The 72,089-nt window shown below is 40.1% G+C and overlaps 1 protein-coding gene across 5 annotated transcripts; it reads left to right on the forward strand.

Moving 5' to 3' along the window:
- Positions 1–6,368: 6,368 nt before the first annotated feature.
- On the forward strand, positions 6,369–41,390 carry LOC148013707 (RING/U-box superfamily protein). 5 transcript variants are annotated; one of them, XM_087667985.1, is made up of 12 exons: positions 6,369–6,630; positions 37,258–37,302; positions 38,135–38,303; positions 38,423–38,512; positions 38,593–38,694; positions 38,778–38,860; positions 38,934–39,047; positions 39,187–39,289; positions 39,380–39,935; positions 40,182–40,351; positions 40,556–40,673; positions 40,764–41,390. In XM_087667985.1, exons 1-12 carry the CDS (start codon positions 6,518–6,520, stop codon positions 40,844–40,846), a joined length of 1,746 nt encoding a protein of 581 aa, XP_087524111.1. In that variant the 5' UTR covers positions 6,369–6,517; the 3' UTR covers positions 40,847–41,390. The 5 variants fall into 5 exon arrangements, with proteins under 5 accessions (XP_087524111.1, XP_087524112.1, XP_087524113.1 ...); XM_087667986.1 differs by having other exon boundaries at positions 40,556–40,646; XM_087667987.1 differs by lacking the exon at positions 37,258–37,302.
- The last annotated feature ends 30,699 nt before the right edge of the window (positions 41,391–72,089 follow it).

Raw genomic sequence — 72,089 nt, forward strand, 5'->3', positions numbered from 1 at the left:
TACAACCAAAGCGTCGGAGGCTTGGAATGTACTAAGGAGTCAGTATGAAACACGAAACCAAACAAGGATTCAAAACTTGGAGAATCAACTAGCAGCGGAGAAGTTTGCTGAAGGAGAGACGGTTGAAGCATTCATCACTCGGATTAAGAATCTACGCGACCAGATGGCTGGCGCTGGGATACAAAAGACTAGCGAAGAGCTAGCTCGGAGGTGTCTTCGAATTTGTCCACAAAAGTTTGATGGACTAGTAACTGCCCTTAATACTCAGGTGAGACCTCAAGCTTTGACTTTTGAGGAGTTTTGTGCATTATTAATGGAGGAGGAGTTGAGGCTGAAAGCCCGAGAAGGAAGCAACAATGGAGATGCTGCATTCTCTGCCAATGCAAAAGGCAAAGGTGTTTCCTCCACCAAAAATGATGGTGACAAAAAGAAGAAGGGCGGCAAGAAGAAGTTTCAAGGAGAGTGCTTCTACTGTAAGAAGAAAGGACATGCAATTGCAGATTGTCGTGTCAAGAAGGCAGATGAAAAGAATGGTACCCTTAAAAGTAAAGGGAAAGAGACAGCCAATACGGCTGAAGCAGAGTTGGAATTATTCATGGCGACCATTGAGGAAGTGTGCTCCTCGGCGCAAGAAGAATCTACCACTGACTCTTGGGTGTTGGATAGTGGGGCCTCCCGTCACATGACTAACAAGAAAGGTCTATACAGTTCTATGCAGCCTCTACAAGAATCCATCACTGTGACGGTTGGAAATGATGCTAAATGCCCTGCTGCGGGCACAGGTACTATTTCTTTTGTTGCTGCAAATGGTGAAGTCAAAAAGCTTTCAAATGTGTTGTATGTTCCCGAAATCAGGAGAAATCTCTTATCAGTTGCTGCCATAACTGATCTTGGTCATGAAGTGAGGTTCAAGAAGACAGGTGCAGAAATTATTGATAGTGCTGGCACAATTGTTGGCAAAGGAGAAAGAAGGAACAACCTGTATGAGCTAAGTGCTCTTACAGCCACCGCTGGAGTGGGCACAAGTAAGCTTTGGCATGAAAGGTTTGGACACATCGGATTTGCAGTATTGAAGGAGATGCAAAAGCAAGGTATGGTTGCTCACCTACCTACAATAACTGAATTGAAGGAACCATGTGAAGCTTGTATGATGGGCAAGCAACAGAGAAAGGCATTTCCACAAGAAAGCAAGAATAGAGCACATGCTCCTCTAGAGTTGGTGCATGCTGACTTGTGTGGTAAGATGCCTACACAGGCCTTGGGGGGATCTTCTTATTTTATGTTGATTGTCGATGACTACAGTAGGAAGATGTGGGTGTACTTCCTTCGTGATAAGGCTCAAGCTTTTGGTAAGTTTAAAGAATGGCTAATACTTGTTGAGAATGAAACAGGGAAAAGTGTGAAGAAATTTAGAACAGATGGTGGTGGTGAGTTCAACTCAAAGGAGTTTGAAGGCTTTTGCAAGAGCAAAGGGATCAAGCGTCAATTGACGACGCCTCACACACCTCAGCAGAATGGTGTTGTGGAACGCAGGAATCGTACCATTGTGGAGATGGCAAGATGCATGCTAAAGGGCAAGGGATTGCCTAACCATTTTTGGGCTGAAGCTGTTAATACTGCAGTCTACATTCTAAATCGGAGCTACACAAAGGCTCTCAAGGGAAAAACACCTCATGAGGCTTACACTGGTAAGAAACCATCTGTTTCACATTTCAGAATTTTTGGATGTGAATGTTATGCACATGTTCCAGATGAGAAGAGAAACAAGTTACAACCAAAAAGCAGAAAATGTATCTTCTTGGGTTATAGTGATGAGCAGAAGGCTTACAAGTTATATGACCAAGAGGCAAAGAAGATCATCGCGAGCCGTGATGTGGTGTTCAAGGAGGAGCCGCATACAGTGGAGGAGGAGAAGGCAAGGTCTTCCACTTTATCATCAAGCGAAGAAGTAGTCCACTATGAACCTGTCCCGAGAGCTATCCCTATCCTTAAGGAGGAGGAAGCATCATCTTCAGATGATGAGGAAAAAGTTCACCAACCTGACATCACCCCACCGGAAAAGCCATTGCCGCGCTGGGTGAAGCAGCTCTATGACCACAATAATCCTATGCCTGCATCTGTTGAGGAGAAGGCAGACGGACCAAGGAGGTCTCAGAGAATAGAGGAGCAAAGGAGGGCTTCTGCTCACATAGTCAACATGGCCTTGATGGTTGAGATTATGAGAGAAGTAAAGGAGCCAACTGACTTAGAAGAAGCACTTGCAGATCCATCATGGAAGGCTGCTATGCAGGCGGAGTATGACAGCATAATGAAGAATGACACTTGGGAGCTAGTGGATCGGCCAGCAAAGCGGAAGATTATTGGCACCAAGTGGATCTGGAAGGTAAAGTACAAGGCTGATGGTACCTTAGAAAAGTACAAAGCTAGACTGGTTGCCCAAGGATTTTCACAAGTTGAAGGGTTTGATTTTCAAGAGTCATTTGCCCCAACTGCCAGAATGACCACTATTCGCACGGTACTTGCAGTGGCTGCCCACAAGAAGTGGCCAGTGTACCAAATGGATGTTAAGTCAGCGTTCTTAAATGGTGACCTCAAGGAGGAGGTGTACGTGGCTCAGCCACCAGGGTTTGAGGCCCCCCATTCTGAGAACAAAGTGTGTAAACTGAAGAAGGCATTGTATGGGCTGAAACAAGCCCCCAGAGCATGGTACCAACGGATAGATAGGTTCTTTTTAAACCTAAACTTCAAAAGATGTGCCTCAGATGCTAACTTGTATGTTTACAGGGATGGTAAAAAGTCTGTAGTGATTGTCCTATATGTGGACGACCTTCTTATTACAGGTGACTATGAAGATATGATCAACCAAACTCGAAAGGCTTTGAGTTTTGAGTTTGAAATGACAGACTTGGGCTTGCTGCACTATTGTTTGGGGATTGAAGTCTGGCAAGAGCCAGGAAAGATCTTCATCTCTCAGAAGAAGTATGCATGGGAGATCTTGAAGGCATTTGGCATGACCGAGTGCAAGGAGATAGCTACACCTATGGAGGTGAATGTAAAGTTATCCGTTGAGGATACATCAGCACTAGCAGACATTGGGAGGTATAGGAGGTTGGTCGGCAGTCTAATCTACTTGTGTAACACCAGACCAGATATCAGTTTTGCTGTTGGTGTTTTGAGCAGGTTCTCAAACAAACCTCATGAGAGTCATTGGAAAGCTGGGATGCGGGTGCTCAGATACTTGAAGAAAACTCTTGACTATGGTATCACATACAGTTTCGGAACTTCTCTTGTGGGGAACTGTGACTCAGATTGGGCAGGAGACATTGATTCCAGGAAGTCAGTTTCTGGTTATTGTTTCTCTTTGGGTTCAGGAATTTTCTCTTGGATTAGTAAGAAGCAACCAACAGTGGCATTGTCTTCTACCGAAGCAGAGTACAAGGCAGCTTGTTTTGCTGCATGTGAGGCCGTATGGTTGAGAAGGATTCTATGGCATATGGGAGTGCAGGATGAAGAACCAACTGTGCTGAGATGTGACAATCAGAGTTGCATCGCCATTGCCAAAAATCCAGTGTTTCATGCACGCACCAAACATATAGAGATCCAGTATCACTATGTGCGTGATTTGATGGAGGATGGGATAGTGGAATTGGTCTACTGTCCAACAGAGGAGAATGGAGCAGATATCTTCACCAAAGCACTTACGAAGGATCTGCTTCAAGTTCATCTTCAGAGACTCGGCATTGGGCCGAGGAGATAGTTCACCTATGGGTGGACATTGAGGGGGGGTGTTAGATATGATCAATGCCCCACCCTCATTAGGTGCTACCAATGATCCATGGTGCTCAAAGTTGTAAGGCCCCCATTATGAGGAGAAGCCAAATGTGAGCCCGGACATTGGTTGAGTCCTGACTTGTATATCAGATGAGGTCTATGTGACCGGATGGGAAAAAAAAGGTGACTGTTGTGGGTCTAATCTTTGGGTTAGACGGAGTGGTTAAGCTGGTAGCAACTCGAGGCACATTGCATTGAGTTGCGTGGTAAGGGAGTTAAAAGGGGCCCCTATTGTGGGGTCCGGGGGCCGCGGAAGCGGCCCCTGGCTGGGGGGTCCCAGGGGGGCCAGCGGCCCCCCTGGCGGGGGTCCGGGGGCAGCGCCCCCGGCCCGATGGTAAAGGGAATATTCCCTGGAATATTCCCTGGCCGACTAGTGGAGGCTCATATGGTAGGTCGGTCAGCAGGCCAACCTAACGACCTTCGCGGGCTATAAAAGCTAAACCCCTTCGCAGCCATCTTACACTCATCTTTCACCCAGTCAGAGTTGTTGTTCCAGCTAGCCTTAAGCTCTTCACCTATCTTCTGTCTAGATCGCCATCTAAGCTTCATTCATTGGAAGCGCACGGGTGGACAGAGCCATCTTTGTATCAGTTGTTTGGAGTTAAAGAATTTTACTGATTCTCCTCTTATCTATTGTGTACTCTCTATCTCTTTCTCAGATTCTGTTCGCTGCGCCGTGTAATATTTTTACAGCAAGTTCCAGTATATTTGTGGTATGGTAAAAATAACCATGGGTCCACTCTTAGATCCACATAACTTATTTCATGTGGTTGAAACGCAAAAGCCCTGCTCAATGAAATCAAGTTTCTTTGTTGGTAAGAGAAACTCTTTACTGCCAATCTTCAATTCTTTAAGAGATTTTTCTATGGATTTATACCTAATCTTCAATTCTTTAAAATATTCCTTCAACTTCAATAGGTTCTCCCATCTTGTAGACTTTGAGGTAGAGCTTTTACATTGGGTTCACAAAATGTTGAGGGTTGGAAAAGTCTAGGCCTAGATCAAATAGGGATCAATGAAAAGAGAAGATAGATTGGAGTAAGAAATACTAGAACAAGAACTCTTAAATATACTATAGAACACAATAAATAGATAAACCCAACAAGAAATTGTATTACTCTTAGAAACTATATACAAGTGCAATAAATCCCTTCACGCTAAATACAATGTGCTTAAGACGGTAGCTTAGTCACTCTTTGTTTGAGACGATAGCTCAACAACCTTTTTTTTTTCCCCTAGAAGAGATCACAATATCAAATACAAAGGAAACTCTTGGAAATACTATGGAATATCCTGCCAAAATAGATTGGATATGCATAGAACAACCCAAAACCACTTCAATCCTATTTATTCGGTAAAACCTTGTGAGATCTCTTCGACTACATCGACATAAACACTCTCAGTCCTTATGTATAATAGTAGATAAAGATATCTTCAAATATATCCCAAAATTAACCTCCTACAAGCAGGCCTGTCTGAGCTAAAGGCACTTGTAAAAGGTAGAATCACTTGTCTTTTAGTTTAGCCATGTTAATCACAATTACAAACCACTTATTTATTTGCCCAGTCATGTAACAATGTCTCAAATCTCTATTTATAATAATTTACAACAGTTCAAGCTTGCTTTCACTATTGCCTTTCGTGCTTTTATCTTCCAAACTCTTGAAGTTTGCTTTCCCAACTCAGATCTATGTTTACTTTTCATGTTATGTGTTTGCTTTTCAATCTCTATCAATTAACCAATGCAACTCACCAAGATTTGCTAACAGCTGATGATATGTGCATTTTGCACCGAAAAATGCAGCATTCATGGAGGTCTCTGGTAGATGATTTGACATTGATCATTGGTCATAGTTCATACATAAATGGTCCTTCACAGTTTAAATTGATCCTATCACATTGGTATTGGTCTTTGACACTTAATATTGGTCACTTACATGTCCCCTGAAGCACACATTGAAATCTTGTAACATTGAAAAACTTGTTTGTTTCACACTTTAAACATGTAGCATCTCAACAACAATGCATGGTTAGCAAACTTGGATGGTGTTATCAACCAAACCAACTAATATTTGATTAGGATACCCAATCCTTTCATCAAGATGGGCAGCTCATACTTGAGGGTCGAATATGTGATTATCACATGAAGAGTTCATAACATGCCATAGAACCTAGCAAGCTATGAAATTCTAACCAAGTAGCACTTAAATCTAATGCACACATTCAACTTACTGAGCTAACACCTGTTGGCAATCTAAAGGTGTTGTTTACCATAGTGGTTCTTGTATTGTTGATTCCCTTTGCTCACTAAAATGTGAAGTGTAGGTGTGGTAGCGAGCTTGACCGATCGGGCCACTATGAAACTTTGGACAGTTTCATACTAGGGCACTAAACAAACTTGTTGTGCAGATACATGTCCACATGAGTGCATATTTTCAAAGATTTTGGGCGGACTGCTGTGTAAGCATCCTTAGTAAACACTTAAAACTAGATTTAATCCTGTATGCTGGTTTTCATCAACTCGCTATCGTCGTTTCCAGACTATTTGCGATGGTTTTAAACGAGACCATATTTTGCCGCGAAAATGAAGTGAAGAGGACGAGGAAGCTGCGAAGATATGACGGCTGGATGATGATTGCGTCTCTTTTCTGTATGGAAGCAGGGATGGGATAGGAGAGAGGACAGGATGGGGAGTAGCAGCAACAGAATCATCTGCGCCATCTGCTACGAGGAGGCCAGGCCAGCATCTGAAGACCTCCAATCCATCTCTCTCTGTGGCCACGTCTTCCACGAGCTCTGGTATTCTCTTCTCCCACCTCAACTCCATTTTAGCTCTCAGAAAGTATTCAACAGGGTGCCTCCTGTCGTCATCATACTCATTAGCTGCATTTCCAGAATGCATTGGTAAGGCTACTGAATGTGACGCAGTCTCAACTTAGAGGAAGCCGGGGTGCGTGGATTTAGAAAAAAACAAGTGGAGTAGCCTTGTGGGAATGTGTGGAGTGCTGACACAATAAGTTTTCTGACAATCCCAAAAAAGGCTGTGACAAATGACTTCTGAGGTTTGAAAGGAGTGCTATGAAAATGGCAAATGTAATGCAGTGAGTGGGATCCTCATCTAGGTTAGGCTATCATCTTAACTATCTCCCATGGGAAGTTCTAGCATGGAGATCAATGTGGTGAGGCTCGGATGTTGGTGGTTGGTATTATGGTGATGTCCATTGATGGGTTGTCAATGATAGAGCGTATAGGCACTTGCATCGAGACCACAACTTTTAAAAATGTTGAATAGTGCACTTTTTCACAAGTTAGCTAATTATCTATCTTTCAAACTTGAATTTGTAAGAAATTTTGGCTTAGCTAACAATTTAATGTGCAAATTTGATTTTTTGAGCTTGGCATATTTTAAAAGCCTAGACAACCTAGGTTGCAGCCAACTTAGTCAGAAATCTGAGTTTATGTAGGAATTTAAGGTCAGGGTTTTTTTCTTGGTCATCACCAAAAACCCTAATCTTGTATTTTCTCAAAGATAATAGAAAAACATAGGAATAGGTTTTCTAGTGTCACCTTTGGTACTTCTCATATCAGGTACAATCACTGATTTGGTCTCCTTATTTCCCATTTTTGGAAATGGTTCTTTGTATATGCATCATATATCTCTCAAGTATGTATAAAAAACTAATCCACTTTCCATAATTCAAGATTATAATGACAGCTCACGAATTAAATATTATAATGTTTTATACATGGGTGGTGGAAGGTTTGCCAAGGTACACTATACTTTTGCTGGTATGGAAATGTGAGGATTGTGGTGGAGATTCCACTTGAGCCTTTGCACTCTCAATAGTACTAAGGGAGTGGATACTCATGAAGAAGCAGCAAGGCTTTGTGATAACATGAGGGCTAACAAAGAAAGCCCAAAGATGTATGAACAACACTACTTATGGATGATGCTTAGAGAATATAATGGAATGCTAGATGAACAAGCAAGGTGAAGAATATAATGTTTGCTCATGGAGCAAAGAAGAAAATTGCAATATAGCTGGAGTGGAAGCGAAGCCTCTAAGCAGAGGTGGAGGAGAAGGGTCCCCTCAAGCCACTACTGCTTGGTGTCTGTTGAAGGAGTCATCAATGACACCACAAATGCAGTCTTTGTGACAGAAAAATCAAAGGGACTTTGTTCAGTAGCGAGGTAGGTTTGGATAGCAAATAGATGTCATCAAGAGCAATAGGACTGCGGGAAGCCTGCTTTTGGGGCAGGAGCAAGAGCGTTGCAATAGTAGGAAGTTCACCAAGTAGTAGAGTTGATTGGGGGTAGTAGACAACATTGCCCATCTCTAGCATAGTCACATGGAATGGCTATTTTTGGGTCCCTTGTTCCTGTTTCCCATTCCCATATTCTATTTCATACCTATTGCATGTGACTATATAGCCACATGGAATGGCAATTCGTGGCTATCCTTGTTCCCATTTCCCATTCCATGTGACTATGATATCTAGTAATGTTTGTAGTAGCTTGGGATGGTGATGGAGGCTAATGGCAATGAGGGAGACTCGTGATGATAGTGATGGATGCTTGGGCAATTTGGTAATGAAAGGAGTAGAGTTGAGATGAGAAGTGACCATGCCCACGAGTCCCTTTTGTAGAACATTTTGAGCAAATTGTTTTATCAACACTACTCAAGTTTTGGTTTCTAATTTGAATTTAATTTATTTTCTTTATGGGTTTTTGTGAGTGTGGAAAAATTGGCTCGATTAATTTTGACATAATTTTTTTGTAGCTTGAGATCCATCTCATGTTAGAAAAGGGAGCCCAAGAGGGCTTGACAAGCTACTCTCTCTCTCTCTCTCTCTCTCTCTCTGGATTATGGCTTTTTGCTTAAATGGTTAAGTTCAAAAAGGAAGGGAACCAAATTGAGATCACTCTCAAAGGTGTTGAAGATGAAGGAATGTTGTTGTAAGTTGGGTGGTTGCTTTAGATAAAGGGTGAGCAATGAAGCCAACAAACTTTGCTCGATGAGATAAAAGGAATGCATGTTGGTGTCAGAGTGCATTGTTGTGGAACTGGATGCATGGACTGAGTGAAAGAGATGAATGTAGAAAGAAAGAGAGAGAAATTAGAAAATGAGAATGTTGAAGATTGAATAATTTGGAATAGATATGTACAAGGGGTCAGTGTGTCCGTATGTACTCAACCAAGACCTCACACTCTCATAGTACAAAAATGATGGATTGTGTTGGCAGCCACATGCCTAAATAGGTACAAGGGGTACAACTAACAGGGGCAAGGTGACTTGAAATGTTGGCCGAGTGTTTGCTAATAGCATGGTAGGTTGGTTGACTAGTTGTTCTGATGCTGCTAGGCTACCCACATTGTGTTTGTATTGCACGTGTTGCCTTGCTATGTGTTTGATTTGCATGTGCCTGTGTGCTTCGATGTTTGCTTGCGTAAAGGTTCTTGCCCTACCCAATTGCTTGTCTAGGAGGTGACCTCACTAAACTCTTTGTTTGCTAAATCTGGGACCACCAACCACTCCAACTACTCCAGCTTGCATTCCATACACCGCCCCATGTTGGTAGCCTACCCTTAGAGTTGGAAGATTGTTAAGGGCAAAGAAGTCATTTGACTTGGAGAGCAATCTATTAGTGGTGTACATTTCATAGGTGTTAGGTTCTTTATTAGGCTTTATATTGGGCGTCTTTATGGGTAGTGCAAAAGCTATTTAGAGCTAGCTTCTTTTTGTCTTGAGTCTCGCCCTAGAGTTTATATATACTCCACTCCTCCACTTTTGTTACATTGGATCATATTCACTTGTAGAGGGGGAGTTTGGAGGTACTGCTGGTCATTATATGTGCCATTCTAGTGTGGTTTGTATGGTACAACTCTTGTATCGTGTTGTGGATTCCAATGCCCATGCATTCATTGTTTGAGTTCTTGTGTTCTCATTGGTAGCAGTCATGGGTGTCATGTTTGTCCATCTTCTGCATGTGATTAGTTTGAGTTAGATGAGGATACTTGGAGCTGTGATAGTGTATTTGTTTGCCATTCTATTTGTCCTAAACACTTTGGGTGGAGGTCACACCATTGCATTTCATTTTTCAACCCAAAGTTTGCTGCTGGATGGCATTTTTCAATGTTGCAAACTTGTGTTTTTTGTGTAGGGTGGCTTGTCTATAGCTCACTCCAGTTGCATTTCAGTGACTTGTAGAACAGAATAAGGAGCCCCAAATAGGTTGAAGTCATCAACTTCCAAGTCGTCTTCTCCATTAGTAGTTGGATTTTCTGTGTCTTTTGCATGATTCTTGAAGGATAGAGATGGCAAATTGGTATGATAGGCAAGCTTGAGTTGATCGGGACCATGAGGACCTTTGAAGTAATGACTAAGATTGAGAAGATTGGCATTCATTCAATAGCAGAGGATCATTGTAAATGCCACCCATATTGTTATAGTCATTGTGACTTGGATTAAGAGTCAAATTGTGATTAGATTCCTTTTCGATTGCCATTATATCATTCTATCCTCGTTTCATGGCCACAAATCCCCAATTGCCCATTATGGCACCCACTCCATCCCTTGCTTAGTGATTGTTGTAGCTTGGTATCATTTAGTCTTTTGTTAGTTTATTTCCTCCATTCTACTATATTTTTTTTAGTCTCCTTCCCTATGCACTTAGTGTTCACTCTCACATTGAAGCATTCACCGAGGTGGGAGTTGGAGTTGATTGAAGAGTAGCATCTATCTGTGATAAAGCAAGTTGGGTGACATCTTTTAGTACTGCAAACTTGCATTTTTGTGTTTTTTGTGTAGGGAAGCTTGTCTACAACCTGCTCTAGTTTTGTTTTGTGACCTATTGTATCTTCCAGGTCGCTTCCTTTGTTAGTAGCAACGTTTTTGTGTCTTTTGCATGATTCTTGAAGGATACAGATGGTAGACTGATACAATAGGCAAGCTTGAGTTGATTGGGGCTATGAGGACCTTTGAAGTGATGATTGACCAAGAAGACTGGTGTTTATACGACCACAGAGGATCATTGTAAAGACCACCCAAATTGCTACAATCATTGTGACTTGGATTAAGAGATGGATTGTGATTGGGTTTCTTCTTGACCACCATTATATCATTTTTGCTAGTAGATATGTTAGTTCATGTGTGCGCTTGTGCATGTACCAGTGGTTTGGGTGCTAGAGAACATTTTCGTATTTTTTTGGTGCCCCATTTATGAGGTTTTGGTCATTTTATATTGGCCGGCCTGATTATTATTATGTTATTCAGCTGGCCAACCTGAAGCATATTTGGCATTATTTTATGCCTATATATTTAGGCTCCCTCCTCTTGTGTCAATAGCTCATTTGCATACTTCCATAGCAGGTATCGGTGGAGAGAGGGAGCCAATGCCACACAATTGGTGACTCATGTTGTTTTTGTATTGTCTCATGTCTTTGTATATGGATTCCATTTCCCAAGCATCTTTTTCTTTTTGAGTTCTTATGCAATGTTCTTCTTTTCTTTGTAGCGTTTCTCTTGTCTCTTTTCTCTTGTGTTACACAATCTATTACAACAGTTCTCCACACTTCCATTGTTGCATCCACTTTTGACATGGTATCAGATTTTAGGTTGGGGCTTTTCTCTTGCTTGGTGTCAACCATTTGAGGTGTGTTGGTGCTGATTTATTTTGCTGCAGATTTGCGTTTTGAGTTTTCTGTTGCTGATTGGACTTCGTTGACTGCTGCAACCTATCGACTGCCTAGGCGATCCTGTTTGCAGCCAAAATGGCCTGATTTTTGGTGTTTCAGTCTGTGCTTTGCAGCCTGCCTTCAACATTTACATTTTTTGGGATTCCTTTGGGCTGGGGACATGTTATTGACTCCTTAACTTTTGCATTTTCTAGGGCTGCATCTGCATTTTGCGTTTTCAAGCTGAGGTGACCTGTTTTTATGCAGGATGACAGCATTTAATGCTTGCTAATTCTGAGTTTTTGTTCTTTGCATCAGTGTTTTGATCTTCTGTTCATGTGCAGGGCTGGGCAATAGTGTTTTCAGGCTCGTTCCAGTCTCTATTGGTTGTAAACTGTGTTTTGCACTATGTTGGTTATGTTTTGCTTTGTTCTTTCTTGTTGGGTCTCTTTGTAGCAAGTGTCTTGTTTTTGATCAGCCTTTGTGTGATACATTGCTCAGCTTTAGAGAAGGTTCTTGTGTATCCGTTGTCATATTCTTCTCACTACATTGTTACTATTGATCCTTTCTCTATGTGCTTTCTTTATTGCTTGAACTCTTGAAACTGTTGTGAGTCTATTTTGTTGGCACTTCTCTATCTCTCTAGACCCCTTGTCTCTACTCATCTTCTTTGTATCTCCCTCATCATGGCTCCTCTGGTTTTTGGTGGTGACTTGCTATGTTTAGATCTAGGTTTTGGTGAGGATGTTCTCTCTTGGTGCTCTAGATGTTCTATTTTTAGACAAGGGTGACATACAGAAGAAGAATTATCAGTACTTATTATGGCACGAAGGGACATCTTCGGAAGGATTTTAAGATGTTACTAGCTTTGTGGAAGGAGATGGAATAGACAATGAGGAAGGTTGACGACGCTCTTGGCAATTTTTCATCATCTATAGGTAGTTTAGGCTCCATCCATGTGGGTTCGGTCGTCAGGCTATAGGGGGTTCTTCTCTTCCAGGTTGCTAGTATAGGTGATGCAAGTAATCCCTCACAAATCTCTGGTGCCAGAGAGGGAGTGTGAGAGGGCGGTTAGGTGGGGTGGTTCGACCTCATCTATACATTATTCATGTACACAAGATCCGGAGAGGGTTTTCTTGATGCATTGATTGAAGTTTGGCAAGTTTTGACATCCTAGAGCTGGGATTGACTTTTGGGTTCATGATGAGCTGCTAGTATAGGTGACGCAAGTAATCCCTCACAACTCTTTGGTGCCAAAGAGGGAGTGTGAGAGGGTGGTGAGGTGGGGTGGTTTGACCTCATCTATACTTTATATATGTGCACAAGATCCAAAGAGGGTTTTTACCGAAGCCTTGGCTGAAGTTTGACAGGTTTTGAAATCTTGGAGCCGGGATTGACATCTAGGTTCATGATGAGCTATTTGATAGTGAGTAGGATTGGTTCCTAGTTGGAGTTCACATGAGAGAACAATTTGGCGGTCTAGCCAAAGGCGGGGAATCCATGGTCATTTATGTGTTCCGGCATTGGTGATAGGATAGTCACATGTGCCTACTTAAAGACATTATTGACAGACATAGAGAGCTGCTATGATTTCTCTCTATTTTTAGGAGTTGGTATGATTGATATCGACATTGTGTTTTCTTTGAGGCACCTTGGTAGTGGCTTGCGCACCCATTGCTTGGGTATTCATGGTTCTATCTGATGGTCATTGGTGTATGTACTATGATGGGTCATTATCATTGTATATTGTATTGTACTAGATCAACCATGATCTAAGAGAGGGTGTTAGCAGATATGTCAGTACATGTATGAATCTGTGTATGTACGAGAGGGCTGGGAATAGTAGAGTGTTTTAGGTTTTTTTTTTTGGTGCCTCATTTATGAAGTTTTGGCCATTTTATGCTAGTCAACCTGATTATTATTATGTTATTCAATTGGACGACCTAATGCATATTTGATATTATTTTATGCCTATATATTTAGGCTCCTTTCTCCTATGTCAGTGACTCATCTGCATACTTCCATAGCAGGTACCAGTGAAGAGAGGGAGCTAGTGCTAGTACCCACACAACGGGTGACTCATGTTGTTTTTGTGTTGTCTCATGTCTTGGTTTATGGATTCCATTTCCCAAGCATCTTTTTCTTTGAGTTCTTGTGTAGTGTTCTTTTCTTTGCAATGTTTCTCTTTTTCTCTTTGCTCTTGTGTTACACAGTCTATTACAACAGTTCTCTATGCTTCCATTATTACATCCACTTTTGATAATTCTATCCTTGTTTCGCATCACATGTCCATGATTGGCCATTGTGGCACCTTTTTGTTATGCACTCTCCATGGTAGCATTTGCCTTGGTGGAAGTCATAGTTGATTAAAGAGGAGCATTTGTCTATGACGAAGCAAGATAGCAACATCTTTTAGTATTGCAAACTTGCATTTTTTGTGTTTTTTTGTGTAGGGCAATCTATTTATAGCCTGCTCCAGATGCATTTTAGTGATTTGTTGTACAATAGACAAATGGGCCGTAAACAGGTTGAAGTCATTATCTTCCAGGTTACTTTCTTTGTTAGCAGCAACATTTTTGTGTCTTTTGCGTGATCCTTGAAGGATATAGATGATAGATCGGTGTGATATGCAAGCTTGAGCTGATCAAGATTCTGAGGACCTTTGAAGCAATGACTAAGATTGAGAAGACTAGCATTCATGTAGGTGGGAAGGATTATTGCAAATACCACCTAGATTGCTACAGTCATCATGACTTGGATTAAGAGATGGATTGTGATTGGGTTCCTTTTTGATTCCCATTATATCCTTCTATCCTTGTTTTATAACCACATGTCCATGATTGCATTATGGCACCACAACTCACCAATCCCCCCCCGTCTCCCCCCCCTCCCCCAACACACACGGGAAAAACTGGATGGAATGAACTATTCTCTATGGTCGTGCAAGGTTGAGTGTATCCTCAACACCTTTGATCTGTGTGATTTCACGACCGCCGTCCCTTTTCCTTGACCTATTGTGGATCCCCATTTTGGAGTGACTGTGGACTCAATTGCTTTATGGGGTTGCGGCTTCACCATGGCTTGCCCCGTTTATTTATTTATTTATTTTTAATTTTTTAAAAATAAGGCGTGATTTTGTGCTCGTGCATGTAAGATGTATTTGCAACGTAGCAAAAGTCTAGACTAGATTGGCATCTCTTTACTATGTTTGGACATTTGGGCATTGCATGACCCTTGAGTTGAAGCTTTGACATCCGCTATTGCAAATTTCCCTACAATGAAGGATCATATCAACAAGATGGAGGAGATTTTAGATAAGCTTGCATCCCTTGGTAGGATTGTAGCTTTAGAAGACCTTGTTGTGACGCTGTTATCACATCTTATGTTACCAAAGCATAATGTATTTTGCATCTATCTTCTCACCTCTTCTACAAGATACTATTACTGGGGAGGAGCAAGTCCTAATGGTGCTATTGCGGGATGCGCATCACAAGGAGACACATTCTCATGAAGTTAAGAGTATATTGTGCTTTTGTAGCATCATTTTCAAGTATTGGATCAAGCTTTCATTTGGAGAAGGGGTCTTACTACTTGGTTGGCATTCATCATTGATGGACTTTGTTAGTAGAAGTGGCACTCCCCCTGCCACACTTTGATTTGTTTCATCTTCTTTGGCCTTTTGCCACACCCAGGATATGAGAGGGGGTGCTAGCAATTGTGTGCAATGTTTGGTCATCTCTTGCTTGTGAGTCTCAGTTTGAGTTAGAGGAGGACATTTGGAGCTTTGACATTGTGTTTGTTTGTCATTTTATTTCTCCCAAATGCTTTAGGTGGAGGTCACGCCATTGCATTTCATTTTTGGAAAGGTCAACACTCTGATTGTGGGCCGGCTGACATAGGCGGCCATATTTTGGGTCGTGACAAGTGAGTGTGCCAGTTGTGGCATTAATTTGGCTATTTATAGGCAGCCCCCTCTCACTCTACTCATTTATCTCTCATTTAGCCAGCCTTCCCCATTCTCGTCTCATCCCCTTGCCTTGTTTGGCGCCCACACGGATGCTTCGAGCAGCGTGTTGTGGCTGGCTGTTGCAGCTTGTATCATTTAGTCTTTTGCCAGTTTATTCCTTCATTTTATTGCATTTCTTTTAGTATCCTTCTCTATTCACTTTGTGTTCACTTTTCTTTTTGCTGCGCACTCTCACTGTTTCACTGTTCATTTCTGTTAGCGTGCAACAATTGTGATTCTCCCCCGTCTGTTGCTCGTTCTCACATGGCATTAGATGGCTGGTGTTACTGGTTTTGGTGTTTTCTGCTGCTTCTATTGACTATTTGAGGTCTTGAATTATGGGGTATTGCTGCCTTGGACCCACTGCATGCTGGGTGACCTGTTTTGCTGCTGATCTGAGCTGCTGAACTTTTTGTTTTCACAATTGGAGATTCCTACATGCCATGTTTTTCTTCTTCAGCCCTTTGTTGACGGTTGGCATCCTGTTTCTATGCTGGTTCACATCCTTCTTGCTGCAGGTGACTTCTTTTCCTGCTGAAACAGAGCTTGTACCCTGCATTTTTGGTGCTGTTATTGTTGTTGAAGGTTGGAACTGCTTCGTTTGGGCTGCTACACGTGTTGCCATGCTGTTGAACCTTCCAGGATCTTGCATTTGTTGGCTAACTGCTTTTAATTGTGGTAAACTTTGTGTTTTTACTGATCTAATTAAATGCACACTTTTGCATTTTTTGTTTTGTGTTTTGCAGGGTCTATTGTGTTGTTTGTTGTAATTACTCGCTATACACTTGAATTCTGTTCCTATCTCTTTGTTTTTCTACTGCTTGTGTGTGTAAAATGTTTTGTGAATTGTGGAACTCTTGATTGTTCGGGCTGGTTAACTATGTCAGAAGTGGATGCAGTAATGGAAGCATGAAAGAATGCTGAAATAAACTGCTGAAAACAAGATAGAAGAGAAAGAAAGGAATACAAGAACATTGTAAAGGAGAACTCAAAGATGTGCTCGGCTAATGGAATCCATATACCAAACATGAGACAGTTGTGTACAATAGTGAGTCACTAGTTGTGTGGGCATTGGGACTTGCTCCCTCTCTCCAATAGGGCATGCAGTGGATTTGCAAGTGATGAATGATCGAATGTGGAGGAGGAGCCCGAATATATAGGACTAAGTTATGCCAAGAAAGTGATTAGATCAGCTCGTATTGTAGATGCAAAGAATTGAAGAAATTAGTCATTTACTGTTGTTGCCCTGTCTCAATAGCCTGTAGATGTTGTCACCTGCTGTTGATTGGTCTTCTCTTGTCCTTGGCTGCCTCGGAAGTTTCTCCAATGGTTGCAAATTAGACCAGTAGTATCTCCTTCCTCTCTCTTGCAGGTTGAATACACTAAAAAGGCCTCTCTTCAATCTCTAAAGACGTTTTTCAGGCTTGCATGGGCATTTTTAACAAGTAGCAGCCTTCCCAAATGGTTTTTCCAACATTATCCATAATTAAATATTAATTTTCAGTCTTTAAATACTGAAAATTAATCTAATAATTATTCTGGTGTCCTGAAAAATAACAATTGGTCAATAATTAAATTGGCTAGGCAACTTCCATTCCCAAGTGTCTCTGTGCCATCTTTGACCATCAGATTGGTATTAGGTACCATTTAAACGCCACTTCCCTAGTGTCACCAACTGACACTTAGGGCCAAATGAATGACCTAGATTAATAATTGACATTAGATACCATCAAGTACATGTGCAGTATAATTTATAGGAACTTTTGCCTTTGACATCTCGTGATTTCCTTGAGTCTCAGGCTCGTAAATTTACTCTAATCCCAGTTACACCTCACATGCGTAACATTTACTTAACCATGTGATTAAAAATTAATCCACATATTAAGTGAGGTTTCAAAAATACATGTCCTCATAATACAAGTGGTGGGTGATCAAGCCACCACCAAGGTGTCTCGGAGAGAACCTAATAGCGATGTCGATCATACTAGCTCCTAAAAGTAGAAAAGAACAATAACACCTCTTAGTGTTTGTTAACAATGCCTCGCAATAGCTTAGATTATTGTTTTGTGAAAAATGCCTCTAAGCATATGTGAACATGGATTCTTTGCCTTTGGCTAAGACCGCCAAAGTGTCTCCTCACGTGAGCTCAAACTAGGAGTCAAGCTCGCTCTCTGTCAAGTGAAAGCCTATCATAAACTTGAAAGTCAATTCCAACTCTAGGATTTCAAAACGTGTCAGACTTAAGGAGATATATTAGGGCAATCCCTCTCTAGAACTTGTGCACTTGTATACGTGTATAGATGAGGCTCACCAGCCCTACCTCACCATCCTCACACTCCCTCTTTAGTATTGGAGAGTTGTGAGGGATGACCACATCACCAGTACTAGAAAACACTAGAAGGGATTGCCAAGCCCTTTTTGCAATTTGAAGAAAATGTCCCTTTTCGTGCATTGCTCGGAGAACTTGAGTTGAAGTCGAAGGAGGAAGATGACTTAGTGGAGTAGTCCGTATCTTGCTGCTACTTCTTCTTCTTTTTCTTTCTCGAAGCCGCTAACTATTTGCAATCCTTGCACAAATGGCCCTTCTTAACATAGTGATAACATTGGGCCTTTGATTTTTTATTCTTGTCAACCCTCTTTGAAGTGGTAAAGGCCTCATTGAAGCCACCATATAGGGATGGAAGCCACTCTTGTAACTGTAAAGATGCCTCGTGCTCAAGCAACATGGAGGACATATGGGTAAAACTCATTGGTGTTGATGATGTTTGGGCCTGTAAAAGATGGACTACTCCTTTAAACTCCGAAGGGAGCTTGTAGAGCATAGTCCTCACAAGATAAGCCTTTGGAAGGGCAAAATACGTTTGACGAAGTTGATCTTGCACGTGGGTAACTCGAAGCAAGAATGATTGAAAAATAATAAGTATCCTTCGGTTCGAATTTCAGTTGTTGGAGTTGTCTATAGAGGGTAACTGCATGCATGGTTAAGGGAGCTTCATACAACATCTGAAGCTCTGCCCATATCGTTGAAGTTGTCTTTTAGGAGGTGACTATTAGAAGAACCTCTTTAGAGATGCAACAAAGAAGAGCAGAATAGGTATGGGCATCATCAGAATCCCATGTAAGCACAGCTTCCTCGTAGTTCTCCTAGTCCAAATCAACAAGAAGAGGAGTGGGAGACTCATGATACCCCAAAGCTCCAAAAACAACATACTATAACCACTTTTGCACAAACCATACTTCCATAACAATACTCTATGTTAGGTAATCAAGGCCGTGAAGTTTGTTATTAGTAGAACAGGAAGGGGAAGCCTTCTTGAGAGAATAGGTAGAGAAAAGAAAGGAAAGAATAGGAGAAGAGAGAGAGTACAACCAAAGCACATCACAAATTGCATGAAACAGAGTTCACAAGCAGTGTTGAGGATAACAGATCATAAAATCTGCAAAAAATGGGAAGAATCAACCAAGATGAGATGGATAGAGGTTGAAAACCTTGTGGCCCAGCCTTTTGGAGCCCAAGAGGTTGAAAACATTCACAAGCAGTGTTGAGGATAACGGATCATAAAATCTGCAAAAAATGGGAAGAATCAGCCAAGATGAGATGGATAGAGGTTGAAAACTTGTGGCCCAGCCTTCTGGAGCCCAAGAGGCTTAAAACACAAATGCTATAGATGAAAAAACACACTCAAGGAAGCATTAAATGCTGCCGCCTATAGTAAAAGACGGTAGAAAATCAATAAACGCAGGCATAACAATAGCATTAAATGCAGTCAACGATGGCTGTAGTAGCAAAATGCAAAAATCTAATGGTTGAAAAGTCCCTAAATTTGTCACCTAGTTGCAATAGACAAGGAGGATCAGTAATCAACAGGAAAAATAGTAAGAAGAGTGTAGATCTTGAAGTTTAATACCATGTTAGAAGTGGATGAAGCAATGGAAGCATGAAAGAATGTTGAAATAAACTGCTAAACACAAGATAGAAGAGAAAGAAAAGAAAATACAAAAACATCGCAAATGAGAACTCAGAGATGTGCTTGGGTAATGGAATCCATATACCCAACACGAGACAATTGTGTACAATAGTGAGTCACTAGTTGTGTGGGCACTGGCACTGGCATTGTCTCCCTCTCTCCAATAGGGCATGCATTGGATCTGCAAGTGATGAATGACCGAATGTGGAGGAGGAGCCCGAATATATAGGGCTAGGTAATGCCAAGAAAGTGATCAGATCAGCTCGTATTTAATGCTGGTTGGCCAACATAAAATGCTAAAATAATCACAATAATGACTTCTAAAAAATACTTGAAATACTCTAAAATGTCCAGCCCACTAGAACACATGCCAGACTCACTCATGAGCTCACTATATTGCTAATACCCTCTTTCAACTCATGGGTGATTTGATACAATACAATGATACAATGATAATGACTCATCATAGTCCATACAAGAAAAATCACTAGAATAGGATTGTGGATACCCAAGTAGTGGGTGATCAAGCCACCACCAAAGGTGCCTCAGAGAGAACCTAATGGCAATGTCGATCATACTAGCTCCTAAAAGTAGAAAAGAACAATAACAACTCTTAGTGTCTGTCAACAATGCCTCGTAATAGTATACATGATCATCTTGTCAAAAATTCCTCTAAGCATATGTGAACATGGATTCTTCGCCTTTGGCCAAGACTGCCAAAGTGTTCCCTTATGTGAGTTCAAACTAGAAGCCAAGCCCACTCTGTCAAGTTAAAGCCTATCATGAACTTGGAAGTCAATCCCAGCTTCAAGATTTCAAAACGTGCCAGACTTAAGGAGACGTGTCAGGGCAATCCCTGTCTTGAATTTGTGCATTTGTATATGTGTATAGATGAGGCTCACTAGCCCTACCTTACCATCCTCACTCTCCCTTTGGCATTGAAGAGTCGTGAGGGATGACTGCATCATATGTACTAGAAAGCACAAGAAGAAAGGGATTGCCAAGTCCTTCTTGCAATTTGAAGAAAATGTTCCTTTTGGTGCCTTGGTCGGAGAACCCAAGTCGAAGTCGAATGAGGCGGATGGCTTAGCGGAGGAGTCCGTATCTTGCTACTGCTTTTTCTTCTTTTTCTTTCTCGAAGCTGTTAACTGTTTGCAATCCTTGCACAGATGGCCCTTCTTACCATAGTGATAACATTGGGCCATCAATTTCTTATTCTTGTCAACCCTCTCTGAAGTGGTAAAGGCCTCATTGGAGCCATCATACAAGGATGGAAGACGCCCTTGTATTTGTAAAGATGTCTCATGCTCAAGCAACATGGAAGACATATGGGTAAAACTCAATGGTGTCGATGATGTTTGGGCCCGTAAAGCATTGACTATTCTTTCAAACTTCGGAGGGAGCTTGTAGAGTAGTCCCTACAAGATGAGTCTTCAGAAGGACCATAGACATCTCATGCATGTTGCATTGTATGCATAAATTTGAGTGATAATAAATTAGTCGCGTGCAAAGCTTATTACGAATTTTGGTGTGCATGAGAGAATATGTGGACTGATTTCTCACATATGCATCCAATGAACAATCCTTAACCATGTGAAGAGAAAATAAGGCTAAATTTTAAACTTTCAAGTTGTAACTAGAATTAAATGAAAAAAGAGAAGAGATTTTTAAACATGTGCAAGAATGCACAAGGTTACTCTTTGGAGGTGGGGCAATTGGTAGCCAAATGACTTCCACAAAAAAAGCGGCTTCACCAAAACGATTCTTTCTTCCAACAAATGGTAGATGCAAAAGTGGTGCTTGTTTGATTGCTATAATTGATGAACTCTTGGAGGAAGGCACCGTATTGCTTTTTCGTCAAAGCCTTTGGAAAAAAGGTATCGCGATTGGCACAAGGACATTGGCATTCATGAAGAGAGAGGGAAAGGTGGGATGCAAGAGTGCTGCGAACCCATGTATGGATCACCTCATCCACTCCCATCTCTTCTTTGTCAAAAAGAGAATATCATCTCTTTTAGGGGTGATATTTAAGATGTCACTACAATAGGTATAAGAGGATGGAGATTTAGACAAAGATTTAGAGGTAAAATTTGAAAAGAAAAAGAGTGAAGCAATGTGAATTATAAATTCAGAACGAAAAAGAAGCACGAATCATTAAAATAAAATAAAATAAAATAAAAAGAATACTATGAAGAATAGGCCTTCCCATCCAAGATGGTTAATGATTGTATCTCCTCTATTGCATTCATCATAAGATGATAGAGGAGGTCAATAGTAGCCCCCTCCATGTCCGTCATGCGAAGCACCTTGTAGATGGGAGTGATGGCAATGACAATGCCTTTCACATCCATCTAAAATTCCTTCTTTAAGCAAAGCCTTTGAACGGCCTTTGCTTCCACTTCACTTTATGTGGACTTCCTTTCAAGCCTCTGCTTGAACTCATTTGATACGACCGTTTTTTGTAGCTTATTGTGAATGCCATATAGATACTCGAGGAGAAGTCATGTGGTCGCAAATTGAGTTTTCGAAGGCTTTTTGAACTCCAAGTTTGAGTATGAGTAATAAATTGTAAGAACTTGGACATCAGAGTTAACGAAGCTAATGATTGTGCAAGCATTGTTGACAATCCTTGCCACCCACTCTAACTTGCCTATATCTTCCATAAGAAGATCTAGACAATGTGTAGCGCGTGGTGTCTGTACTATGGACAGAAACTCAATCTTAACTTTCCGCCTCAAAGATGCACAATTCGAGGCATTTTTCGTGACAACTTGCACCACATTTTATGGCCTAACCTATAAGATTACACATGAAGTTCGAAAAAAATTAGAGGGTTAAAATAAAAGAGAGATTGCAAAATAATGAATTTAGAAGCATTATCTCAATGATGGTTTGTTGTATGTGCCGATACATGAACGAGCCGACGGTTCTCATTTCCCTTGTGCTTGCATCCACCGCTTGTAGGAAGTATGTGTCAAGTGGGCAAGAGATGAGGATGTTGATGATCCCTTTTTTTTTGTGGTTACTCTATCCATTTGATAGAATAGAGCATCCATACTTCGCCCAACTAGCATGCACGGGCTCAAGGGACTTGTCAATCCTCTCTCTCTCCTCATCGATTTTCTTGGTATGCATGTCATTGTATGTGACACCATCCCTCACATGGACCGAGGGTGGCAATGGCTTTTACCATCTGCTTTTATTGATCCACTTTGAGGATATGAAAATAGAGATTGCACTCAATTATGGTGCGTGTAATCTCTATTTCCGCTTGTCTATGTTTCTCCTTGAGAAAGGAGAGAGGATTGGAAACTTGCTTCGTTGCTTGGGCAAGAGTGGCTTGTCTCTTGGGCATAGGTGCACCACTTGAAAGGCTTTTTCTAGATGTGATAGAAGAGGCCCCTTCAATGGAGGAAACCGAGATAGTTGGAGAAGGATCTTGGAACCAGCCTTCCTTCTCGGATAGGGTGGTTTAACCTGATTAAGCACTTAATTACATCAATCAGCAAATGAACATAAACTGAAATGCTCACTTTACCTTCATAAACTTGGACAGTGGATACCTTGTTGTCCCCAAAACTGGCGCCCCTTTCGGTATTTCTTTAATTTCAATTGCTAATGGATAAATTACAAGTCGAGATTTCACGATCTCCTTGGTTGATTCAAAAGCCCCTTGCTGTTCCAATAATCAGCAAAGCATTCGGGCAAATTGCCCCTTGATTTTCACCCAGGACTTGCTCTAATGGAACCCCAACTGGTCAAATGCTGCCCCAAATTCACAATAGATGGGTTGGCATCTGAAATCCTCACAATTTCACGAATTTCCGGTGCTGATTTTAGTGTACAATGCCTTTGACTGATGGCACGAGTCCCAAGGTGAGTGCTAAACCCTAATTACTGCTGTAATTTAGGGTTTACAGCAGTAAACTCTCTGTTGTCCACCAAATTTGGCTGTACTTGAAATGTATCTTTTGATTCGTAGCTTTGATGACAAATCTGATGGCACCAATAGCTTCAAAAGGGGGGTAAAGCGGTAGGTCAATTGGTAAGCCCTCCTTTTCTACCGCCGCCTCTCTTGAGGCAGAAGAGAAAACCTGCTGTCCCCCATCTTGTCGCGGAGCGCGATCAGTCATCGTCGCCTCTCAGAGCCAAATCTGATCACCTCCTCTCCCTCCACCAAGCTCAGAATGGTTGCAATTCAGCTTCCACCACCCTCCAACAGCCTTCTCCCTAGTTGCACGGGAAAGTTTTGCCAAGTGGCAGTCTTCCTAATGCATTTTCAACCATTAAATTAAATTTTCAGAATTAATTAATTCTGAAAATTAATTTCAGCCCTTTTGACCCTGTCCAAAATTAAACATGCCCATCTGTAATGAAATTGGCTAGGCCATTTGCAACTTGGAGTGGTTCCCAACCTCTGTTGACCCTTATACTAGCATTAATTAATTAATTAATGCTAGCCCCTAGTGTCAGCACTGACACTTAATGGCCAAACAATTATCCTAGGGTCCAACCTGGCACCAACTGACCACCAAAACCCAGTTGGCATAACTTAACACAACTTTTGCCTTTAACACCCACTGGATCTCGGGGTCCTTGGACTGTTTCCATGAAATAATTGCCATGTGCATCACATGTGCTAAACAACCTTGCACATTTGATTAATAACTTAATCAAATGTTACTAGCAAGATTAAAGCATCTCAAAATTTCACATCCCCGTGGACAGACCTCCCCCTTGAAAACCTTGCAATCGTCCTCGATTGCACTGCATTAGGCCAAAGCAAAAGCATATAGCACTGGAATTTCAATTTGGCATGACAGTCACCACAACATTGGCCGTTGTTGTCAAACTGTTGCATATGCGCAAAACTTATTGAAAATTTCCAGCCAGCAAAACATAATAGAAAACTGAAAAACAGTCCAAAACTGTTGCTAGAAACCATTGGATGCATCCATAACTCATGTTTCTCAACCGTTCTGACTTCAAAACCATAGTAAAGCGTATTCTCAGCATAAACCATGGCTGAAACTGTAAACCATTAAAAACTGAGCATGACCTGATCATAAACCGATCGTGGACTGATATGAGAACTGATCACAAATGGCTGCAAATCTGACTCCAAACTGATCACAAGTTGATGGTAAAAAAAAACTGATCAGAAACTGATGCAAAAAACTGATTCCAAAGTGATCATAAACGGTTCTCAAATTGATCAAAAACTGAGCTGAAACTAATCAGAAATTGATCTCAAAACTGAGGCAAAAACTCATGCCAAACTGGTCCAAAAACTCATGCATAAGTATAGTCTCAGAGCCGCGGTGACAACCATACTCATCTGCATACATACCACAGTGACTAGTACACTGAATAGTGACCTCATGGTAGACATACTGTCAGCACAATACCTTGGATGCATGCTGAATACATCCGAGATCCACTATGCACGAGAGCAGTCCATTCTTGGAGGAGTGGAAGTGCTACCTCTCCCTTGAGTATCAGGTGGTACTTTGGACCCTTGCCCTGCTGAACCTGAAAGAGCCCGATCCAAAGTCGGCTCTAACTAAAAGGCATCAAGGTAAAGCTGCAACAACTGAGGATGGTTTGCCAAGTCATCCTCTTCCATCCATTTAGCATCCATTGGTGAACAGTTGTGAAACTTCATCCAATAGCTTATGGAAGCTTTACCTTTGACATTTTCTCTTTATGTGCCAAAATCTGCTCGGATACCAATATCTCATTCAACTCCTCTGCATTGGATTGAATTTCAGCAGATACATCCTTAGGCACATCAGCATAAAAAGGCCTCAACAAGCTCACACGAAAGGCATAGTGTATTTGCTAGTGTAGAGGCAATTTCCATGATAGCCAGCATTAAACGGAGCATTTGCATGACCAGTACTTATTCCTTGAGCCCCAAAAGCATGACGGGGTACCGATGCTTGCCCATATGTGTGATTTTGCACACCAGGCATCATACCGATGCCGCCATACATCAGATTATGCATTCCATGAGCCATACTTGAGTACATTGGGTTATGCAAGCCATGCATTGGTTGCTGAAAATTATGGGGAGATGTGCCATACATTCCCACATTCGGTCGCTCACCCACCATAGCATGAAAAATTGTGCTACCACCAAAGTAAGCTGGCTGCCCCAAATTCTCATGCAAACCTTGCTGTCCAAAAACCATAGGATTAGCATTTACATCATGAACTTGCATTTGCATTTCTTGCCCAACTGGCATCAACTGCTTTTTACCATGAGTATCTTTAGGAGCATCTTGAGAAGGCTTTGGCTTGTTCTTTGGTGCATCTTGCTGTCCCGAAGTTCTAGAAGAGGATTTTCTCTTCTTGCCCTTGTTGTCCTTCGTAAGAGTGTTCAAAAACCGAGTAAACTGAGGATCTTTTGCCAATTCAGCAAAGATATTGGTTGCTGCCCTCATTTGATTTTTGAATGCATCATCGAATTCCATTTCCCCTTGTTGATCATCATCCTCTTAGCCACATTTTCAACATGTTGTCCATGATTCGTGCCTTGTCCAAGATCAAGCATTGCATTTCCTTCTTCCCCATGTGAATGTGCATCATGAGAGGCATCATTATTGCTTGATTGCATCCCATTGTATGAAGACATCTTGTTGTAATTTCTCAATTGAGCACAAAGATCAACACTAGCACAAAGCTTTGGCTTGCAATTAGGTCCCTCGGGCCCACCAAATCAAGAGATTTGATGTATCCCGGCAATGGAACCATGGAATCAGCTCTCCTTCTTGGATAGGGTGGTTTAACCTGATTAAGCACTTAATTACAGCAATCAGCAAATGAACATGAATTGAAATGCTCACTTTATCTTCATAAACTTGGATATTGGACACCCTGTTGGCCCCAAAACTGGTGCCCCTTTCGGTATTTCTTTAATTTCAATTGCTAATGGATAAATTACAAGCCGAGATTTCACGATCTCCTTGGCTGATTCAAAAGCCCCTTGCTGTTCCAATAATCAGCAAAGCATTCGGGCAAATTGCCCCTTGATTTTCACCTAGGACTTGCTCTAATGGAACCCCAATTGGTCAAATGTTGCCCCAAATTCACAATAGATGGGTTGGCATCTGAAATCCTCACAATTCCACGAATTTCCGATGTTGATTTCAGTGTACAATGCCTTTGACTGATGGCACGGGTCCCAAGGTGAGTGCTAAACCCTAATTATTGCTGTAATTTAGGGTTTCCACCAAATTTGGTTGTACTTGAAATGTATCTTTTGATTTGTAGCTCTGATGACAAATTTGATGGCACCAACAGCTTCAAAAGGGGGGTAAAATTGTAGCTCAGTTGGCGAGCCCTCCTTTTCTACCGCCGCCTCTCTTGAGGCGGAAGAGAAAACGTGTTGCCCCCTGTCTTGTCGCGACGCGCGATCAGTTGTCGTTGCCTCTCAGAGCTAAATCTGATCACCTCCTCTCCCTCCACCAAGCTCAGAATGGCTGCAATTCAGCTTTCACCACTCTCCAACAGCCTTCTCCCTAGTTGCATGGGAAAGTTTTGCTAAGTGGTAGTCTTCCTAATGCATTTTCAGCCATTAAATTAATTTTTCAGAATTAATTAATTCTGAAAATTAATTTCAGTCCTTTTGACCCTGCCCAAAAGTAAACATGCCCATCTGTAATGACATTGGCTAGGCCATTTGCAACTTGGAGTGGTTTCCAACCTCTGTTGACCCTTAGACTAGCATTAATTGGTCCCTAGTGTCGCCATTGACACTTAATGGCCAAACAATTATCCTAGGGTCCAACTTGGCACTAACTGATCACCAAAACCCAGTTGGCATAACTTAACACAACTTTTGCCTTTAACACCCATTGTATCCTCGAGGTCCTTGGACCGTTCCTATGAAATAATTGCCATGTGGATCACATGTGCTAAACAACCTTGCACATTTGATTAATAACTTAATTAAATGTTACTAGCAAGATTAAAGCATCTCAAAATTTCACGTCCCCGTGACAGATCTTCTTCCATATCTGAGACCTCATGATCAAAAGAGACCACCTCCTCACTTGCCCTTGAAAGGCCTTTGCGTTGCTTCAATGGCAAGTATTTTCGACGACAATCTTCATAGACGTCGTCAGGAATATCGGGGCACAACCTTCCCTCCTAATTTGCAAAGGTGGATGAGAAGGTGAATGACATATGAGATTTGGAGCTTTGGGCAATACTTGCATTGCCACTTGCAAGTGTTGGATTTCTCATTCACTCATTCAAAGTAGGCACCATGCAAGCAAAAGGTCTCATGGAGAGGGGGTGCCATTGATGATTTATAGAGATGATTGAAGAAAGGAGTGAAAAGGGTAGAGAGCTTGAAGGAGTAGAGAGTTTGAGGGAGTAGAGAGAGACTAGAGCTTGATGGATGAGAAAGTTGGAAGGGTTGAGAAGTTAAGGGAGGAGAGAGCTTGAGAGAGTAGGCAGGATGGAGAGCTTGAAAGGAGGGGTGGAGAACTCAAAAGGATGAATGACATGGAGGGAGGGGAGGAGGGAGATTTTTATAGAAAGGGAGAGTGCTTTGGGGTTTAGGGTTGAGAGAGAGAGAGAGAGAGAGAGAGAGAGAGAGAGAGAGAGAGAGAGAGATTTCAAATTCTGAAATTTGAATGGTGGCCCATGGGAAAGGATGGTTGCATTGTGCCATTGTGTGTATATGAGAGAGAGAGAGATGGATGAATCATGAGAGAGGAGGGAAGGAGAGAGTTTTTAAACTTAGTTTAATCATTAAACTCTTCTCTTGAGTCTTTGTGTGAGAGAAAGAAAAGATAAAGAGAAAGATAAGAAAGAAAGAAAATAATAGAGAAGAGAGAAAGAAAAAAGATAAGAAAGAATAGAAGAAAAGAAAGTGCAGGACAAAGGGGAAAAAACAGTCACAAAAGTGACCGTTTGGCATACATGATGTTGTGCTAAGAAATGCACTTAGCCACTTAAACAGTCCTAAAACATGCTTATTTTAGGCTTATTTTAGCCAAAACCCTAAAACGGAGAGCGGATCGAGAAAGTTAAGTGGAAGAGGATCTAGAACCCTAATTTTCTATAAATTGGCAGCCAGCCCTCCACTCTTTTACAATCTCGTTTTTGCAGGTTTCAGGTGTTACTAGCTTGCTGCCTACACCCGGTCACAGAGAACATCTCAGCCCTTGCTGTCCATCACTGTTCCCTATAGTCTAGCTCTTGTTTCCAGTCCTCCACACTCTGATTGTTGCTGTTTTTGCATGGCGACTGATTGCTATTTATCTGCACTGTTGTCGTACAACCTGCCACGCCAACAAACTGCTGCGTCTGCAGGCTCCAGTTGCCGCCCTGATAGTTTTCTCTCTTCTGTTTGCAGTCGCTGCAGTCTTTCTCTCTCTTGCAAGCTGTCCTGTCTGCGTTTTCAGTCTCTCTCTCTTGCAGGTTGTCTTGTCTGCGTTTTCAATCTTTCTCTCTCTTGCAGGTTTCGTTTTTAGTCTTTCTCTCTCCTTCAAGGTGTCGTGCCTACGTTTAGTCTTTCTCTCTCTTGCAAGCTGTCATGCCTGCGTTTTCAGTCTTTTTCTCTTCTGTAGGCTCCGTTTTAGTCTCTCTCTTGCAGGCTATCTTGCTTGCGTTTTGTCTTTCTCCTACAGGCTCCGTTTTTAGTCTTTCTCTCTTCTCACTGCTGTCTGCATCAGATTCAGCTTCTCACTGCTGTGTTTGCTGGTGTTCCACATCCGGAGGCTGCCTTGCTGTGATTCGGGATCCGTTCGGAGTACGACACACTCTTCAGCTCATTACCCTTGCCTTGATCCCAGAGATAAAGGAGTTTGAGGTTCAATATTCATTCACTGCATAGTGTGTTTGCTACATGAGCATCGTATTATTAGTAGTCATATCATTTCATTTATTCACTATGTTCATTGTCTCTGAGTTACTCTAACCCTAACCCTAATTGTGTTCTTTTTATTAGTTTGTGCTTTGTCGTACGGTTTTTGTTTATGTTTCTATGTTAGGGTATTTTTCTTTACATGGTATCAGAGCTTGGTACTCTCTGAGAAACCTAGGCCCTTAATCTAAAAGCTCTTCGCAAGAAGCAAGAACAACAGTAGGTTTAAATGACTTCGAATACATCAATACCGATTCAGTCTCCAGATTAGCCTATGCCGAGAACCGAGCGAGAGTGGGCCAATTAACTTGCTCCACAAAGTTTCGACATGGTGGGAGAAACATCTGAGTACATGGAAGAAAAGATAAGCAAGTTGACCTCTGAGGAATATAAACTGATCATAGCCTATCGACAAAAGAAGATTGAGGAGCTCAACCGAAGGATTGTCCTTCAAGAAAAGCTTCTAAATGAAGGTATGCATGGATTTCACTCTTGAGATGTTGCGCGTAAGTTTGATGATGTTGCAGGGCTGTCGAGACCTCAATTAGGGATGGCCCTCTCTCTTGGAGAGTAAGATCCGGAGTATGTTTCATTTTTTCAGACTCTTTCATCCTCTTCAATGCAATGTACTTTTAATTCGTCTTTTGTGCCTTCTTCTTTTACCTCTTTTGTTTTGCAATATACTGGTAGAGATCAGGTGGAAGAAAGAGTCCAGTCTGTTGACTACGGAAAAGGTTCTCTAGGGGACCAATTCTTATATGTTAACACACGTCGCGGGGATTATAAGAAAAAGCTAGGCAACTCTTCTTCTGTCCTTCCTTATTTTCCGTCTACTTGACATAATCAGAATGAATTTGGTGTTTCTTTCACTTCATTATATGGTATATCGTCATCTTTATAGTTTCATTTTCAGTCTTTAAATGATAAAAATGAACAAAAAGAATCTACATCTCATGCACTTGACTTTCAAAACCCACCCATTCTACCACATTCTTCCGCTGCTTTACCACTTCCATTTACACAATTTACATTTTCATTTCAGACACCTCATGTCGCACCGCACATCACTCCGGGGGGTTATGGAAACATAGGTATATCCTTTAGGACCTCATCCTTCTCTCAGCCGGGTGGTGTTCCACCTGCCTCATACATATTTTCGGGATCATTGCAGCCTGGGTATCCTACTCAGTCTCTCCCGAGTGTGGATCAGTTGCCTCCACAGTTTGCCTTCATGGCATTGCCTAGTGGACCTTCGGGTCATAATGTTGTGTCCCAGCCTTACTTTGGACAAGGCTATTGTGTCCCAGTGCCTCCACCTATACTGGCACCTTATGGAAACATTCATGTTTCAGTGCCTCCGCATCAATTGGCACTCATTGGACACTCACAATCTACTTCTGTCTATCCACCTCTTCCCCCTCCTTCTTATCCTTATCAGACACTCTCATCTCCACCATCTTTCCCACCATCATCTTACTCCATCCACCTGACACCTCATGGTTCTAGCTCATCTTCTGCCAAGAATGCATTTAATGACAAGACTCATTTTAACAGGTCAAACTTTAATACTTGGTCGAATTTGATGAGACATGTCCTTGATTCACAGAATCTATGGAACCTAGTTTAGGGGTTGGAACCCCAAACCAATCCCGCATTTGTTCCACATGAGGTCGTCCGCTCATGAAAGGCTAGGAATGTCTCCGCTATTGTCGAGCTGATGCAGGGCTTATTGCCAGAGTTTCATTCTCAGCTTCAGCATTTTGACTTAGTGTTAGAGTGATGGGGTACACTTGACTGACCGCTATGTGGCTCGATATAGGACCCGTCGTATTAATCTTGACCATGAGCTTCAGCTTTTCAAAATCACTGACCGGGATGACTTGAAAGTTAAGTTAGCTGAGTATCGGCGTCTTCTCATTGAATTCTCCACTAGGGAGACTCCCAAGTCCTCTGACGATCGGGTCACATTGTTTCTAAATAAACTTTCCAAGAAACACTTCAATTTTGTGGAACGAATAGTTTCAAAGCCTACCATGTCTACATTCTATGAATTTGAGTGTCAATTGTTACGTTACGCATGGTTGTTTGATCAGTTTCATATGAATTTCTCTTTAGAGGGGGCTCTTCTTGCTCATTCTCAGAAAGGGCAACAAGGGAAGGGCAAACCAAACCAAACCTCCACTCAAAATCAAAATCAAACTCAAAAGCTAAATCAATTTAGGGATTCTCAAGGAAACTCCCAGTCACAACTCAAACCTGGGTGGCAGAATGTATCTAAAAAGAATAGGTATTATCAACATTGTAAAAAGACTGGCCATTTTGACGACAAGTGTCGATCAAAGGCACGAGGCACAACACCAAAACCTAAGTCTCAGACCCCCGCCCCTCAGTTGGGCAACCCCCAGCAAGGGAGGCAGGGTGATGGCAAGGGGCAGTTTAAAAGTCAGACTCATACTGCCACCGCACAGTCATCTTAGTCGACAAGGCTCTCAACTCCAGAGGGCTTGTCTGACTAGTTTACAGAGATCCATATCGTCTCCATAGAGACATTAGATGCGAGTCTCGTCCACATTTGTGAACTGTCTCCTGACGAGGTTACTGCAGAGACCCACTCGTCGCAGTCGAGCATTTCAGCTCTAGTTTGGATTGCGGACAGTGGAGCTACACATCACATGACTCCTATAGAGGACATTTTCCGTACCCGAGCCCCTGTAGCCGACCGGGTCCGCATAGGAAACAACTCCTCGGTCAAGATTCAGGCTCAAGGTTGCGTCAGTTTTGCCATTGACAAGGGTCCAGATTTGGCTTTGCTGGACAATGTATATCATGTCTCTCAGCTTGGGGTGAACTTGTTATGTGTTCAGCAGCTTTGCCGATTGGAGCGAGCAGTTTTTTTTACAGTGACCATAGTCGAGGTCCTTGACTCTCTAACTGGTTTAGTGATTGCTCGCGGTGAGACACAGCCTAATGGCCTATACCACATGACACACTTTCTGACCGAGTTGACCGCCAAAGGCTCCGTGTTCCATAGCTTCCAGGCCTTGGCCACATCTCAGGAGCCTACGCACAATGAGCGTCTTTGGCATTTTCGCTTAGGGCATCTTGGTTATGACTCACTTTATGAGTTGTCATGCCGTGAGCTGGTTGAGAGCCTTTTTACGCCTGAAGCTAGCTCGAGATGTCTGTAAAGCTTGCCAGCTCGGGAAGTAGCACCGTACTCCATTTCCTCAGCAGTCTACACATAGAGTTGAGGAGTCTCTTAGATTGATTCACGTTGATCTTTGTGGGCCGACATCCATTGCTGCTTTGAACGGCGCGCTGTACTTTTTGATAGTGGATGATCATTCTCGATACATGTGGGTGTATTTGCTCAAGCATAAGTCAGATGCTTTTACATATTTTTTTGCTTGGGTGCTGTTGGTTCATAACCAGATTGGTCGTCGTGTTGGGTGCATGAGGAGTGATAGCGGTGGTGAGTTTATCTTCCACGAGTTTTTTGAGTTTCTATAGAAGCATGGCATTCCTCGCGAGCTCACCTCTACCAACTCCATCTCTCAGAATGGAGTCGTAGAGTGTAGGAACTGCACAGTCATGGAAATGGCATGCTCTATGTTGATCGTAGCAGAGCTTCCTGAGCACCTTTGGGTCGAGGCTGTTAATACTTCGGTGTACATTCTCAACCGATACTCGATTGCAGCTCTTCCTCAGAAGACCCCGTATGAGACATTTTTTAGCTCTCAGTCTGTTATTTCCCATTTCAGAGACTTCGAGTGTCGTGCGTACATACATACGCGTGATGACAAGATAGGAAAGCTTATTCCACGAGCTGATCTCCTTATTTTTGTGACATATTCCTCTCAAGCGAAAACCTATCGTTTGTTCGATTCTTGGACAACCAAGGTGATCGTTAGGCGAGATGTTGTTTTTGACGAGAGGGATATCCTAGGATAGCCCTTCGATGCACACACCTATCATTCTGTTATAAGAAAACTTCTTTGGTTAATTCACACTAGGCCGGATTTAGCTTACTCAGTTAGTATACTCAGTCAATATTTCACAGCACCTAGGATGTCACATTGGATTGCATATCTTCGTGTGTTGCGTTATTTGCGGTGTACTTTTTCTTATGGCTTGACATATGGTTCTGGTTTATGTTTGCAGGGGTACACTAATTCTGATTGGGTAGGAGATTCTGACACCCGGCGTTCCCATGGCGCTACCTCTTTACCTTGGGCATGGCTTCCATTTCTTGGTCCAGCCATAGGCAAGAGACGGTGGCGGCTTCCACGGCCGAGGCTGAGTATCGGGCTCTCTTCGATGGCACCACCGAGGCCATCTATCTGAGGAGTTTACTGGCGGCGCTTCATTTTTCATGTGACTCTCCTACAATTGTCTACTGCGACAACCAGAGTGCCATTGCCCTTGCGAGCAATCCGATCATCACACCATGGACACGGTATGTGGGAGTCCAATTCTAGGTTGAGCTAGGCACTATTCGCCTAGAGTTTGTGTCTTCATCAAATAATTTTGCAGATATCTTGACCAAAGCGGTCAACCGGCCGGTTCTTCAGTACTTGCTACCCAGGATCAGCTTGGATACACCCTCCCCTACTTCTTCAGCTTGACAGGGAGAGGGTGCTTTCCTCTTGCTTTCCCTTCCAGTTTAAGAGGGGCGGCTCGTATTATGGGCATTTGTAACTTTATCCGCACTATCAGGATGACCTGATTGTAAAAGGGCACTTGGACAAGTAAACACTTTCTCTACGAGGATACTGTCTCAGTGGCACCGTTGCATAGCATATTGCATGAGCATGACATCTTGCATCTCCCTTTGCATTACCCTATGCATTGGCATTTTGTTCATGTCAACATGCATCTATGCGCATCTATCCCTTTTCGGTCTTTTGAAGTGGTGGACTCTAGGATCCACCATATTCGTAGCATAACACATGGCAGTTCTCCTAAAGGCAGTTTTCCTATCCTTGCTTGCTTGCTAAGCCCACCGTTTTTTTTGCCTCTTACATATTCAACACATGATTGGCACATACACTCACTTTTATCATCCACGCGTCTTGGGGTAAATCAAAATTTAGGTTGGCCTACTTTTCTCGCGCTATTTTGGGCCTAAGAGGGGGTGTTTGCTAAGAAATGCACTTAGCCACTTAAAGAGCCCCAAAACATGCTTATTTTAGGCTTATTTTAGCCAAAACTCTAAAACGGGGAGCGGATCGAGAAAGTTAAGTGGGAGAGGATCTAGAACCCTAATTTTCTATGAATAGGCAGTCAGTCCTCCACTCTTTTACAATCTCGTTTTTGCAGGTTTTAGGTGTTACGAGCTTGCTATCCACACCCCGGTCATAGAGGACATCTCAGCCCTTGCTGTCCATCACTGTTCCCTACAATCTGGTGTTTGTTTCCAGCCCTCCACACGCTGATTGCTTCTGTTTTTGCTTGGCGACTGGCTGCTGTTCATCTGCACTGTTGTCGTATAGCTTGCCACGTCGGCAAACTGCTGCGTTGGTAGGCTCCAGTTGCTGCCCTGACAGCTTTCTCTCTCCTGTTTGCAATCGCTGCAGTCTTTCTCTCTCCTGCAGGCTGTCTTGCTTGCGTTTTCAGTCTTTCTCTCTCCTGTAGGCTCCATTTTTAGTCTTTCTCTTTCCTGTAGGCTGTTTTGCCTGCGTTTTTAGTCTTTCTCTTTCCTGTAGGCTTTGTTTTTAGTCTTTCTCTCTCCTCATTGCTGTCTACATCGGATCTTGCTTCTCACTGTTGCGTTTGCTGGTGTTCCACATCCAGAAGTTGCCTTGTTGCGATTCGGAATCCGTTCGGAGTACGACATACTCTCCCACTCATTACCCCTGCCCTGATCCTAGAGATACAGGAGTTCGAGGTTCAGTATTCATTCATTGCATAGTGTGTTTGCTGCATGAGTATCGTATTATTAGTAGTCATATCATTTCATTTATTCATTGTGTTCATTGTCTCTGAGTTACTCTAATCCTAACCTTAATTGTGTTCTTTTTATCAGTTTGTGCTTTGTCGTATGGTTTCTGTTTATGTTTTTGTGTTAGGGTATTTTTCTTTACACGGGAGGTAGGGCGCAGTCGGGCGGGGATCGGTCAGATGGGTCCCTGGACGGGACCAGACGTGGCAGATGGGATTGGATGGGTTGGACGAGTTGACCCGTCCGTTAGACGTGGATAACCATGGGAGGCTCATGACACTCTAGAGCCCCAAAAACAACATACCATAACTGCTTCTGCACAAACCATGCTTTCATAACAATACTCCATGTTAGGTAATCAAGGCCGTGAAGTTTGTCATCACTAGAATAGTAGGGGGAGCCGTCTTGAGAGAATAGATAGAGAAAAGAAGGGAAAGAAGAGGAGAGAGAGAGTAAAGCCAAAGCACAACACATTGCATGAAATGGAGTTCACATGCAGTGTTGAGGATAACGGATCATAAAATCTGCAAAAAATGGGAAGAATCAGCCAAGATGAGATGGACAGAGGCTGAAAACCCTGTAGCCCAGCCTTCCAGAGCCCAAGAGGCTGAAAACACAAATGATGCAGATGAAAAAACACACTCAAGGAAGCATTAAATGCTGCGGCCTGCAGTAAAAGAAGGCAGAAAATCAGTAAACGCAGGTAGCAATAGCATTAAATGCAGTCAACGATGGCTGTAGCAGCAAAATGCAAAGATCTAACAGCGGAAAAGTCCCTAAACTGGTTGCCCAGCTGCAACAGACAAAGAGGATCAATAATCAATAGGAAAAACAGCAAGAGGAGTGTAGATCTTGAAATCTGATACTATGCCAGAAGTGGATGAAGCAATGGAAGCATGAAAGAATGCTGAAATAAACTGTTGAACACAAGATAGAAGAGAAAGAAAAGAAAACGCAAAAACATTGCAAAGAAGAACTCAGAGATGTGCTTGAGAAATGGAATCCATATACAAAAAATGAGACAATTGCGTAGAACAGTGAGTCATTGGCTGTGTGGGCATTGGCATCAACTCCCTCTCTCCAATAGGGCATGCACTGGATCTGCAAGTGATGAATGATTGAATGTGGTGGAGGAGCTCAAATATATAGGACAAAGTTATACCAAGAAAGTGATCCGGTCGGCCAGCATAAAATGCATGCCAGACTCACTCATGAGTTGACTCTACTGCTAATAGACCATGAGTACCCCAAGTATCTCTTGGTCTCTCTAGTCTCTGCCATCATGTTTCATATCACTGATCTTTTTTTATGACTTCTCTATTTGAAATTTCTTCACTATGGCTCGACCTTGATCTTATGAGGCTTTCTTTTCGAGCTTGGAGGATGCTTGGTCTTTGTTTTGCAGCCACAAGTTCTTCACCCTCTGCTTCGATCGTGTTTCGAGCCTCGTGGATTCACTCCATGTCTTTAGTGCCCCTGGAGTTGTCTTCGGTAGATTGTGGTTTCAGTGTGCTTCATTGAGTTCTCTTACTAGCCGCTTTCTGGTGGCTTTGCTAGTCCCATCTATATGCTATCTAGATCAGATGGTGTCATTCTTCTTTTTTGGTGATCTTGCTGCTCAGTTGACGATGGTGACCGGCGGAAAGAGAGTCACCATGTTCTTTGGTGGCTTGGCCAAATTTGTTTTAACTACTAGACATATGGCTTTACTAATCCCGACGTTTGTGAACTCGTTGAATGAACTGAGCCTTTAGAAACCTACAAATTTTCTATATCTTTGCGTTGCATGTCACTTTGCTACTCTTTTGGCACTCACCTTTTTAAATTATTGCGACAATTATTAAAACGAGTACTAAAAGCATTGGGTGTTCTTTGCCATGCATAAATGAGATGGAAAAGGCTTGGCTTTATAAATTGTAGGCAAAACGTGGTCTCATACCAGTCTCATGTTTGCAGGCAGCTGGAACACACTAATAAATGTGTGATGTGCATCACATTAAGGTATAGTTCTTAATGCTGTTTTGATACAGAATATTCTATGGGGTGATCTTAATTATTATAAAATTTGAGTTTGTGAGAAGAGGAACATTTGATAAAGGTAAACTGCAAGCTTTTAAGTTTGTCTGTTGGGCTGAGTGTAGGTATGCTATCTGTATTTCACCCCACATTTAAATGTACTGTGCATAAGACTGTCTTATCTAACTAAGTGGAACAAATGTAAGCTGGCCAAAATGAAGGGACTTTCCTATCCTCCTCTTCCCCCTTGTAATGAGTTTGTGGGACACCTCAGGCCCGCATCAGTCTTAGAAGTTGTTGAACATTTACAACTTCCTCTTTATTAAAGTTTACTGTATTTTGTTACACTTTAATCTGGATGTAGTTTTAGTTCTAGGTGGACATCTATACTCTGCACAACAGCCAGTCCAAAGGATCGGTTTACTTCTCGAAGCCCTTTTTATGTTAATGGGACCATCTTGGTGCAAAACATATGGGAGTACCTCATCATATGATGCTTTTACAATGAAAATGCGATATGATTGCTGCAATGGATTTAAATTCTGAACCATTGTGAATAAGGGGAATGCAGGCTGTCTTTTACGCATGTTAAGGTTTTGTTGATGCACAATATTAGGCCGGTTTCTGTTCTCAGAGATGCCTTACCAGTTCATAATACTGTATAACCATCTGCCACATGGAAGAGGATTGGGCTTTTAGTTTTTTATGGCTGGTGTGTACTGAAAATTGTGGTATATTCTTTAGCTCTTACACCCCTTGCATTTGCAGCTTGCAGCAGTGGTATATTCTTTAGCTCTTACACCCCTTGCATTTGCAGCTTGCAGCAGTGGCTAGAGTATTGTCCTCGCGGTCGAAAATGCACTTGTCCCCTGTGCAAGCAGCAGTGCTCAGAGAAAGATATCCACCGATTGTTTTTCCAGTCGGCCATAGAAGCCAGTCAAACTAAAGGACAGTCTGATCCTTGTGAAGACATAGATTCTCTTCAAGTACTTTCTGGGTCCTGTCTCATTTCTTTTGAGCTGTTTTCAATTTTTGAACCAAATCAAGCTTGATGCTAGTCACTTTCTGCACAGCCCTTCTAGAATCTGATGGTGTTTTTGGTCAGGAATCAGTGCAAAAGCTAACAGGACAGCTGTCAGTAGTGAAATCTTCTTTAGAAGCTTCTAAAGAGCAGTTGTCGCAATTGAACAGGCAGGTACAGAACCATCATGGTCTTTTATGTAGCAGTAGCTAGCTGTTTTTTCCTAAGTTTATAAAATGACACCCTTTCTGCAGTTAACCTCTTGTACAGTCAGGGCAGAGAAAGCAGAGTTTGCTCAGGCTGAAGCTAACAGAGAAAAAGCTAGCTTGAAAGACACACTCCTTAGAATAAAAGAGGTAGCAACTGAGAAAATTGTTATCTCAGTGAATAAGTTTGATGTTCTTTTGAGACTTATCTGACTATATAACTTTCGTGGTAGGAGCTAAAAAGAACTACATCAGAACAATGCAAGTTACTTGAAAGGAACACAGCTATGGCAAAAGAACTTGCGTCACACAAGCTGTATGACTCCTACTAGTTTATCCCATGCATCGAAGTCTGTTGAAATATTCCTTAGAGAGTCTTGTACATGCAGGACTCAGGATCTGGATGTAGATGAAGGAGAGCTGACACGGCTGGCTCGTGTGGGTTGCGTAAACAAAGATGATGTCATTGGTACCCTCACAAGGTCTCTTATGATGCGGAACAGGTCTGCTTTTTGGTTACATTGTCACTCTGTGTTTTTCTGTTGTACAGATTGTGCTGATGAGAGTGCACAAGAATACAGCTACACTCAGGGAATTCTAACATGGAGTTCAGTGTTCTTATTTGGAGTGGGGATTTGGCAGGGCCTACAAGGAACTTATGGCCAGGTGCAATGAGCTGGGTATGGGAGAAAGCAAAGCCCTTCGCAAGTCTGAGAAAGCCATTGAGCGTATCAAACAGTTGAAGGTAAGCTGTTCAATGACCTCTACCAGATTTAAGGTGTGGGTATCAGGAGGTTTGAGTTATCAATTTCTGATTTTTAAATAAAAATAACAGGCAAGAGTTCAGCAGCTGGAAAAATGTATTGAAGTTAAGGAGAACAGAGATCTGCACCATTCAAGGGCTTCATCCTTTCCTGGCAGGCAAGATTTAAACTCATCTTGTGATCTACTACAGAACTTGAGCCAACGTCAGAACATCACAAGGGGATCAAAATCAGCTGTTGCTGTTGAGCCCTTGCTTGACATTACAGACAGTGACCGGGATTTCCTAAGCCATGGAGTCCTTGGCGCAAGAATTTATCTGGACAAAGTGAAACAAATGAGTATGTCTGGCAGCAAAAAGTTTGGCAGTACATCTGTACAAGATGATGACATGCAGATATTTAACTTCACAGAGAGTGCAGAAGTTGAGCATGAGCTAGGTGTGGACAAGACAGTCCAAGTTACTGACTGTGATGTTGAGAATGACTCCAGAAAAGATAGTGGTGGGTCTTTGGATGTTGTTAGTGAACATAAGGCAGACAACCCCATTGAAAGCCTGTTATCATTAACAATTAGGAATGAAAGAAGAGCTCTTGTTGGCAGTGCAGCAGCTCCAGAAAGCCATCCATGTAAGTTAAAAATCACCTGAAAGTTGACCTTCGGTTTTGAAGGAAGATCCGCTAAAGCCATTCTTTTGTTCAATTTTCTTTCCAAATTCAAACTTTGAAGATCTCTTTCATTTGTATGTGAAGCTTACAATTGTGGGCTGACTGTTGCCCCTACAAAGTAGTTGCTATCAAGAGCTGGAAAGATTTTCTAGTTTGCAACATCTTGCTCGGTGGTTTTCTGAAGGCAAGTTCTTGTATGTTGTCCAGTTAGAAAGCTAGCCAAGGAAGTGTCAGGTGGAAACAAGTGGTGCAAGCAATCTGCATTCACTTCAAACGTGCATAATGGCGGTGGAGACTTGTCATCGGGCACTTACATCTCATTTGGAGCCAATGGAAGGGGTGGGCAGGTGAAGGTTCTAAAGCCTCCACCAATGCTGGTAAGCAGCACTAATGCTGGCAATTAGACATGTGCATTTTGAAGTTATATTGGGCTATCCTCGCTATGAAGCTGGTGTAGAAGCTATAATTTACCTCTGAAATGAGCCATAGGAGCTATAGCTCACATCTGAAGCTGCCTATTTTCACACGGTGAATACCTTTTACTGCTTCACTAACATTGGTAGTGATGGATTGTTCTGCAGAAAATTGGAGGGAACCCCTCTCAAACCTTGCCACGCCCAGTAAAGCGATGCAAGTCTCTACGGACTGCACAGCATGCCGGAAATCGACAGGGTGCTTTACAGATAGAGCATTTTTTTGGTAGCTCTGCAACATGATCAAAGGGTCTGCAGGTTGCTTACAGAGTAACAGAGATTATGTTCTTATCGTCATTTATATCTTCTATTACAGGAAGGGTGACTGCGAGGTCGTCTGTACTCACCACGCCGACCTCTTCCATTTTTCCATTGGATGTGAAAAAAGTTTTTTGGTGAGAATTGGTTGCACTCTCAACATATGAAGCTTGATTGCATATGCATCCTTACAAGCAATGACGATACAACATATAGACTGAGCTTGTTCAAGCTTATGAAGGCCACATATATCACATTGTTGAACTTGCTTCATATGTGCTACACTTGCTCACTTCATGTGCTTCTCTTTTTGCTGTCTCAGTATTAGAGCATTGCCATTAGCGTTCTTAATTGCCAAGTATATGGCGGCCACAAGCGACCTGCAAAATGATGCTCATAATCTTGTTACTCTTGGTAATTGCCTTAGCTCTTGACGATAGCTATAGCTCTCCCTATTTAAGTATGGTATGCAGTTTCATTGTAGTACTATTTCTATTAAACTCCCAACCACTAGTATGGGTTATAAATGCAAGACTCCCAATAGCTTATGCTTTGGATAAGTTTGTCATTTTCTACTTGTTCCATCAATTCTTGACGTAAGGAATAATAATTCTCTCTCTCTCTCAAAAGCTCAAATGGGGAAGGGCATAGTTCCTTAAAAGTTATGAAATCTTAGAGAATACTTGTGCTAACTCTCCTCCATGCTATGCAAGTAGCATGATTTTATATTGTCAAGCATTTATCATGCTATATACATCTTGGCAAGAATCTAATGTTGTTATCACTATGCTCTTTAATAGCTAGCATTGATGTGTTTTATTCTATACAAGATGTTGCCTATAAAGAAGGCCAAATCTACTACAAGTGCAATTTACCATTCTTAGACGCTATTTACATAATGCCTAGCACTCCCAATTCAAAGTTGCTTAATATTTGCATTCATGCACATGTCTACCTAGTTCAATAAAGTGATGAGAATAATTGCGAGTTTAAAAACAAAGGTAATGTCTTGTTTTTGTTGAGGCTTTTAATACCACCACAAAAAAGAAAATAAGTAATTTGTGAAATTTAAAGAAGTTGAAACCCGCAATTATTCTCATCTCTTTATTGAACTAGGTAATGTGAAATGAAAAGAATGTGAAATAATTGCGAGTTTAAAAACAAAGCTAGTGGATTATGTACAAGGTTTTTTCTCCAATTTTTAGTAGCAACACAAAGCATTGCAACTCTTTAAGACAAGTTTCCCTAGGACCAAGAAGAATCAATGTAATTTTTTGTGCAAATTTGGAGCTTGACATTGCTCATCTCATGTTGCTCCTACTCCAATCGTTGCCACATTGCATCATGGATTTGGTGCATCAACTCTTGCCCTAAATGTTTCACCTTAGGGAGAAAGACTATAGTATCAATGCTGAAGGTTTCAAGATTGACATCAGTTTCATGGCTGAGACAATAAGGCATCATGTATGCTCCAATAAGATTCCATACCTCCCAAGTTCCCACCCTCAAGAAATGATTCCAAAAAGTCACTCACATCATTAGCAAGGTTGGTCCATCAATATTCTAAGGATTCTATCAAGCTTTGATGGAGTTTATGCTTCGAGTACAACATGGTACTCTTTGCTATTGGGTAAGCGTGTACTACTCTAACCATTAGTACTCTATCTTGGAAGCCCATTTAATTTTGGATACCAAGATTTTTGCATCGATGGTATACATAGATATGATCAAGTGTGTTATGCTCTTTCTCATTGTATTCCTTTCTTATTATAAGCTTTATGAAGCCATTGCAATGGATGAATAGTACAAATCTCGAGTTGAGTAAATTGGTGTGGGTAAGTCTCCTTATTTCCTCATTGTAGGATTTGTGCTTGAGAGTATTAAATTCAACCAACATTTCCTTTCACTATACTAACCTTGTGGAGAGAAAAATATGAATATGCCCATGGACATGAATATTGGGTGATGAATGGGATAGTAGTGGGGTGAAACCCCCTCAATTCCTAAGATCTTGAAGGGGTACAAAAAATCAATGTTGAGGGGCAACATGGTGCTCGTGTAGTCCTCGATGATGCCCTTCATGTAGATATCATTTCACCAATTTATCCCTCTTCTAAGGCAAGAATACTTGTGATGACTAGTCAATGTAATGAAAATATGCAAGCAATGCATTGTAGTATTCATTATGCTTAGCCTTGACACACTTGTGGAGTGGGCTACTATATTAATGTAGATAGACTAGACATGTATCAACATTAATTTGGACTATGGGAATGCTAGGTATCAAAATCATGGATTCTATTGTTGCCTATAACAAATTGATGAATCATGAACTATGATGACAATCATAGTATGCATGTGGTTGTGGCACTAGATGCTCTTTTTCTTGGGCAAGATTGTAGTTTCCTTGTCTACCTATATGGGTAAATTTGGTGTCAATGGGTCATATAGATAGAGAATTTTATTGGATACCTCAAAATACTTGTCCTCAGCTTTGATCCTGGCTATAGAGCCTTAGCTTTGATCCTAGCTATAGAGCTCCTTGACTAGAGCTCTCTAGCTCAAGTAGTGCATTTTTTTGTACCAATATGTGTACTACTAGATTGTTGCTACCCTTGCATTTTTAAATGGGGCAGAGGTTATAGAAACCATGTTCCTCGTGTAAATAGGGGGTGAAAATGGTCAGATAGACAGCGAACAAAGACTAATGTTGATGACAAATGGGGAAACAACAAGATCTTGATGAAATTGATAAGGATATTGCCCAAAAGGTGATGGATGAGGTGCCTTATCAAGACGTAATTGATGGCTAATGGTGAGATGCATTTCCTCATGGGTGCAATCATAGAAGGCTTTCATGACATGCAATTCTTTCTTAATGGTATTCAAAACTTCATGGGCGAGCTTTGTTTTTTTTTGGGGGGGGGGTTTACTCTCCAAATGATGAATGTGTAGAGATAGAGAAAGATAAGAAATACGAAGAAGGAAGAGATGTGAGTGATTTCTATTGTATTATTTGTGAAGGAATTACAATATATAAAGGCATGTTGCACCCTTTGCAATCCCCAAATTCATGACTCCTCATACCACATGAACATATCCCTTTTATTCACCTTGCCACTAACACATGGTACACATGAGGACTTGAACCCACAATGGTCCCTTGATAGGAAACTTACAATGCAATCTCCCAAAGTGCACAAAATAATTTCAATGAGATACATTGCAATCATGTTAGCATATACCAGTAGGATAAGTACAAGTTCAAATAATTTGGAAGTGGAATCTTGAACAATTGAATTGGAAGCATGCGAATAGGAACCATGCACCAGCATACCCTTGATCTACAATAAGTTGCAAGTGGAGATCCCTTCCCTTAGGTCCATTTGACCTTGTAGCTCCCCATACACTTGGCCATCAGATTAGCAATTGTAACATAGTACTAGAGATTGCATCCAATCTTACGTTGTGCAAGTTTTGTGGATTTATCTTCTCTCTTGCAATTTGTGTTCTTATTTTCTCTCAATTTTTGTCTATTGTATGATGAAGGCCCTAGCAACATTGGTATATTAGGGCAAGGTGATTGGGCTGCATGTTGACATCAAAAGTAAGATCCATCCATCCATCCATCCATCCATCCATCCATCCATCCATCCATCCATCCATCCATCCATATCTTCCCATCAAGCATCTTCATATCATGTGTGAGATCAAAACATTACACCACAGTTCATAATTCACTATCCCGCTTCTTCATCTCAAAAGACGTGGGAATGCCTTTCTTGAAGGGGCTTCAATTCCCAGTCCATCAATTTTATACAAAACCATCAAACCTTGTCGTATATCACATTGACAGGTGGTTTTATTGCCAAAGGGTTGTTTTCTTTGCGACAATAACTCCCAAACATTTGCCGCCTGCTCAGATATGCGCATAAATTGGCATGGAGGCTGAAAGTCTTACCGTGGAACCACCGTTGCTTCATCTCTCTTGACGGTTGGAATTGAGGCAAAGGCCAAAATTTCACTCCACCGTCTCCTTCAAAAGCAGTGTGACAGTTGGTATCATAAGCACTTTTTTGAAATTGGGCTTGGACCTGGGTGTCATACTTTTACACCAAATGTATATAGTTTGTAAAAAAATAATAAATAATAAACTTCTAAATTTTTTGATTGCTTGCAAGTACAAAAAGTGCACCCTTGTTGCTTGCCACTTTATAAAGTGGGCAAGGGAGACTCCCCCCTTTTCAGAAGTTGGTGAGGAGTTCACCTCTTTAGGAGTAAACAATAAGTCATGTTCTCTCCGGTGTGTAAAGGGCTATGGATTCCCAACCCTTAAATAAGTGTTTTGATTGGTTAGAGCTTACAAAGTGGACATCCGTGTCATTTGATGTGTAACCAACCTAAGCCACCAAGTTAGTTGTATAGTAAAATCATGCTATATGGAAATTGTAAAAATTTCTAGTTGTGAATATAGTGACATTTCCTATACAAGAAAACTAGTTAGAACTTGTGATGTAGTAAATTTTTTCTATTTAAAAAGACTACTTGGAATCATTGATATATGCTCATAATAGTTTCAAAAAATGTGACCACAATAAATACTTAATGAAATTAAATTTATAATTTTTAAATGACTAAGTAGTGTAATTTTTGGAGCCACAAATAAATAAATTCATGTTTGTGAGTATATGTATGTTCTACATTCTATTGTATGCAGTTTGTTAATATTTGAGCATAATATTGTAAGGGATGCCATGTAGCACACTATTGTGTGGTAAGAATAGTTAATGCCAATATAACTAGATAGTCAAGGAAAACCTGACACGCATTAATGTATTCACTACAGAAACAATGCAAGAGATTGATCCTATCAAATTGGTGGGCAAGAAAGGAACAAGGAATGATGCTCACATCCTATACACAACATCTATGCAACCATGGGACATTAAGCATCACCTCAAAGCCTTCCCTCTTCTACACATTATGATATAGAGATGCATACATTGCAACTAGAAAATTCACCCTTATATATGATAGTTGATACCTTCCATCAACTATCACTCTAATGCATCATGTTAACCACACTGATAAAAAACTGGCTGCAATGTTAGATCATCAGTACCAAGACTAAAGATCAACCCAACCCTAAGATATTATCATTGGACTGAAGATCTCAAAAGTACTATAAGTTACTATCCTGTTTGACGGAGTAGCATCAACTTGGTACACTTAATAAGATCACATTACCAAGGCAAGTTAGGTTCACTTGAAAGTAGCCCTTATTTAGAACTTTGCACCATAGAATTTGACATGATTAGCATTATAGCAGCTCATGCAGTGCGAACAATTGTGAAGGTAAATGCGTAGCCATTTTTGATTCTGATGAATCAAAACAATGTAACTTTTTTATTGTGGCCTTGCCTACAACGTGATAGCATACATGACTCGAGATTAGGAGCCATCTCCTTTCCATTGAGCCATTTAGGTTGCTCAAAGGATTGAAGCTAATATGGGTACAGAGAAATCATCTACCTCAGGCTCCAATTTGAGACCCTTGGTGGATGCTCCAATATCCATGGGCAATTAACATCCAAATGCATGACTCATAAATAGGTGGACATTACTGGTCAACAATGCACAAGGTCACACAACATGCTTTTATTGTAATAACTATGGTCATATCAAATATTGAAGGAAATTCAAGTCACATCAAGGTCGATTTTAGAATGAACAAATTCTCACCTCAAAAGTAATGGCATTTGGAGTATTGTTGGAAAACAAGTAAGAACGTGGTTAGTTTCAGCACATCATTCAATTTCAACTTTAGGGATAGACACTTTACAATCCAATATACCTATATCTCTTGGGACAACTTGATAGTCAATGTATTTTACATCCATTGACTTGGCATCTGGCTATTGGAAATACCTTTAAAGCTCCCATTGATGTTCACAAGGTAGCTTTCCATACACTTCAAGCGTTGTACACATTTGTAGTGATGCCATCCATTGGGATTACTCAATCCTCTGAGACCTATCCAATGCATAGGCAACACAATTTTTCATGACTTTATAAAACAGAGAGTCTTAGTTGTTTACCTGATGACATATTAATTCACAGCAAGACTTGGGATTTGCATCTTCACATGCTTCAAGAAGTTCTCCATCAACTACAAGAAAATAACTTGGAAATCCAGTTCAAAGTATATAAGTGGAGTAGAACATCTTTAAAATTTTTGGACTGTATAATTTCTAATGCATGGATATTGCTAGATCCATTAAAAAGCATTAGCAATTGAAGTCCCAATAGTGTCCCATTTTAATATCAACGGCAAAAAGATGCAATGATTTATTGGACTAGTTGCAAGTGGCACTAAATTTATTCCTCTTGTCAGCACCATCACACACCCTTTAAGGACCTTGCTAAAAAAGGAAACAAATATAAATGAACAAAAGAGTATCGCACCACATTCCAACAATTAAAGACAAGCCCTAGCAATATCAACTATACTCAAGTGTAGAGATTTCAAGAAGCCATTCCTTATTGGCATGGATGCATCAAATATAGGGTTGGGAGCATTCTTGTTACAACTAGGAATAGACAACCAAATGCAACCAATTTGCTTTATTAGTTGGATCTTGGCGATTGAAAAGGAACTACTTGAATTTGCATGGTGGGAATTTTCCAAACTCCATCTTTAGTACATGGTCCACAAGTAATTCTTGAAACAAATCATAGCTCTTTGATTTCTCTACTACATCAGAATTATCTAGGCTAGCTCAAGCAATGGATTCTCACCCTGTAGAAGTATGACTATACAACTTAGTTGCAAAGGCATTTCAAATGCTGTAATAGTTGGTGGATTCTCACTCTATAGGAGTATGACTCCACAACTTAGCATTGCAAAGGCATATCAAATATCATAGCTAAGGCTTTGTCTTGTGCCAATGATCAGGTTTAGTAGGTTCATTTACTTACCACTTGAAACCATAATCAACTTTCCACAGATACTATACACTTGGCTATGTTGCAAAATTAGGATTCTAACTTGACACTCATCATATCACACCTTAGGCAGCTTGATTGTCTTCAAGTTTAACAAAAATATCTGCTCCAAAATAATATGCACTACTATGTCTAAAGCACCTCTCAACATTGACTCTATGTTCCTTAAGGATTGCGACAAGTTTACATAGATGAACACCACATCAAAATTTTCTTTTTGGGCATTTGGGTATACTTGAATGCTCACCCTGCTATACCTAAGGTATTACTAGCCTAAGATGTGGCTAGCATATAGTGGCACAAAAACTTTAGCAATGCACTCACTCTTTATTAATCACAAAAAACATCTACAACCAAACCAACAGATTTTTGATAGTCAATACAAGTAATGCCCTTATTAATTGATTGCAGTTGGGATCCTCCTCCTCTAGCCACTTGCCAGAGCCCATTTACACTATATCAACCCATGCTTCACAACTCCTTGCAACATAATTTGCACATAACACAATAGTGCTAAAAAATATATACTGATAAAGGCATGCATGTCATCCTTTACAAACCAAGTCCAAGCTCAATGTGTATTACTACATTAGAAAGCAAGTACTTTGGAAATATTTTAAAGCACAATTAGTTAGGTTCATATATAGTGGTGTGACCTCTCTCCTCAACAATAGAGCTACAACAAGATGCTCGGAGAACTGAGATGACTATAAATATATGAAGAATAAAGACTTACTTTCTAGTGCGGGCAGCACTAAGCCATTCAACATGCCTTAGACATGCTACCACCAACTAGAACTTCAACATGATGAAGATGATCCCTGCATGCAAAGAATCAAGAAACTAATATTTAAAGATAACTCTACAGAACACAACGACTTTAGATATTTTGAGCAAGGTTAAAGCTATGCCTTGGGAGAATGAACAATAAGAAAACAAGGATGCAAACAAGAGCAAAGAAAAATGATAGAGCTACATATCCATTGGATAAATTGCCGAATCTAGACATTTGAGAATGTATACATGGAACAAAAGACCTCCTATCTTTTCTTGAATAGCCTCTTGCCTTCATTCAAAATGACCTTGGCTTCATAACATGGTGCTGAAGAGTATAGGCAATAAAAAATTGACATGCTTGTGGAAAAGTTGAGGCTAGATGTTAGACCTTAAAGTACAAAGCCTTATAAGTATTGTTAAGCTCTTTCTTGTATGCTTCCATGATATGTTTTCTCTCGAGTCTTGTGAATACTGCTCCCTACTCATTTAAAAAAAAGGCATTACTTGTCCTCACAATGGACCAATACTGAATCTAGTCACAATAATATGGCCATTTAAATCATTCCTTGTTTGATAGAAAATGAATTTGATGGCAGAGATTACTAATAGCTCTAATTGCACCAATTGGTTGCTCCACTATGTTACCTGCCTAAGTATATGCATTTTGTTCTCCACTACTTTCTTTTGATATTATTAGTGACATGATTCCACCAGCAAGCCCAAGTGGTGCAATTGTTAAAAGCATCTCTTCAAAACAACCTCCCTCATTTTGCTAGATTTTAACTGTTCTAGTCTTTCAACTTTAATTGCTACCTATAAAATTCAGGGAAGTTGTATTGTATACATGCATCTAAGCACTACATTGCAACCACGCGTAGACCAAAATTATGCATACATACATGGCGTAACAATCATTTACATGAGGTCATGGAATCTACTTTCATACCTATCCAATGACACATAGAGAGAGGGAAGCTACAACAAAAGCCACCTCATTGTCAAGATTACATGTGATACGCTGAAATTGATCTTGTTCTTGTACATGAGACTAGGGTATCCATCAAGATTTAAAGCACAACTAAAGTAGCTCTGATATCCTGAATATGTTGGTCATGTTGCAATCTTAAAGAAAATCCATATCCATGTTGCTTCCTCATGCCATTGACATGAATATGATTTTTCCAACTCTCTCTCATTATGGGGACCTAGGCTGGATATTTGAGCTCCTAAGAAGCCAACAAATTAATGAACAATCAACAATAGACACAATTGAGAGAGGAAGAAATTGAAAGGAAGGGCAACAAGTAGATATGACCATAAAGTGCCTTTAAGTCATTAAGGGTCATTAGTGCCCATTATAGCAAGGAAGCATGTAGCAGAAGTCCATGCAAGCAAGGATCGTGGGGCAAGAAACCTTAGTTGAATGGTGGAGATGTAGAAGAGTTATGTAAAAAATGCTACACAATGAGAAGACTATGAATCTTGATTTCTTGGCTCCTCCTTAATCAACATAGTTTGGATATTGGGGGAAGTGGAAAGCCAAGTGCAAGTCGATATCAATCTTTTCATCATGACAGGAGGAAGGTTGCCTCTAATAGCCAAGAAGAGGTTCTTAAGGTGCTAGTGGCCTTCTCCATTCACACAATCAATAAGAGATATGTAGACTTTGTACCATGCAACCTTTTTTGTATTTCATAGGTTGGATGCTTGCCTCGAAAGAATTTCCATGCTAGTTCACACAAATATACCATAGTAGAGCTATGGTCAATCAATTTAATTTTTTTGGGAAGTGTTTCTACTTTGCTCTAGTCACTACACAACAAGAGAGAGGTTGGATATTGGCCTCAACAGTGGGATTTTGAGGGAACTTTGTGTATGCTCCATCTTGGTCCCTACATTTCAACTTAGAGGACTCCTTGCAACATGAATGCCTAGTTTGGGTCAAGTACCCTAGGCTTCCTAACTATCTAAATGAAGAAATCGGGTCTCTCCAAGAGGTGCTTGGCAAAGTCCTATATGCATCTTAGGTTCACCAAATGGGCTACTCAAGGTGGAGAAGAATGCATCCCAGGTTTACAAGTTAGCTTCTCCCAAGTCCTAGACTATGTGGGGCCCTCAATGGGGTAAGTTAGTGTGTGGCCCCACCAATGCAAGGCTTGTCTTCTAGGAGCTATCGACTGAAGGAAGTGGAGATAAGATGACTCATTCAATGAAACTAGGGTGTAAAGGTTTGGCCTTGTGATAGCACTCATGCAACTTATCGTGCATACCTAATGTAGAGGGAGCTCACGCTCAACCGCCAAGATCCACGGACCACTTATTGTTTCAAGCGTTTCGAGCGAGCTCTAATGGCTCTCTCTCACCTAGCTGATGCGCCGTTGATCCTACGAGTGTAGTGAGATTACCTTGATCCTAATATGAGTTGCCTCCTCTCTTGCACACACCGGTAGCTCCACGATCCTAGATGCTAGCTCAAGCATCCTCAAGCCTCCTCCGTCTCCAAGCTCCATCCACCATAACTGCCTGCACAATAAAAGAGAAGAGAAGAGAAGAGAAGAAGAGAAGAGAAGAAGAGAAGAGGAGATGGTGAAGAGCTTCACCCTCTTGATCCCTCACTCCCACACACTCACACTCTCACACTCTCACACTCCCTCTCTCAAGAGCATACACAAGCAAGGAGAAGAGAAGAAGAGAAGAAGAAGAGAACTCTTGTTAGCCACACACCAAAGAATGAGCTTCCATTCACTTTTTGAACTTTATATACAAGCCCTAAAATCCCATGGATACCCATCCCTTTTTTACATGATCGGCCGTTGTGGCAAGGTTCTTTCTCTATTTCCTCTTCTAATCTTATGCCTCTAGTCTACACCCGTCTAATATTTTACACTTGGCACAGGGGGGAGCCTGGCGCTCTTTTACACGAGTTTTTGGAGTTTTTTGAGGCGCATTTTGGCCCCAGCTTAGCTTTAGAGGCCGCCTGCGTGTCTTTGCTCATTTTCCATCATTTTTTTGATTTTTCATCCATTTTTCCACCTTATTGACTTGGGGTTAACATTACCCCACTCCGAGATGGGTGCTAGTCCCATGGCACTTTTGGCTGCTGTTGGGGTTTAATAGGCAGAGCCTTCTCTTTTATAGGCTTTCAAGAGCTTCTCTTCTTGGAGAGAGACTTGAGTTGATCTTCATGCAAGATGTGGTTGTTCCAGGATCTACTAAGGAGCACTAATTTCAAGATTTCTCTCTGTGTGTTGTTCGGATGAAGAAATGTCCAACACGAAAGTTATGGATCTCATTGTTTCCAATGACCCTGGTGGCCCGTTTTTAGAGATTGTCTTTCTATTGCAAGATATTTTAAAAATGGATTCACTATGTCTTTTTAAGAAAGAACAGCTTCTCAAACTGTACTCTTAACTTGTGGTCCATGTAACCACCTTAAGGAGAGTTCATTAAATTGCCTTGGGCCTCAACCTTAAGATTGACTTTCACACAAAAGCTTGTGTCTTTTTAGACCTTAGAAAGAGAAAATTACTTCTCTCCTCACTTCCAGAGGATCATGTCTCTTGTCTTTCTTAGGGAGAGAATTACCTCTCTTGTCTTTCTTAATGAAAGAAAAGACCTTAAAACTTGACTTGTAAGGGAGAGGATGACCCCAAATGAATGCAATGCTCATTACACACAAGTAAACGTTCCCAGGTGTCCCTAGATGCACACATAAATACATATACACAATGCTAATGAACTTCCTCTTCTTAGAACTTAATCCATCTTCATTTATGTGTAACTCCTTGGTTCTTGTGTACACTCTTACACTTGGCAGACACTTCTTTCCCCCTTCATAACTTATACTGCCTGTACCAGTATATCCCCGTTGTTGCATCATATAGGGTTGAAGGTCACCACAGGGGTTTAGCAAGAGAAGAATGTATGGGGGTTCAAGAGCTTAGACTTCGGAAATGGTAGAGATAAGAGAAGGGTTGAAGGTTTCAAGCCAAGTTCTTGAAGATAAGAGACAGCACGGTGAAGGTAGATTTAGGGAGAGGAGTAAATGGAAGAGAAGGGGTTTGAAGAGATTGAAGATGTAGAAGAATACTCCCAAAAAGAATTTGAAAATATAGAAGAATATTAACAGAGATGAAGCCTATCAGTTTCTTTCAACATTATGAGAAAATATAACTCTAATAGACAAAAACGTGTACAAAATAATACCTTCTTTTATGTTGCTCAGATCGCCAATCTGATAATTCCAATGGCTCCGAAAGGGGGGTTAAATGTCAGGACACTTGGCCAAAATCTGAAAGGGGGGTTAAATGTCAAGACACTCGGCCAAAATCCTGCCAAATCACTCCTTCTTCATCTCCCACTTTCGGAGTGCTGTTCACTGCCTGAAAATAGTGATCGTGTGTCACATGATTTCATTAATCTCCTTTTTTACATATTATCCTTTCAAATTGGCTGAAAGCTACATGCTTTCTTTTACATGTCCTCCTAATCTAGAAGTTATCTATAGTTTTATGGATTTTTACAAGAGATAATATCTAGAATATCAAAAATTGACTAAAAACTTGTCCAAAAAAATATAATATTTTGAACCATGGATACTAATACTAATGCCTAAAGTGGCATTGGCTCTCTAAATCTAAAAGAAAGCCACACTCTACATTTTTTTACACTGTGTGCATAGCGACATGACACTGTCACAGTGCTTTGATCACCCCATTAAGTGATGCACCTAGGAATATTGGTCTCTAAATGGTCTCATGGCCATGCTAGATCATCATCAACACTTAAAGAAAAGTGAGTCATTAATTTAATGACATAAATTTATTAAATAGAGAATGCATAATAAGCAATCATTTAGTGACACATGTAGTGACCCCCCTTGAGCAAAATGATAATACTAAGTTCAAAAAATCTATTATTCAAGACAAGCTCCTATACAATCAATAAAGGCTTTACGTACTGGTGTGCAAATTGGATGCCGTATGCGTACGTAGTGAGTGCCGAAAGGTCCCCAAGAGCAAATAACTCTACTTTTTCCTCAAAAACCAAGAGAATAGATTTGCACCACATGAAGCAAGAAGACTAATGGGGTACAATCTCCCCCCATGCCTTGTGTGAGCGCTCGACAAAGCATGTATTTAATATTTCATTCATCTCCAAGCTAAAAAATAGCCCAAATTTACAATTAGTATGCTTTAGCTTTTGTGTTTGCTTTTGTCCAAATAAAGAAAAAAGCGATTGGGTGCCCTAAGAGTCGGGCTGTGCCCAAATACAATGACCAATAATGAATATTTAAATCGTGCACCCATGCGCATACAAAATAATAAATATATATCAAGCGCTTTAATAAATAACCAAGTCAAAATAAATATTGGTACCACGCCTAAGACGCGCGCCTATAAAAAATGATAATTTTTTCTAAATAACTTGAATACACGCTATCGCCCAATGCTTCCTAGTGCCACCCCTACCTACTCTACACATCAACTGAAGCATTCACAATTGTTAGAAAATAATAAAATTAAATTGACAAAAGTGAATACCTAGCCGTCTTCAGCTACAAAATAAATAAATAGGTTGAAACTCTGTCCTAACCTTAATTTAATACGAGTGCACACTCTAAACTCATAAACATCCATTAATGTAAATATGTATTTTGCGGAATCACCCGCTATGGAATCACCCACTTGCACATTAAATTAACGTGATGCTCGAAAAAGATAGAAGCCCCATCAACTTTTCACACAAGGAATCCACCTTATTTATGAGCCCCGATAAATAAATATAATTTTACAAAATCCATTGCAAAACCTCACGGAATCTACCGTGGAATATGCCTCCTGGCATCATACCCTCGGGGTGGGAAAGCAATTGTCCTCAATTGCTATTAGCTCAATGTGGAGTGAGCAGTGAGGGGTAAGCACTTAGGTCACGAGCGTACATCCATTGGGCCTCTTCAATAGGATGATTTTTAAATTTCACCAAATATCTAGAATATCTATGGCCAGTTCTAGTGGTCATAAAGTCGGTATCTAAAATAGTCTCCGATTCAAGGATTTCAGTTTCTTCTTCTAACAAAGAAGGATTTTCATAGACAGGGTGGACATGTAATTGACCTTTGAAAGGTCGTAACAAACGGATATGAAAAGTGTTGTGGATTTTCCAATGTTGGGGTAGTTCTAATTTAAAGGCATTGTCATTGATTTTGTGAATGATTTTGAAAGGTCCATAAAATCTAGGAGCTAACTTTACAATAGGGTGTTTCTCACACTTTGTAGTCTTCGCTTTTCAATTCATAACCAAACATAATCATCAACTGTGAAATTCATAGCTTTTCTTTTCTTGTTTACTTGTTTAGTATATGATTGCTGGGCTTTCGCAATCATATCTTTAACTTCATCAAAAGTAGTAGCATGCATATTGGCAATATCATTAGTAGCTTTAACTTTGTTTGACAATGAAGTAATAGGTGTAGACAATCTATATCCATAAATGATTTCAAAAGGTGCTTTTCGTGTAGCTGTATGTGGAGTGTTATTGTATGCAAACTGAAGTAAATGCAAGTTGTATCCCATGTTTGTGGTTTTGAAATTGTGTATGCATGTAAAAGATCCAAGATTGTGTTGTTTGTAGCTTCTATTTGTCCATTTGTTTCAGGATGAAATGCAGATGAAAAAGCAATCTTTGTCCCTATGTTTGCAAACAATGTAGTCCAAAAATTATTGCAGAATCTAGAATCACGATCAGAAATAATAACTTTTGGTTAGTGAAAACAAATTTCAGAAACAATTGAGCAGCTTGAGATGCAGTTAATGTTTTCTTGCATGGAGTGAAATATGCATGTTTGCTAAACCGATCTACAATAGTCCAAATCATATCGTGATTAGCTTGAGTGTTAGGCAAACCAATAATAAAATCCATTGAAATATGTTCCCATGGTCTTTCAGGAATTGGTAAAGGCATTAACAAACATTTTGCTTCTAATGGTATCATTTAACTCTTTAACAAATTAAGCACTCAGATACAAAGTTAGAAACATCAGATTCCATCTGTGGCCAATAAAAAACTTCAATCAATGCACATAAAGTAGAAATAATACCTCTATGACCTTGATATGGGGAACAATGAATTTCATGAAACACAAATGATCTAAGTGAAACAGTTACACATAATTTTTCTCATAAAACATAAATCCATTAGCATAAGACAATGAATCAATTGGAATCCAGTTATTGACAGTTAATTTATTCCAATCAGCTTGAAAATTGGGGTCTTGATCATAGGTATCTTTCATAGGGATAAGGGAATCAAAAGATATCACAGAGATATTATGAATGGTTGGTCTTCTACTCAAGGCATCGTTAACAACATTTTCTTTTTCGGGTGATAAGTGGATGAAAACTTTGAATAAAAGCAGTCCATTTAATATGTCGGTCTCAGAGATTTGTAGCTGACTAAGGAGATGTTTGATACTTTATTGGTCATTTTTAATCATGAATTCAGATCCCATTAAATAGTGTTTCCATTGACGTAAAGCTTGTACTATACATAGCAATTCCTTATCATAGGTAGAATACTTGAGTTCAGAGGGTTTAAGCTTGCAGCTAGAGTAGGCTATGGGATGGGAATCTTGCATAAGGACATCACCTATTCCAAATCCACTATCGTCAGTGACTACTAGGAAAAATGGTCTATTAAGTCAAGGAGTTGCAATACAGGAGCATGTGTTAAGGCATGTTTCAATAAATCAAAAGACTTTTGCTGATTTTCAGACCAATGATACACAATACCTTTCTTTAATAATTTTGTCAAAGGTAATGCAAGAAATAAATTTTTTTTCACAAATTTTCTGTAAAAGTTAGCAAGACCTAAGAAAGAACGTAATTCATGCACATTTTTAGGTATCGGCCAATTCAAAATTGCTTCTATCTTTTTAGGGTCAACTTTAATATCTTCAGATGAAACAATATGTCCTAAGTATTCAATTTGGATTTGGAAAAATTCACTCTTTTTAGGGTTAGCACATAATTGATTCTCTTTCAGTAATTTGAAAACCAAAGATAAATGTTCATAATGCTCATTCTCATTCTTACTGAAAACCAATATGTCATCACAGAAAACAATGACACAATGCTGATGTTTTAAAAATATGTGATTCATCATATGATTGAATGCAACTGGTGCATTAGTTAAACCAAAAGGCATAACAAGGAATTCATAATGTCCAAATTGAGTTCTAAATGTAGTTTTGAAAATGTCAGATGTGTCCAGTCGTACTTGATGGTATCTAGATTTAAGATCTATTTTGCTAAATATTGTAGCCCCTTGTAGTTTATCCATGAGATCATCTACCCTAGGGATCATATATCTATTCTTGACAATGATATTATTTAGGGCATGATAATCAATGCACATCCTATAGGTGTTGTTTTTCTTTTTAACTAATAGGATAGGTGCACCAAATTGAGAACTATTGGGCCTAATGTGTCCTCGGGTTAACAATTATTCAACTTGAGTTTGAATTTGTTTCTGTTCAATTTGATTATGTCAATAAGGTGCTTTACATGGTGGTTGAGAACTTGGAATTAAGTCTATTTTATGATCTTTAAATTGTGAAAGAAATTGTGCATGCCTAGGATGCATCTTATTTTCCTTAACTTCAATTTCATTCACCCAGATTAAGTAGGATTTGCTACCTTTTCTTAACACACATTTAGCCTGTGTATGTCTAAGCAATGAAAAATTATCAAAAGTGTGCATACCATGTAATGTGATTTGTTTCCCATGAGAATGAATCTTCATTGAATGCGTGGAATAATCTATATCAGGATTATACTGATGACGCCAAGACATCCCTAAGATAATGTCACTAGATTGCAGAGGCACAACTAAGAAATTTCTACGTTTAACATAATCACCAATTTTAATTTCTAAATCATGCACTTCTTGTGTTCCATTGTATCTAGTGCCCAAGAATGCAGCTTTGATGCGATAATGAGTGGAAACAATATGTAAATTCAATTCTTTGACCAATTTTACAAAAATAAAATCGTGTGTACTCCCATCATCATGTAAAACAGTCTTTTCTTTACCATGCACAAGACATTTTATCATTAATAAGGAATGGGGATTTGGTATACCTGGTAAAGTATATGAAGTGGTGCCGTTATCATCGTCGTCTTTTGTGAAATCTGGCATTTCTTCATGGTCTTCATCTTCAGTCGCTCCCAAATAGTTGATGTGAACACTTGGCTTTTTGGATTGACAATTCACTGCTAAATGTCCAGGTTGATGGCATTTATAACAGACTATGGATTTGGCTTTAGAAACATTATTGGTAATAGTGGGAAGTTTAGGAATGTTGGGATTTGACTGAAGAGATGGCTTAGGATTTGGATTTGTGTTTGATGGTAAAGTAGGGGGTCATGTCCAAGATTTACGGAATGAAGATAGAAGAAGGCGATTTTGATTGAATCTTTGAAAGTTAGATTTGAATCACTTGGTACCGAAATTACCATTATTTGAGAATTTTTATGGTTGCTTCTCTCGTCCTCGAATTTTGTCTTCAGCATCATGGGCCAGGGAAATCACATCCTCGAGATTCGTTGGCTTGAATATGTTCACTTCCGCATAGAAGTAACTAAGAAAACCAGATATAAACTTGCACTTATGGGTCACCTCAGGTACATTTTTGAGCATTCAAAGTTGCAATAAAGCATTTCAAAAATGCTCAATATATTATGAAATAAGCTCGCGATCTCTTTGTTGCAGAAGATCCCACTATTTGATTACTTTTTCATGGAATTGGGGTGGAAGAAAATTCTGTAAAAATTCCTTTTGGAAAGTCTCCAAAGTAGTAGGACAATCAATGCTCCCGAAAAGGACAGGTGTCCCCATCAACTTTTCATAGAAGGAATCCAACTTGTGTACGAGCCCCGACAAATAAATATAATTTTATGGAATCCACAGCAAAACCTCATGGAATCCACCATGGAATATGCCTCTTGGCATCACATACCCAAAAGTTGGAAACTGAAGAACAAAATATTATGGGAAGCACATGATAGATATATGGCAAGAAATTTAAGCTATACCAAGATCCTAAATACGATCAAAATAAGCGACTACTAGCCGCGAATGAAAGCAGATACCCTTAGATATGTGACCTAATGCTTGAATTGTCAAAGGATCAAGGCCAAAAGGGTCAAACTACTTAGTAAACTATACCCTCTTGATATTCCTCAAATGAAAGGGAATATATTAGCATAGATCTTATAGTGGATAGATACAATTTCATCTTGGTGACTATGGATATGCTTACTAAAGTAGCTCATGCTATTTTCGTCAAATTAATTCATAAGGTCTTAGATATCATTAGGATATTCATCAAATAGATATTTCAACCACACAGACTCTTGAAAAGGATCATCAATGATTATGACACTTATTTATCTCCAAAATTTGGACTAGTCTCTTTTAGGCCATTGAAACACGCTATGTTCAGTATGACCTGTCACTCCCAAAATTATGGCTAAACAAAAATTCAATAAAGTCTTTAAGGATATTTTGAGAGCTTACTATAGTAGGAAATAAAAAAGATGGATTGAATACCTTTCATTGGTGGAATACGCCTATAATATCCTCAAGGAAGATACTATATGTATATCTGCTGCATCATGTGCATTCAAGGCCTATTTATAAATATCCTTATCTGTGAATTTTCTCTCTCTCGAGATGAGGACATATTGATTTCTCTAAGAGAAAGAGAGTGTAATATACTTAACCTTTTCTCAATCAACTACACATGAGCACTCATATTTTTATCTTCTTGTATGCTTGTAATTGAGTTTTATGTTTATAGATATATATATATCTCCATATAAGTTTAAATTATTATTATTACTTAATTGATCTAGAATATTTTATTATTATTTAAATATTTAAAAATTAAACTTAATTATAGTTATTTATTATAATTTTATTTAGGATTTTATTTAATTTTTATAATTTATTATAAATTTGAAAAATTTATCTTAGATATTTATAAACTTTTTAAATTAAAAAAATAATTAATCAATTTTAAGCATAAATTATTGCTACATTTTAAGTATATTTTATTTAATAATTTTAAATCAATTAAGAATTATTTTTAATTCTTTGAGAAATTTTACAAAAATTTTAAGACCATAAACACCATTGAAAATGTAATATATATTTCTAGTTAATTTTAAATTCAACTTTTTCAAGCTTTTTAACTTAATATCCCCTCTTTCCCCCTTGGGTCACTCTTGCCTCCATTTAAAATTTCTTGGGAGGAAAATGCAAAAAAAAAAGCCTTATTCTAAGAGATATATTTTTCTCATTTTAAAAATATATATAAAAGTAGAAATTCTCCCTTTGGTAACAAAGAAAAAAACCCTTATTTGATTAATCAACCAAATAAAATAAACCTATATAATATCGTAACACTTATAAAAAATATAATATAGTGAAAAATATGCTAAAGCTGATTGGAGATTAATATTTTAAAGTTGAAAAATATAGTTTAACTCACATAATTAATATAAAATTATAATAAATTAATTAATTTTTAAATAAAATAAGAAATTATTGTTAATATTATAAATTATCAAAAGAATTCTAAAAAAACATTTTTGAAGTGATTAGACTGTTAGATAGGTTTTCTATTTGCAATACCATTAAATGATTAAGAAAATTAATATTTTTGTAATCATAGCATAAAAATCATGTCAAAAAAGTAAAATTTTTATAAATTACGGATATCACAATTATAATTTTCGTAGTTAGCAAAAGGCACATAATAAATAATAAGTTGTTTATTTTTGTATATTTTCAAGTTGATTAAGAAATCAATCAAGTTACCTTAGTTTCATTAGTATGCATTCACAAGCATAAAGTTAAACTCAAATTATGAGTAATATTTTATTAATTAAATGAAAATGACTAGAAATTCCATTGAGAAGTTTATCTTGATCCTTTATTGACTGGTTGTTTGATTGATTTGGGTTGCATTAAATTTTTGAATTCTAGTGATGTTTGTGCCTTGAATAGTCGGATAGAATTGATGCCTAAGATATTATTCACCCAAAGTTGTACATAAATTGCCTAAGGTGGCCTTTAATAGTGGTATGGTCGTTTGTGAAAGGTTCTTACTTATCAAGCGGGGTCTTCATCGTGCACTTTGGCTTTGTGATTCAGGTTGTGGAGGTGGGCTCTTGAGGAAGTTAGTGTATGTATATCCTCTACATCTCATGCATTCAAGGCTTATTTATAAATATCCTTATCTGTGAATTTTTCTTGAATAAGAAATAACCCTTTTCTATTTAATCTGTAAATAATCCCTTTATATTATATCCTTCTATATGTAAAAAATATATAAAAATGGTATTTTAAAAATACCTTATTTTGAATCTATGTGTGATGCACACATATATTCATGAGTAACTTACTTGAGGGTGGGCTTGGCATGTTAGGCTTAGAAACTCATTGGAAATGGCCCCCATATTATACAAATGGATGGCCTCATGCTAGTTACTCAATCCTATGTTAAACATGGCTCTATTTTGTTCATTTTATGTCCATCTAGTGCAACAATGCTTCTTGCTTTTGCTTAGATGATTTGAGAATTTCTCCTCCTTACTCCAAAATTTTATTTCAATGGTGCAACAAACCATGTGAAGGTAACATATGACTAACTAATAACTAATTGTTAGCCAACATTTGAGTTTCTCGATATATATAAACAATAGTAGACATGATACTTTGATTAAGAGGAGGGGAAATTTTGTTGTCTTTGATATGGAATCAATAAAATTGAATTACTAGTGAGCTTCTTATGAGGATTAGTTGTGCGTTAGTTTATTGCTAGTGACTATCTCACCATGTACAACACAAAGGAGTGATTGATAATTGATTTTCTTGAATTTGGAAACCTTAACCTTAGTAGGTATCTTTTTATAGCACCTACTTTCCAAAGCATTAAGATCAACACTTTACTTGGTGTCACCTTTCAAGTTCTTAGTAGTTTTCTTCTTGAAGTGTCAACAATGGTGTAAGGGTAACATGTCTTCCATGGTTCTTTGATGTGGGCAGCCACATGTCCCTTCTCTTCTTAAAGTCCTATTTCTTCTTCATTTTACATGTTGATTTTCCCTTTCCCCTTGTATTGATGAGAGCACCGTGTCTTCATAGACCAATCTATGTGTCTAGCGACCACTTTGCCTTCTTGATTTAGAGGAGTACAATCAAGCACTCCCTCTCTTCTTTATCTAGTTACAAATTAGATGTTATTTCCTCCAACTCAAATACTCCCTACATGTTAGTTTTCTAGATATCCAACCATCTCACTAATCTCTTGTTTCCATTTTGAGGCCTTGGGTGATGGGGGGGATGTTCATAGCATATATAAGATTGGAGAAACATTTAGACACTTTGTCTCTCATATAACTCTCCTATTCAAATTTCCATTGAAGCTTGGGCATAACTTATCTCCATTGGTCAATGAGCACTTGTGTTGTGATAGTTACTAGGAGCTAGATTTTCCCATTGGCAAGCATTATCCTCCTAGATAAGTGTTGTCCATTTTCACCCATGTAAGTTTTGTCCGTTTTTCACCATGTAACTTTGCCTTATGAGTAAGTGATGTACATTTTTCCACATATATATTCGCATTTTGTGACATGTGTTTAATCATATATATCTTTGCATTCTTTGACATGTGTTTAATCATGACAGTCCATGGTTTTCCTGAAAGATGATTTTTGATACCGAGAAGTGCTTAAAAATAGCTCAAAAATTACGAATATCAAGGGAAAAATAGAATTCGTTGAAGGCGGCGGTGGCAATCAGTACGATTTTAAGCGGCAAGTCCCTAAAGTGCTAGTGCTTATTTTCATGGAAATCAAATGGTGGCAGATGGCCAAGCTGGAGTTCTCCTAGATGCAAAATGACGTCAGGAATCCAACGCAAGTCTCGGATCTCCATTCCGAGGTCGTTTGATCCCCAATTTAATCCCCGTAAGGTTCGGGGTTGTGAAGCAACTACTGGATCTAGAAGCTAGGAAGAGCGTGATAGGGCCCAACTTTGTAGATTTCAATGTCACAGAACCACCCGTCCAGACGTATCTTGATTTCGATGTCGTTTGTCCCCTCAAAACTGAAAAATCCACTTCTGCACAGTGTGAAACCCAAGTCGTGAATTGGTTCTTTTGTGTTTTAAAGCTTAAAGCTCTACTTAAGATCTTAAAAGCTCAAGAATGAAACGCCATTGGGGGGGAGGGGGGCATCAGTTTTTCAGCGTCCCATTTTCCCCCCAATTTTCATCATTTTCTGATCGGGCAAATGGAGAGGAACCCTCTTGCCTGTGGGATGAAGATTCTCTGCGCCTCTGATCACTCCAGACCATAGGAGGAATGATGCACTGAGCAAAGAGAGAAAAAACCAATCTTTCTCTCTCCTCCGTCTCTCTCCTGCATAGAGGCAATTCATGTGCAAGAAATCAAGAAGAAGAGGGGCTGAAGAATGCTTGTCTGGATTGCTTCAAGATGAAGAGGAGGCTGAGGAAAGAGGTTCAGCATTTGAAGAATGGTTGCTGGTCGGTTCGTGGGCTGCCTAGAATAATTATTTAAAAAAATCGCAACACGCAAGACACGCGGTATGCTTCAATTTTATAAAGAAATTTGATTGTTTTTGTTGTTTCATGGTCCAAATGTTGTTCATATGCAATGAATTTTTGTTTGAACCTTGTTTGCATCATGTTTAAAGGCTGTAACTATAGAAATGTAGAACCCGTAATGATTTAAAGCTGTTATTAATTCTTTAAAACTCGCAACATGTCATTTTTAATGAAAATTAGTGGTTTTTTTCTATATTGAGTTGGAAAAAAGGAATGGAAATGGGATAAACTTAGAGAAAATGTTATGTTTTAGATAAAATAATAAGAAAACATAAATAAATAAGAAAATACCTATTTTCCATGAATAATAAATAGAAAAAAATAGTGAAAAATAGAGGAAATTGGGATTTTTGTGCTAAGAAAATATGGAAAAATAAGATTTATGTGCGTGAATGTTTGGCGAGGTTAAAGCATGAGGTCAAGCCTCAGTTTGACCTCATCCTTTGTGTTATAGTACGTGTTTATTGCGTTTTGCATACAAAAATGACATAAAACAATCATTTACACCTATGCAACACAGCAACACCTAAACGGTGGGGGGGGGTTGAAGTTTGTGTGATGATCTGATTGCTGAAAAGATACAAATTCTGATTACCCTCTTTTGCATAGCATTTAGGAATCGTTCCATAATTAAATATAGGTGACTAGTAGCATGGAAGTTCCAGTGCTAGTCCCTAAAGTGGCGCAGCACGTATCACTTAGTTAAAATTCATGAAATGGTTGTTTTTCGCACCTCACATGGTTGGTTTTTTTAATCATAAAATGGTTGTGCACAATTGTCATACACCTTGCATCAAGCATGCCACGTGGTATCTCCTGGATTGCATTGCAATTGATTGATAAACTTTGACCAACGGTGAGAGGATAGGAAACCCAAGTTGTAGGTTTAGACGATGCTTCCGTTGGGGAAAGTTTTGCGAGGCAAATCAAAATCTCCTGGAACGCTGAATTATAAAAGAGCGGAGTTTGTGTGAATGTTATATGAGTTAGCGACGCATCTTGGGGCCAATCCTCGAGGTGTAGGAGAGTCACAGTGGAGCCACGGCAATCAGCCGAGAGGTGCTTCCCTATGTGTGTATTACGAGGCATTATGCCTATATGTTATGGGATCTCCCTCTGAGGAGAAGGGAAGATGAATGTTGGACTACACATTGGATATAAATGCAAATCATCATAAGCATTTAGTGCAAAGTGATTTTTAGATGCTCCTGGCCCGCGAGGCCTTGTGGTGGGGTTGTTTGTTGTATGCATGAGGCCCGGCTAGTGCCATAGCTAGTGCCGCCCATTTTAGGTCCCGTCAGTGGTGCGTCTACTGGGAGCTGCCTATAAGTGGCGGTCTCCGAATCTAGGTTGTAAAGTGACCTAACTTTATAATTTTCATTAGGAGTATGCTAAGCTAACTATAAAATGGGGTTTGTTCAAGGATGGAAAACCTTGGCTTTCCCTATACAAAACTTACTGATGGACTTAGTTAGTTATGTAGAGCATGAGTCCTCTATAGAAGATAATTTAGGTGATGAGAAGAGTAACTAGTTAGTGGTTATCCCATCCTCTAATGCGATGGCATGGGCTGAGGTTTGCCTTGGTGTGGTCTCTACCCAAGAGAAATCATGTATAACCATCCATCAACCTGGAGGGCATGGAATAAGTATGTTGGAAGCTATGGCGGTCATGGCATCAACAAGTGATTATGCTAAAGCCGTAGTGCCATGGAAAAAATTCAATACACAGTGGAGTGTAGTTATGGCTGAAACATCCCATGTGGTGGGGCATCATGCCAAAATTTTAAGTATCAGAAGGATGTTAGAAGCCCTAGATGTAAAGGGAAAACCATTGCTTAAAAGACACGGCCCCCAAGTCCTAAGTGCTAAGGATAAGGTTGCTTTTGATGAGGGGCAAAAGCTCCTAGATAAAGCCATAATGGAACTACCTAGGAAGGGGCAAGATATGGAAGATCCTCTAAGAAAGGACCGGAATGACATGCTAAGAGCTATAGGTCTCCCTAGACCACTTTATGAGTTGGCAGAAAGGGACATTAAGGATAATATTAACCTCCCTACACCAGTAAAGGTGGAAATGGAAGAGGTTGGAGTTCCTAAGACACTAGGGTTAGGCCATGATTACGAGGATTTTAATGGCCCAATGCTGATTTCCTTCGACTAAATGCCCTCCTCCTTATAGGGATCTCCCAGTGTTTCATGGGCTGGTTAATGAGGATTTGATGGTGCATTTACGAGAGTACGACCTAACTTACCTTGCAAGTGGGTTCAATGATATTCATCAAATGCTCGTATTCTCAAGTACCCTAAAGGGAGGGGCTAGAAAATGGTACTGGAGCCTCCCAAGGGGGTCTATTAAATCCTTTGAGGAGTTGAGTGATCGATTTTTAGATGAATATGAAAAGAAGGTGCCTATGACCCAAGTTTTAGTGCAGCTGATGCAGATTAGGCAAGAGTCCTATCCTTCTATTAAAGAATATGCTAGAGCCTTTGATGATATTTTGAGGCTTTGGCCAAGAAGAGCTACTGCATTGCCAGGTGATGTGCTATGTGAGCTCTTTTTGAGTGGCTTAGAGATTAACATGCAAATCCAAGTGGGACTACAGAATCCTAAGTCGCTAAGGGAAGAAAAGATGCATGCCATTGACTATGAGGGACATATTCAGAGATCTTGGAGTTTTCCCCGCTTACTACAAGTGCATCCTAGCTTTCAACCATTTCTACAAGGAGACAACTCACTTGTTGATACCAAAGCAGCCTATGAGAGGAACCTTGGTAGCCAAAATCTCCAAGCAAAAAATTGCAATATCCAAAATCTCCAAGCAAAAAATGCCAAAATCTCCATGATTCTCCCTATAGGAGGAGTTACTGGAAAGTTGGAACAAGCGATCCATTTAAATGACAACTAAGGGGATGAGATATATCCACCCAATGATGTCATTCATTCACCTCATAGTACCCAAGAATAGATGGCCATTATTACTGAGATATCAGTAGAAAGGCTTGGGCTAGTGAATCTACAAAGAGCGTAGATCAAGCTTTTAGTTGACTCGCATGAGTAGCATGAGGTTAGTCCTCCTATTTTATGCTATCCTGATTAGTTTGATAGGATGTGTTGTATATGCCAAGGAGATCATATATTGCATGGATTAGAATGAACTATCCATTTTAGGCCAAGAGGGCCAGTTAGTTTGCAATGAAATGTGCTATTTCTTTAGGCCAAGAGGGCCCTATCTCTATTTGGTGCAGGTATGTTTAATGCTTTGTTGTTTTAGTGATTGCGCCATACAGGTTGACGAAGTCGCTGGAGGGAGCCATTGCTGCGAAGGAGATTCTTGTGGCCATTCTAGGTGGGTTCGTCCCCTTTCCGAGTCTTTTCCCTTAAGCAATTAATGATATATGTGCAAGTGAGGGTTACTTTCTTTTGCTTGTTGGGGACCGGCAATCAAGGCATGAAGTCCCAGGTTTAGGTTAGGTATGTTTGGGGGAGGTCTGAGTAGTCATTGCCTCCTCCAGCAAGGCATTGTGAGGCATTGAAAGACTTGTTTTAGATGGGAGTTCTAGTGACGGTGTTTTGCTGAACTGCTAGGCGGCCATTCTAGGAGTTCCTACTAGTTGTGAGGCAGTTAGAGAAGCCTACTAAAATAATGATGGAAAGAGACAAAACCCTAAAGATTTGAAAGACGGTATATATATACAGAGGTGTGTAAAAAGGGGTTTTAACCCCTATAAAAATAGAAAAGGAAAGAAAGAAAAATCTGTGAGCTGTTGTTTATCGCCTTGTGAAGGCCTGGTAGGTTCCTGGGGATGAGACAAGACCTGGGGCCAATGCCTTGCCCTTCCTTGGGGTGACATCTTGCCACCATCAAAAAAGGAAATAAAAGAAGGTGGGAGCGAAAATAAAAGTGAGCGTTAGAAAAGGATTAAGTGTTGCCTCGCGAGGGCTTGATAGGTTTTTGGGTACTGATACAGGACCTAAGGCCGATGCTCTATTCTCCTTGGGTCACTACGCTCAGCTCCCTCCTTTTTACACGCCCGGGTATGGAAAAATAAAAACCTAAAAGGAAAAACTGTGCTAAAAAAGATAATACCTTTTGATTAGGCTATAGGAGTCCTCGCCTCGGAGGAGCTCCTGGTTGAGTTGTCCTTAGTTGGATAGGTAGTCCAGACCACCACTTAGGGCGACTTCTTTGATAGTTCTTTTAAGCTTGGCCGTGTTGCAGCAGTTGGTTAGCGACTAGCTTGGGTTTTCTGCCAGACTATACTAGGCCTACTCCTCGTGGATTTCATGCCTTGGTTTTGTCAAGGGGTAGGGTATGAGCTGTGATGTGTTGTGTTGTGTATTTTTTGTATAAGCTTGATTCTCCTTTTTGTTGTTTATGTGCAGATCTCTTCGTGGGATTCGACAGGCTGAGTTGCCCTATCCCGTGGTCGCCAATGATAGATGATTTTTGATGCCGAGAAGTACTTAAGAATAGCCAAAAAAGTACAAATATCAGGGAAAAAATAGAGTTTGTCAAAGGTGGCAGTGGTAATCAGTACGATTTTAAGCGTCAAGACCCTAAAGCACTAGTGCTTATTTTCATGGAAATCAAACGGTGGCGGATGGTTGAGCTAGAGTTTTCCTAGATGCAAAATGATGTCAGGAATCCAACGCAAGTCTCGGATCTCCATTTCGAGGTCGTTTGTTCCCCCATTTAATCCCCACAAGGTTTGGGGTTGTGAAGCAGCTATTGGATCTGGAAGCCGGGAAGAGTGTGACGGGGCCTAGCTTTGTAGATTTCGATGTCATGAAACCACTCGTCTAGACAGATCTTGATTATGATGTCGTTTGCCCCCTCAAAACTCAAAAATCCACTTCCGAGCAGTGTGAAACCCAAGCCATGAACCGGTTCTTTTGTGTTTTAAAGATTAAAGCTCTAATTAAGAGCTTAAAAGCTCAAGAATGAAACGCCATGGGAAGGGGGGGGGGGGCCATCAGTTTTTCGGTGCCCCATTTTCCCCCCAATTTTCATCATTTTCTGATCGGGCAAATGGAGAGGAACCCTCCTGGCTGTGGGATGAAGATTATCTGTGCCTCCGATTGCTCCAGACCACATGAGGAATGATGCTTTGAGCAAAGAGAGAAAAAACCAGTCTTTCTCTCTCCTCCGTCTCTCTCCTGCATAGAGGCAATTCATGTGCAAGAAATCAAGAAGAAGAGGGGTTGAAGAATGCTTGTCTAGATTGCTTCAAGATGAAGATGAGGCTGAGGAAAGAGGTTCAGCATTGAAGAATGGTTGCTGGTCAGTCTGTGGACTGCCCATAATAGATATTTAAAAAAAACCCGTAACATGCAAGACACGCGGTATGCTTCAATTTTATAAAGAAATTTGATTGTTTTTGTTGTTTCATGGTCCAAATGTTGTTCATATGTGATGAATTTTTGTTTAAACCTTATTTGCATCATGTTTGAGGACTGTAACTATAGAAATGTAGAACCCGTAATGATTTAGAGCCGTTATTAATTCTTTAAACTTGCAAAATGTCATTTTTAATGGAAATTAGTAGTTTTTTTCTATTTTGAGTTGGAAAAAAGGAATGGAAATGGGATAAACTCAAAGAAAATGTTAAGTTTCAGTCAAAATAATAAGCCAACATAAATAAATAAGAAAATAAATATTTTTCATGAATAATAAATTAAAAAATAGTGAAAAATAGAGAAAATTGGGATTTTCACGCTAAAAAAATATGAAAAAATAAGATTTATGTGCGTGAATGTTTGGCGAGGTAAAAGCATGAGGTCTAGCCTCAGTTTGGCCTTGTCCTTTGTGTTATAGTACGTGTTTATTGTTTTTTGCATACAAAAATGACACAAAACAGCCATTTACACCTATGCAACACAGCAACATCTAAACGGTGAGGAGGAAATGAAGTTTGTGTGACGATCTAATTGCTGAAAAGATACAAATTCTGATTTTCCTCTTTGTGCATAGCATTTAGAGATCATTCCATAATTAAATATAGGCGACTAGTAGCACAGAAGTTCCGGTGCTAGTCCTTAAAGCAGCGCATCACGTAACGCTTAGTTAAAATTGATGAAAGGGCTGTTTTTCGCACCTCACATGGCTGGTTTTTTTAATCATAAAATGATTGTGCAAAATTGTCATACACCTTGCATCAAGCATGCCACGTGGTATCTCTTGGAATGCATTGCAATTGATTGATAAACTTTGACCAACGGTGAGAGGACAGGAAACCCAAGTTGTAGGTTTAGACAGGCGCTTCTATTGGGGAAAGTTTTGTGAGGCAAATCAAAATCTCCTGGAACACTGAATTATGAAAGAGTGGAGTTTGTGCGAATGTTATATGTGTTAGCGACGCATCTTGGGGCCAATCCTCGAGGTGTAGGAGAGTCGAGTGGAGCTGCAGCAATCAGCCGAGAGGTGCTTCCCTATGTGTGTATTACGAGGCATTATGCCTATATGTTATGGGATCTCCCTTTGAGGAGAACGAAAGATGAACGTTGGACTACATATTGGATATAAATGCAAAATTGTCATAAGCATTTAGTGCAAAGTGAGTTTTAGACGCTCCTAGCCTGCGAGGCCATGTGGTGGGGTTGTGTGTCGTATGCATGAGGCCTAGCTAGTGTATAGCCATAGGAGGAGTTACTGGAAAGTTGGGATAATCGATCCATTTAATATGTACCATTCCTCACAACAATTTTCCTTTAGGACCCAACGACTAACCTATAGCTTAGGACATCCTCTCACACTCATCGTTGGTCACAACCTAAGTAAGACAAATGCCATGCATCCAGGAGGTTTTTTATGATACATTTTAATTATTATGCTTAATGCAAATCATGTATGGCTATGTGCTTAGACAAAAGAAATATTAGCATCGTTCATAGTGCATAAAACATTATTTCCATGAATTTCACTAACGTGTGTTGCGTTGAAAGGAGGCACCGAGCCATATGCTCATGCTACCATCCTCTTTATTTAAACCGTTTCCTATAGGCCAAGTGCAATGCATAAATCAAATCTTTTCTTTATCTTTCAATATTTCAACTCCTTTTCATCCAACTGTTAGCATTTTGCATCATTGATTGGTTAGATAGGGTTTCTTTGCATTTTTCCCTTTTAAAAACCTGATAAATACGCACAAAACATAGAAATGGGAACAAACCGAGGCCAACCTCGTTCTTTGCCATCGTTATACATTGCAAAAACATAGATATAAATTTTCCTAAATTTTCTCAGCCCGTTTTCTATTTTTCTCTAAATTTAAACCCATGTTTTTCATTTTTGGGAAAAATTTTCCTATTTTTCTTTAATAAATAATGATTAAAAATGAAGGTTGATTATGGGATGTGGCCCTTAGGTTCATTAACAGCAAAAACTTAGATTTAGTTGGGGTGACATATCATATTTCTCATTTATATAGCAAAACTCCCAATTTTACCCTTAAAACGTGTGTTTTTCATGTATTTTGACACTAATTCCGGCCATGTAGCCTTGTATTTTTTTATTTTTAGAGCATAAACTGATCAAAATCATGGCAAACAATCTCTTAAAGAACTTTCATCCCATATGAACAATGTTTCATAAAGCAAATGGCATAAAAAGATCATTTTTCTTCATAAAAATAGCCTTACCGCTTATTTTCAGGTCTCGGTTTCTTGGTCTTGATTACGGGACTGATTTCGAGCATGTATTTAATGCTCAGAATCTTCAAGAACAGCACTTTTCAAGTCTTCATCCATCGAAAAGCAATCCGGTCTCATCCGGACAAGCTTTCCTCCACCATTCTTCATTGTCTTCTTCCACACAAGAACAGCCCCTTAAGGGAGAGAGAGGGAGGAGAGAGAAAGACTAGATTTCCATCTCTTCATTCCCATAGCCATTTCACGGGCGAAGACAAGCGATAAGACTAGCAAGAAAGGAGAAGATCAGCCCCATGATTGATTGTATAGGTTGCTTTTAGCCTGCATACTCCATCTCCATCATGAGAGGGCGCAAAAAACGGTCGCCATGTTGCTCCACGTTTTCTCTTCATCCTTCATTCTCTCTCCACGTTTTTTGCTTCATAAGATGCATAAAATTTTTTGGGGGGGGGAGGGGGGGGGGCCTCTAAACTCAAAAGGCATGCCCAATTTTGGCCTCTCAAGTATCTACCTTTTCATATCTTGACCATTTTGTGGCCATTTCCCCCGTCCGGACTCCAAATCGAGCTCTGAAAAATCCTGGGCGTTTGGCTTTATATCCCGCATTGACTGGAAACTCTTGAAAACCCGCACGGTAGTCTAAAAAAGTATAAAAAATCATCAAGTGTCTCTCGGGCACCTTTTAAAAGTCGTATTTCACTTAATGCTTAAAATCATCCCAGCTGGAGCCGCCGCCTTTGACGTTGAATATTTTTCCCTTGATATTCGTAATTTTTAGCTATTTTTGAGCACTTCTTGGCATCAAAACTTTGCTCTCATTGGCAACCACAGGATAGGGCGACTCAGCCCGTTGAATCCCACAGTAGATCTGCACAAAACAACTAAAGGAAGCATCAAGTTGATACAAAATAGATACATACTAAACACAACACAGTGCTCACCCTACCCCCTGACAAAACCAAGGCATGACATCCACAAGGAGTAGGCCTAGCATAATCTGATAGAGGGTCCCAAGCTAGTCACTAACCAACTGCTCTAACATGGCCAGACTAAAAAGAACTATCAAAGAGGTTGCCCTATGTGGTGGTCTGAACTACCTACCTAACTAAGGACAACACAACCAGGCGCTCCTACTAGGCGAGGACTCCTATGGCCCGATCAAGAAGTATTTTCTTTTAGCACATTTCTTCTTCCAGGGTTTTATTTTATTGACATACTCGGGTATGTAAAAAGGAGGGAGCTGAGCGTAGTGACCCCA

This window comes from Lygodium microphyllum, chromosome 26 (genome assembly GCF_053477565.2).
Source record: "Lygodium microphyllum isolate KBCC chromosome 26, Lygodium_microphyllum_v1.1.10, whole genome shotgun sequence".
NCBI lineage: Eukaryota > Viridiplantae > Streptophyta > Polypodiopsida > Schizaeales > Lygodiaceae > Lygodium > Lygodium microphyllum.

Excerpts from the sequence above, each read along its gene's own strand:
- LOC148013707 (XM_087667985.1), top strand. The coding sequence starts at position 6,518 with ATGGGGAGTAGCAGCAACAGAATCATCTGCGCCATCTGCTACGAGGAG. Across the intron at positions 38,695-38,777 it reads CACTCCTTAGAATAAAAGAG|GAGCTAAAAAGAACTACATC; the intron begins GTAGCAACTGAG and ends CTTTCGTGGTAG. Across the intron at positions 39,290-39,379 it reads AGCGTATCAAACAGTTGAAG|GCAAGAGTTCAGCAGCTGGA; the intron begins GTAAGCTGTTCA and ends TAAAAATAACAG.